Here is a 72089-nt window from a genome sequence, read left to right on the forward strand (position 1 = left end):
GGACAAAAATGTTCTTACAACCCTGTCCAAAGATTCAGAGAATAATAATGTACAAAGTGTCATCAAAGCTTCTTCCTCCCAGTCTTCCTTTATGCATATCCAGCTTTTAAAATTATCTACATAATTACTTGGTCCTAAAATTTTTAGATGGGGCACAGGTCTTACACACACACATACACATGCACACACACATATCTAAATTATTTTATTTTATTTTTAAAAGGAAAAGGAAAAATCTTATTGATTTCAGTAGTTAAATTTTTCTTTGGTGCTTTAAGGATTGAAAATGCTTTACATACATCAACTTATTTGATTCTTACAACAACCTTATAAGATTGGTGCCATTATTATCTTCATTTTATAGATAAGTGAACTGCACTTGAAAGGGGTTAAATGACTCACCCAGGATCCCAGAGCTGGTAAGTATCTGAAGCTGGACTGGAACTCAAATCTTTTTAAGTTCAGCACCCAATCCACAATATCATCTAGCAGCCTCTGTATTATAACTTAATCAAAAAAGTAACTAAGCATAATATTTTCACTACATAATCTTATTTTTTTCTGCCTTCATTGCATTCATAGACATTGTTGTGATGGACAGCTCACATACATACATGCATGCATACACAATATACACATATACATACACATATGTATATATACATACACATAAACATATGTGTACATAAGTGTATGTGTTGTCATATCCAGTATATATTGCTTTAATTTTGTTTTTTCACTTTCTTTCATCTTGAATATCTTTGTGCACTTTAGTATTCTTCATGTTTGTTATTTGGCATAGCAAAAAAAATATTCAGCTGCATTGATATACTACATTTATTTAGCTATTTTTCAATCATCAAAAATATGGCCTATTTCCCCCTTTTTTAACTATTACAGATTAAGCTATTATGAATATTTTTGTAGCCATTGGTCTTTTTCTCTATTAATAGCACCTTTAGGTTATATCACTAGCAGTAAGAACACTGGGACAGAGATTATAAATAACTTTGTAAATTATTGTATATTACAAGCTTATTTTCCAAAAACATCTTAGAAACTTACAGTCTTATTACTATTATAGAAGCATATTTGTTTCTATGCAGCCTCACCAAAATCAAATTTTCTTTTCGGAAATTTATAACAAGAATGAAGCTTAGGGTATTATCAACCTTTTCCCAATATAGACATCTCTTTTTCCAATTTGGAAGTCCTGTTTCCTGACCACTGCTCCAGCTAATATTTTATCAACTCATTTTATCTTTCTTTCTGTGGCTCTGTGTCTTTCTCTTTCTCTTAATCTCTCTGTATCATATTACCATGATAGTCAAAGTTAATGCAAAGGAGATGAAAGATACATAGTAGATTCATCTCCCTTCCCCCCAGTTAGGGACTTATTTATAAGTTCCAGATGTTGTGGGAGAATCTCTTTTCAAATCATCAAATCAAATCAAGTCTAGATTTGTTTGACATCATAACCCCAAATTTTATATCTATGTCTATAATTCACTTTGTCTGTTCTATAAATTATAGGATCTAAGACTTGTCAGGAAGGCCCAGCTGCTTTCCCTAAATATCTTTCTTCAGTTTATTAATGCCTGAGATACTGCCATTAGAGAGACCTATATCTTTGGCTTAAAGAATTATCCCCTGTAAATAATCCTGAATTAAGCCTTATTTATTATTCACAGTGTCAAACTCCAAACTACTTAGCCTGACATTCAAAGTACTTGAAATATCTAGCTAATTTCCCTTTGTAATCCCCACAACATTTACTCTATACTCTATCACTTAAAGGACATCTAGGTAGTACAATGGGTAGCATGCCAAGCCTGGAATCAGAAAAACCCTATTCATAAGTTCAAATCCAGTTTGAGATATTCACTAGCTATGTGACCCTCGACAAGTCACTTAACCCCATTTGCCTCAGTTTCCTCATCTGTGAAATGAGCTGGAGAAGCAAATATCATGCCATTGTACTATCTTCACCAAGAAAATCTTAAATGGGGTCACAGAGTCAGACTCAACTGAAAAATCACTTAACAAGAAAAACTATCACTTCAATGCATCCTTTAATCAGCTCTCTTCTCTGACATTTCATGACTCTGATCTCTTTTGGTTCTTCTCATACCTGTGTGATCAGTTCTCTTTCTTTCCTGATGGACCTTCACCTATATCATGTCTAGATACAATTTATTATTATTATTAAATGTGGGTGTCCTTCAAGGCTCTGTGCTGGTCTCTCTTTTTCTTTTCTCTGTGCTTTCCAACTTGGTGGTTTCATAAGCTCTTATGGAAGGATTGAATTATTATCCTGATGCACATTATTCCCCAATCTATTTATCTATCCCAAGTCTTTTAGGAGCTTCACTTCCACATCACCAACTTCTCACTGAATTTTTAAACTAAATGTCCTGTAGGTATCTCACATTTTGAAATAGAAATTATTAACCTTCCCTCTTCTGAGCTTCCCTATTAAATAATATACACAATGTATATTGCAAATGCAAATGTAAATGCAAATAACAATCATAGATTAATAAAAATTTAATGTTGAAAAATTATAAAGAACAAATTTGTCCCCAAGGAAGAGATTTAAGGTTTCCCCATCAACCCCACTACTTTTGCAGAAAATAAGGTACATAGAGTACTGCATATGATGTTATAGTTTGTGATGTGTTGATCAATTTTACAGATATTTTTCTCTTCTTCCTCTATTTCTTTTTTTAATTCTTTCTTTTAAAATAATATTTTCAGGGAGGGAAAGAAGAATAATGTAAAAGTGTTATAGGCAGTATTATAGTATTATAGGTTAATAGTCATCATCATCATCATCATCATTTACATAATGCTTTAAGATTCACAAAGAAATTGAAAAATGTTTTATTTTAATTGCTGTAGAAGATAAGTACTATTATTATCTCCATTTTGTGGACAAGGAAATTGAGGTCAATAGAGATTAAATTATTTGCCCAGGGTCACACAGCTAATAAGTTTCTGAATCTGGATTTGAACTGAGGTCTTTTTGACTGCCAATTTAATGCTCAATATCTTGTGCCACCTATATATCCATAAAATTCTGCTTGAAAAATCACTTTTGGAGGAAAGATAGCTTCTCTGACATGCAGAAAAGAAAGAATTTGGTTTAAAAGTACACTGGATTTGGGAAAATAGATAGAAATCTTCAGGGCAGAGAGACTTTTAACTTTGATTTCTGACCTTAGCTGTAATAGCTAGACTCAATCTCTGTTGATCCTTGTGATTCCATCTAGAGTCTGTACTTTATTCCACATTATCTCTATAGTAAAGAAGGTTTTTACATACAAAGTAAGAACAATGGTCTGGTATGGCCAGCTCTAAATGACTTTGCTATTCTCAGTAATACAATGATCCATGACTACTCTGAATGATTTATGAAGAAACATCCTATCTATACCTAAAGAAGGAATTGATTGTTCTGAGTACAGATTGAAGCATTCTCTATCTCTCACTTTTTAAAATTTTATTTTTCTTGAGGGTTTGTATTTTAATTAGGGTAAGAAATCTGTTTTCTTTTACAATATGACTTTTACAGAAAAGTTTTGGATAAAAAATAAAGCCAATTAAGAGTGAAAAAAGGAAAGAAGCTTTGTCATCCTTTAGAGCCACTAAACTATGCATAAGGATCCCTAAGGATACATATTGACTTGGAAAATCAGCTAATAACCCTATCTATGTATTTTTATTTATTTTGTTAATTATAATTTAATTTAGTTTGGCAGCCAGAGTGTGGTAGTCCTCATGTGCCCTGCATATTTGACCCATCATTTCAAGATTATTGTCTTTGGAGTGTGGTTGCTAATGTCTCACTCCAAGGGATGGCAGGAGAGATAATGAGGAGGAGATTTTGTCTACATCTCTAAGGACTCAAATTTAGGAATGTTCACCTAAACCCTTGGGATATTTGAGGAGTCAAAGAACTATTTGTGAAATAAAGGCATCTTTACTTTCTTATTCCAAAGTAAAATTCTAGGTGGCTATGACTGAATTCTTAATGCCACTGTATGGTAACTCCCTTGTAGGATGCTACAAGCAGCTGCCTAGGTAATGAACGATGTCAGTAAAAAAAAAAAACCAAAAAAACAAAAAACAAAAAAAAAACAGCTGTTCTGGATGTCTAATCCTAGGAGTTGCTGACAAAGGCTTATGTGAGTCTCCACTAAGGAAAATAATGGAATTTTTGATAAAGTTTCAGTTTTAGCACACTTTGAACCAACCTCCTCTAGCCCAGACAGGGAACAACTCCTTCTGGAATCTCACTGATTCCACATTCATTGCCACTCAATTCTTTCCCAAGATAGACATTTTTCTTTTTCAGAGCTATATTACTGATCTCTATGAGCATATTTCTCATCATAGAACAATATCAGGTTTCTGAAGGTGGACAGAATGAAGTAAAACTCAGACTAGCAGGAACTTCGTAGTAGGGTAAGTAATCATTCTTTTAATACGTGCTGCACAACTCTTCTAGGATGTCTGATGCATGACTTTAGCCTTAATTCTAACCTGGTTTTCTTTATGGTCTTAAAAGGGTGACCTTTCCCAGAAAGATTCCTATGTCATTCTCTATCCAATATTTCCTATAAACTTGTCTTTAGGAATGTCTAGTCATTTATACTAAAGTATTCATTTCAGTTCAGTATTAGGAAAAACTTCTGAACAGTTTGAATAAATTAGAATCAGAATGTCTTGGCTGATAAAGAGCTTCTTATCACTGGAAATCTTTAAGTAGATGATGAAACTCCAGAACCTACTATATTCATCAGTGTAATCACTATCACTTTCATCCTTTCCATATCCATTGTCCTTATGCTTCCCAATACCACCATCACTGTCATTGATAGCATTTTCAATATTGCCCCACTGAAGGTCTATGTTATGAACTAGTTTGGAGCACTTGAAAAGAGTATTGAGGTAGAGATTTGTGACTTAGGTAGGACTGGTGCCTTCTGTGGTCCCTTCCAATTCAGAGATGCTATAATTATATATTGGGATAAAATGTAACCAGGTAAAAGAAACTGAACAAAAAGGAAGCAGAGTTAATGATGGTATTTCAGGGGATAGAAATTAAGTGCAGACTTGCAGTGAAATGGTGGAAAGGTTTCCCAGAATACATGAAATCTACCTTTGCTTACTCTTAAGGGTGACCCTGGCACTTCTTTGATCCTCTAATTCTTAATCCACTACAAAGCACAATTCAGAGGATATTTTAGGGCACTTCATTCAAGATTCCAGCAACCTCAGAGTGTATGTCTGGGGATAGAGAGAAGAAGGAGTGTGTGAAAGGAGTAACAGCAGCTCAGTTTCCCCTCTTTTTAAAGACTAATATGGGGATAAGGCCAGAGGACTTAGTGACTTATGTCAGAGGGAATAGTTCAAGCTTTAATGCTTCAATGAGACAACCACAATTGTCTTATACTTTTTGAAATGTTCTTATGCTGAGAGGCAATAATGTTTGTGGAAAGGACCCTGGATTTGGAATAAGGAGGGGAAGTCCTTTTCAAATCCCGACTTTGATAGTTTAAATGTAAACAAACTTCTTTACTTCTTTAATTCTTTACCCATGTCTCAGGTTCCCCTTCTGTAAAAAGGGAGATAATAATATCCTTATATTTTGCAGAATTGCTATTAGCACCAAAATGAGAATATATCTATAATCATCTATCATGTATATACATGCATGTAAATATATGTATGCATGTATTGCTTTACAAACTTTAAAACACTCAGTAAATTTCTGCTTAAATTCTACATTTTGTAAGAAACCTTTCCCATCCCCCTTAATAATAGTGCCTTCCCTCTGTGATTTTTCTTCAGTTTATCCTATATATATCTTACTTGTACATAGTTGTTTGAATGTTGTCTCTTCTATAGACAGATCTCCTTGGAATCATGGTACATCTTTTGTATTTCTTTGTCCCTCCAGGGCTTATCATAATGTTGACATATAATAAGTACTTAATGAATAGTTGACTTGACTTGACTCAATAAATATCTTTGCTCTCTCACAAAATTCTGAGAGATAGGCAGCGTAGGACAGAAACTTTTCGCTCTTATTCCTAGCACATTTTTAGTTTACAGGATAGTTCTCAGTTGGGGAAAATAAATAATGAGTTCTATGAAGGGGAAATATGCCTTTAAATTTGAACTATTTGAAGTTATAATTATGTGAAACATAATTCTAGCTCAATGGAAATATGCTAAACAAATTGAAATAATGTGTTCACTTATTGTGATTCATTATTTGTCGTAAAAGGGGCCTACATATTCTGTTCCTAGTTTTAAAAATACAATATTTTCCTCATGATATCTTTGTGAGATAGGTAGTTCTAGTATTATTGTTTCCTTTTCATAGGTGATGAGATAGGACTCAGAGATGAAGTGAAGTTTGAAGAATTCTAGATCTTGAAGAGACCTTAAAGATCAAAAAATCATTGAATTATAGATCTAAAGTTGAAAGAGACCTCATAGACCATCTAGTTCAATATACTCATTTTACATAAGAAAACTGAAAACCAGAACAGTTAAGTGATTTCTCCAAGGTCCCAAAGGGAGTAAAGAAGTAGAATTTGATCATAGGTTGCCAGACTCCAAAATGGATAAGATATGAACAATGAAAAACTATTAATGATATTGAGGGGATCATAGATTTAGAACTTGAAGAAATTATAAATGAGTACACATACTAATAAGTATCTGAGGTACAATTTGAACTTATATCTTCCTAAGAACACTCCATCCATTGCATAACCTACCTACCTAATTGAAAAACTTTTAAGAATCATTTCAAATCATTCAGGCCCCTAAATTTAATATTGTAATCAGTGATTTTCTTTCTTGTCTTCCCTAGATCCCCAAGCCCTTCTATCTTTACTCAAGTGAGAAGTAAGAAATATAAAATTTCAAAGAAATTCTTTTCATATTTCATTTATACATTTAAAATTTGTTATAAACTATTCATTATGCCTATGTAAATAGAAAAGAATCAAGAATTAAAATAAGATCAATGTTTTCTTTATTGTAGCTTTGCAAAAATAAAAGCAAAGGGACAGTGAATAACATCTAGTCCAATTCCATCATTTTACAGATGAAGAAACTGTAAGAGAGAGTAACTGAGACTCAGAGGATATTAAAGTTCTTTGCAATCTTCAACCCTAATCCCTTCATTTAAAGCACCCTATTCACAAAGGACATAAGACCAGAAAAGATCTTATAAACTGTTAGTAGACCTGCTTTCTTTGGTGGATAAGGAAATTAGATGAAGTGACTTGTTCAATATCATAGAACTTCTTGGTACTTATCACAGCATCTGGAACATTGTAGTAGATGATAAATGATTACTAACAGAGCTAGTAAAGGGCATAACTGGGACAAGAACTCAAGATTCTTTGACTCCTTGTTTATTACTCTTTTCATTGTATCAGGATGATGTCTTTCCCTGGCTAATGTCCTTATGTGGATGACATTATCCCCTTCCTTTTCTGGACTCCCATTCCACCTCATTACATCCCCAAGATGCTAACCTCATATGCTTTATAACAGGGCTTCTTAAACTTTATCTGCTCATGACTCCTTTTCACCAGAGAACTATTTACATTATCCTGAATATATAGGTATATAAAATGGGTAGGCAAATCAAACACTTACTAGTCTCCAAATTCAGTTAGAAAACCCCATATGAAGTTGTGAATTGTGGTTCCTTTCTCCTGCTTTTCTCCTAAATGTAGGAGGGCAAAATCCCAAACAAGACATTCTGTAACTGTTTTTTTTGGTTTATCTGCCTCATCCTGGGGAATTCCTTTCCCATAGTTATATTTGAAATACCCATGCCAGTTGCCCTACAGTAGCTGGCAACTATGAACCACACCTTAGCCCACACTATAGGTCCACACTATCAGGACACCAAGAACATCAGAAGAGAAGAAAATATCTTGATTTGCTAAACCTTCTACCCATATCCTCATAGCCACTATACTCAAGTTGAAATTTTAACCATATTTAATCATCTAAAGGATTATTTTGCAGAAATGTAGTAGAGTTATTCTGTCTAGCCCCAGCTAGGCAGAAACAAGACTAATGATTCAGAATCACAGAATACAGAATTACAATATTCAACTCAGTATTTTAAAAGATATAGAAAGTATAAAAATTTTCTAACAAAAGGTACAATGGAAAGGCTGGCCTGGTTAGACAGTGAGTTTCTCCTCACTAGAAATGTTCAATAACACTGGAAGATTATGTAATTGGGTTTTTGTAGTGAGAATTCCTATCCAAAATGGGAGGTGAAATTAGATGATTTCTAAGGGCCCTCACAACTCTGAAATTTTATTGTTTAGGTTTTGAAACACTACATATTTGATTTGGGGATTCAAAGAAGATATTCATAAAGGTAATATAATCACTTATTAATCATCATTATCACAGTCATCATGTTGAAATCGTCTACTATAGCTGAACTTTAAAAAAAAATCAATCTTCACTTAATCATACAATAATAAAGTGAAAATTCTTTGGGGAATAAGGCTGTGGCTACCTATGGTTTGTAGTATGAGAGTCAAGTTGGAACTGTGGGGCAAATAACTACTTCAAATGAATATTTAGCCTCATTAAATTCTAAGGGCAGTACTAGGCAGAATAGTATATAACACAATCCCTAGAAGTACACAGTCTGCCTTTGGAAAAAATCTGATCTTCAATTGAATCTCACTAGACTTTAATTACTGTGTCTGTGTCCCTTTTGCTGATTACAATACACCAGGATCATTGGTTTCAATTCAGGTGACTTAGCTATGAAAAATGAAAGATAATATGAGAGGGTACCCTAAATGAAGCAAACTTAAAGGAAGTATCCCAGAAAGAAGAATCAGGAGAGTGTTTGTGGGGCAATAAAATTTACCTGTTTATAGGTGATTCATATTGTGAAATAGTGGAGAAGTAAACTACATTACGGAGTTCCTGGAACATTCATATTTATGAACATTTATAAAATAATTATTGGTTAAATTATATCAAATATTTTAGACTAGATAAAGTAGGAAGTGCTATATAAAGCCTTGAATTATATTGTGATGGAAAAGATAGAGTGATACAATATGGATGATACTTCAGTGTGATAGAATTAGAAATAATTGAATGAATGAAAGAGTAATCATTAATGTTTCTTTGTTAACTAGAAAGTAAAGTCTCTAGTAGCCTCACAGTGATATTTACAGTATTTTTATCAATGACTTAGATAAAGATATAAATGAAATGCTTATCAAAATTACAGGTGGCAAAAAGCTGGGAGAGATAGATAGTTAACATACTAGTTGGAAGAATCTGTATTCAAAAAAATAAGATCTTTACAGGCTAGACTATTGGACCAAATTGAGCAAGAAGAAATTTAATAGTGATAAATGCAAAGTTTTATCATGTGGGTTCAAAAAAATCAACTTCATAAAATGGATATTAAAAAGAGCTGAATGTTTTAATTCAATTTAATTTTAATTGTGACTCCAATTTGTGATGTGGCAAATAAGAAAATAAATATATTTTAACACACATTAAGAAATCCATTGCCTCCAAAAATGAATAGACAATAATATTTCCATACTATAACCTGTGTTGTATACCATATAGAGTATTTGCCTATGTGTGGACAATATATTTTTGGTAGGACATTGATAAAACTGAAAACTTTCAGGGCAGTGAAATTCCTTTAGTTCATGCATAGAAACATCAACTAATGAAACTGGAATGATAATCCCAGAAAAGAGAAGACAACGAGGGATATGATAACTGCCTTCAAGTATTTGGAGGGTTGTTATATAGAAGAGAGGTTATATTTGTTCAACTTCTCCTCAAGAAAGAATGACTAAGGACAATGAATAAGAGTAGCAAAGATACAAATATAGACTTGATAAAAGATACAAATATAGACTTCCTGGCAATGTATCCACTATCTGTTCTTTGAATTTAATGTACTTAAGACTATAATGTACGAAGACTAAGCTATAATAAATAACTCACCTAAAAGATAGAAATATGAACAATCCAGTAAAAATGTATAAATGCTCCAGAAAAAAATGAGTATGCATATTTGTACTGTTTATCTCTCAAGTCTGTAATGTTCTACCTCATTATTTTTGCTTCCTAGAATCTCTTTTTCTTTCAAGCCTCTGCTCAAGTGTTACTCCCTACATGAGGCTTCTCATGATCCACCCCCAGCTACTAATGTCCTCTCATTCAATTCCCTTGCATTTATTTTATGTATAATTTCTATCTACTTATATTCATGCTATCTCTAAAATAAAATGTAGATTTCTGAGGATAAAGACAATTTCATTTTTAAAAATTTTGTTTTCATGGCATCTAGAAAAGGACGTGTCAAATAGTAAGGAATGAATAAATTGATTGAATATGGCCATGTAAAGTTGTGGCTGATAGGTAGATAATTACTTCAAGCAACCTCCAAAAGAAAGGGAAACCTTCCACTTTTTATTGGCTATCAGGAATGTGTGGCTGCCATATTTTCTTTATTGCCATCCCTGCAGGTGATGGAGAGGACCAATTGGACCAGTGCCTCCTACTTCATTCTCCTGGGGATTTCTACCCACCCTGAAGAGCAGATTCCTCTCTTTGTCATCTTCCTCTCCATGTACATCATTAATGTGTATGGAAACTTAGTCATTATCATGCTAACCATTTCCACAACTCACCTCCATACCCCCATGTATTTCTTCCTCAGCAACTTGTCCTTAGCTGATATTGGCTTCACCTCCACTATTATTCCAAATATGCTATTTAACATCTTCTCAGATATGAAGACTATCTCTTACACTGGCTGCCTGATGCAGGTATACTTCTTCATTAGTTTTGCAGCTATGGAAAATTTCCTTCTGGCAGTAATGGCATATGATAGATATATGGCCATATGTCATCCTTTCCACTACCCTGTGGTCCTGACAAGGAGACTATGTGCTCAGATGATAGCCTCTTGTTATATTCTCTCCCATTTCCATGCCTTGCTACACACCTTGCTCATGACCAGACTGTCCTTCTGTGCTAACAACCAGATCCATCACTTCTTCTGTGATCTGTATCCCCTGATGAAGATCTCTTGCTCCAACACCTACATCAATACACTGGTAATTCAAACAGAAGGAGTAGTCATCATCAATGGGGCTCTGGCCTTCATCATTATTTCTTATGCCTGCATCATCTCAACTATTCTTCAGATTCCTTCAACCACTGGTAAGTGGAAAGCCTTCTCCACTTGTGGATCACACCTAACAGTAGTGGCTATATTCTATGGGACACTTACTTGGGTCTATTTTCGGCCCTTGGCCAGCTATTCAGTGGCAAAGGGGCGCATTGTGACAGTTATGTACACTGTGGTAACTCCCATGCTAAACCCCTTCATTTACAGCTTGAGGAATGGTGATATGAAGTCTGCCTTCAGAAAATGGTGGAATAGAATATGGTACTCAGGTCTCAAATAAACTCCCAGGAGTTTATTTGTTATGATGAAAAGACTACTGTAATCCCAGGAGACCTGGAATCAAATTTAACTCTTCTCTTGACATTCTATGCACCTTTGAACAAGTCACTTCTTTCTAGGCCTCAGTTTCCTCATCTGTCAAATGAGGTAGTTATAATAGGTAAGCTCTCTAAACCATTGAAACTCTCATAGCTTATGAGTTCATGACTTGGTTTTGTAAATCCTCCCAGGGAAGCTGGGAAAATAGTTTGAAGAGTCATTATTGCTTGGGGTTTGGGGGAGGATATTTGCATTTCTAGTTTCTAAAATTCTAAATATTCTAACTTCCAAATTCTAGAATTTTAAAATAAATCTGATTTTCTGGTTTCTTGTTCTAAAATTCCTAAGACTTAATATTTTAAGAGACCGAAGAGGACATATCCTGATATAAAAGGATGTTACTCTTTGATGAAAAGAAAAATGCCATTTCTTTGGCAGGTACAAAAGATTAAAAAATTCTTCCATTCAACTTCGTTAAATGACCTAGACATTACTGGTTTTAAAATGATGGATTCTGGATTTAAGGTATAGATTTGGATCATGGAAAGTGCTGTACAATTTCCAATAAGTAAATTGCCACATTTATCCAATTCTGGACCCAACTCATTACCTATCTGCAACATAGATGTACCAATTGACTAACTCTAGAGATGACTCACTTAACTGAATATCAGGCTCATTGGATAGAGTTCCAGGCATGGACTCAGGAAGACATGAGTTCATATTTGTGCTCAGGTTCCAGACACTCACTAGCTATGTGATCCTGGCAAGTCACAACTTCTGTTGTCCTTAATGTACTGGAAAAAGAAATGACAAATGACTCCAGTATCTTTGCCAAGAAAATCCCATATGGGGGTCACAAAGAATCCACTGCAACTGAATAAAAAAATGACATGGGTATTATATTTTCCTTATCTACTTGGGTTTTTCCTATGCAGCATTGCTAGGTCATTCTCTTTTGAGTGGCCTCATATTTCATTGACAAGGCCATAAAGTATACTGGAGAAATTGATAAAATCAGCATAAAATCATCAGATAATAGAAGCATCTGGAAAATTTGGATAGGAAATCCCTCTTCCTCTTGTAATTTACTCATGAAATTCTCCATGTAGTAGGAGTAATTTTGGTGAACATATGCATTCTGGGATATGTTTTATACCTTGGTTGATATTGATGATCAGAAGAATATTGGACAAAATTATATATGTTGTTGCACTGAATTTTGCATGATCTGAACATATACTTGGAAAATATCTGAAGAGAGGTCTTTAATATATAGCCTTTAAGCTATATTTTCCTCATGAGGTCATACATATTTTTGTAATAAATAGTCACTATAGGAGGATCCTCTACAATTCTCACTTGACTGTATGAAGATATGTCCTATTTTCCTGTTTTCCCCACAACTAGTCCTTTTCCCTCTCTGTTACTCTTTATTTCACATTTGTTTTATATATGATTATGTAATTGTTTTTTCTCCAGACACAATGTGAAGTTGAGTGGGAGTAATCAAGGGTAGAGAGCGCTTATCTTTGTTTTGTATCCCCAGTACAATATATGGCATATGATAGATGCTTAAAACATGGTTCTAATTCACTGACTACTGTAGAGAATCAACTTGGAAAGTTTGACCATCTCCTTTCAATGTATTCATCCAAAATACTTAAAATAATTATAAGTAGCATTTAATACAGGTTTTCTAGAATTAAGAAAGTAACTATGTATTTAGTAATTACTGAAATATTGGTTATCTTTTAGAGAGTAATAGACATATGATCTTTAATCTCTTATGTTCTTTACTTGAACAACAATACAAAATTATTTACAATATAAGTTTTAAAGAGAAAAAAGAAAAAGAAAAAAATTATATATTTTATAGTATCAATAATTAAATTTATGTTTGTAATTTTTTTGCAACTGTGTGATTCTTAGAACTCCCTGTTCCCTTGTTGTAGAGGGTCACAATAAATGGGGAAACTCTGGGTAAGGTGTAAGACCCTTCAACCTGAGGGAACTTGCTAACAATGTCTGGTTTGGCTCCCTATCTCCCCTAAGAGTTCTCGGCCTTCCTGAGAAGTCAGAGGGTAGTGACAATCTGTGTTGTGATTGAAGCAGAGTGATACCAGGAGGAAGAGTGATACCAGGTGGTAAACTACATACAATAGCAAGTTGTTTATGTGGTTCCACATGCTCAGTATTTTTGTTACATTATAAAAAGGGGAAAGCCCTCTTGAAATAAATGAATCCCATTTTCCCACTATCTTCAGGAGTCCCACCTCAACACTTCTCCATTAGGAAGGTATATTTTAATCACCCCAGTGTGGGAACTCTAGAATGCACAGTACATTTTGTCACCCCAACTTGGGGGCTCTAGAATGCAGGACACAACATTTGGTGCCCAAACTTGGGGCTCTAAGTGAGGTCCTATACATATCAGCTCAACTGATGTGATTGGCCTAATTCGGTGGAGAAGTCCCCGTGACCCAGAAGAGTAAGTATAAAAATAGGCAAACAGGAAGAATCAGTAAGGGCTAGTCAAGTCATTTTTATTTTTCAACTGAAATGAGTCAAATACTAAGAAAAGAGCCTCTCTCCTGAGGAAAGTATGGAGCAGGCTTAGTTAGGTTAGCAGAGAAGCAAAGTTTGTTGGTAACTCAGAAGTAGATCATTGAGTTCTCAAGATGCTCTGGACTGCATGTCTCTATGGCTTTGCAAGAAGGAAAGTTAGGAACCAGAGATGTGGAAGTTAGTGGGAGAACAAGTAACTGAATACAATGGAGTAAAATTGGTTTTAAGGAATTGCACAAGTTTTAAAATACGGAAAGATTTTAACTTGGGCAGCCAGACAAGGAAGTATGAGGAGAAAAGTAAGGAGAGAATTGGTGCCCATATAATACAGCACCTGGGGCAGAGCTAAGGAAGTCTTTTTTTTTTTTTTTTTTTTTTTTTTTAATAATTTTACTGATTTATTTTGCTTGTTATTGTTCTAGAACATCTGCAGGGCAGGGCCATTTGGAGGAAAAGAGAGTTGAGTATCTTAAGTACTATTGCCTCAGACAGAAAGGGAATTAAGTACCTTGCTGATGAACTTGCTTTTCACTTTCAAAATTCATCTTCAATTCTCCCTCACTTGAGCATGTGCCTTCACCCTTAGGGTATTCCCTATCTCCTGACCCTCCTCCCTCAACTCTGCCTTCATGGGCAGGGGGAGAAGGAGGAGTAGGAGGGGCAATGACACCATTGGTACTGCCCATGAAGTGGTTTTGACCATCCCTTATGTCCTCATTAGGAGAAGCAGGGGCTTAGCTCCAGGACCCCAGGCAAAAAACACATGGGGCATGATGGCAACTGCTATTACACCCAGAGAGTCTTTAAGCTAGCTGGTGTGGGAAGGGGATTGCAATTAGGGAGAATAGAGTTGTATGCAGCTGGGACTACTGAGATATCCCCTGGAGAGGTGAAACCTGTCCCTGTCTAGCCTATAGATCCCTTTCCTCCACACATACTAGGCTTGACCATTTCACCTCCTGAGAGTGCTTACAAAACAGTATCTATCCGTATACTGATCTGGGAAACTGGAGAATGTTTAGCTAAGATCCCAGTCACTGGCCAAAGATTATGGCAAACATCTATATGTCTGTCATAGAAGGATCAATAGCAGCTGAACTTGGTGCTGCCCCTTTGGGGTGGAGGTTTGGGGATGGAGCAAGGAATTTTGTTCCTTTTTTAGTGTAAAAAAAGGTTCCCCATCAATATATGGGGAAAATATATCTTACAACAGTTAAGGAAACAATTAAGTACTCTGGTTTTTTAGGCAGGGCTGCTATAAAAAGTCTGCCAGCACTCTCACATGTTCCCATTCAACGGAAAATTAATACACCAGTGTGGATGGAACAGTGTTCCTTAATTAGTGAAAAAATTCAGGCTTACTGATACACATCCCTGAAATGCAATTTGATGATATTTATGCAGATTTTGACTCCCAACAACAGAATCCAGGATTAAGATGCTCCTCCAAAAATAAAAGAGAGGAGCCACAGATAATTCTAGAGAACTTCTAAATTTAACTTTATGTGTTAATTTTTTTTTTTTTTTGATGGAGATGCACTGGCTCCAGCAGACAGGTTTTATAACCCACTGGAAGGGCAGTGTTAAGTGCAAGCAGCTCCACTGTCTTTAGATAATCTTTAGATGATGTGGAGAGACCCAGAAAGTGGTGAATGTAAGGGACCAGATACATTAACTGCTTGGAAGAGGGTTAGCTTGTATCTCTACAGATGGAGAAGGAATCAGATGGTGCCAGTGAGCTGTATTCTCCTTGCCTATTGGAGAGAGACAGAGAAGATCCTAGAAACAAAGGAGAAGACCCAAGAAACATTGGGTGATTCCATCTCTCACTGTGCCCATCACTGAAGGAGCCTGTCAGTTAACCCTTTGTGTTCTCATGAACAACAGAAATAATTCTCAATGAGACTGATTCAGGACTTCAAAACCTGAAGGAATAATTGGATTCCCTGACACATGAAGAGATGGACAATAGATCACTTTTGGACTGTTTCTTGGCTGCTCTATGTGTGGTTATGAATTGATAGTTATTTTTTACACCTTCCTTCTGGGACACATGGAAATCTTTAGTATTTGCTTATTCATATTGTTTATGTTACTACTTGCTTGTATGATATCACAACTTGCCTGTATGATTCCTTCCATGGTAATGGATTTAACCACTGATATATACCTGGCTCAATTAAAACAAAAGAAAAGGCAAGATGTAGAGGGTCCCAGGCAGTGGGGAAATTCTGGGTAAGGTATAAGACCTTTCAGTCCAGAAAGAACGAGCTAACAATATCTGATTCTGCTCTCCATCTCGCCTAAGGGCTCTCTGCCTTCCTAAGAAGTCAGGGGGCAATGACAACCTGTGTGGAGATTGAGGCAGAATGATAGCAGATGGAAAAGTGACACCAGCTGGCAAACTACATGCAATAGCAACTTGTTTATGTGATCCTACGTGTGCAGTGTTGTTTTTATTACATTATAAAAAGCCCTTGAAATAAATGGACTCCATTCTTCCACCATCCTCAGGAGTCTCACCTCATTACTTCTTCACTAAGAAGGTATATTTTAATCACCCCAGTGTGGAGACTCTAGAAAGCAATGGTATGTTTTGTCATCCCAACTTGGGGGCTTTAGAAAGCAAGATATTTTAATTGCCTTGGTGTGGGGGTTCTAGAAAGCAATGGTATGTTTTGTCACCCCACCTTGGGGCCTCTAGAAAGCAGAACACAACACCTTATTCCTCTGCCCTTCTACCACTCCTATTACAGTCACTGAAGAAGCATCAGGAACCCACACTGGACTGGGAGTGGCTTCACATGTTTACCTATTTCAGGAGCTCCTGGGCCCAAAATATATCACCTTGTGGCAGACTATCTGCTGATGAGCTTTTTACATAGCTGTCCTTGAATATATATAGTCTGCAGAATCTGTGTGTACTCATTCTTATCACTGATGCTATGATGAAGCTAAAGTTTTGCAGCTACTGTCTTGACAATGTTATCTCAATAAATGACTTTGTTTTGAGTTAATTTTGTTCTCTGACTTTTTCCTAAAACAAAGAATCAATTTTGTAACATCTTCCTACTCAATGAATTTCAGTGGCTCCCTATCTCTATCATTTCTAGGATCAAATACGAAACCCTCTATTTGACATTCAATATCCTTCATAATTTAAATTCCCTCTACCCCACTTCTTTCCATTCTTCTTGAATCTCTCCCTGTCACTTACTATTTGTTTCAATTAACATTGGTCTCCTTGCTGTTTCACAAATGAAATACTCTATCTCTTGCCTTTAGGAATTTTTCTGGCCTTCCTTCATGACTAGAATACTCTTTTCAACATTCTATCTTCTGATTTCTCTGGTTTCCTTCAAGTTCCAGCTAAAATCTTATATTTTACAGGAAGTCTTTCCTAATGCCTCTTAATTCTAGAGCCTTCTCTCTCTTAATTATCCCCTATTTATTATATATGTAACTTGTTTGTACCTATTTGTTGCTTGTTGTCTCTGACATTAGATTATGAACTCCTTGAGGTCAGAGATTGCCTTTTGGTTTTTAAAAAAATATCCTCAGCACTTAGCACAATGACCAATATATTACTATTTAATATTAATAAATAATTAATAATTTATTTATTGACTAACCCATAAAGCTAAATGCATTAGTTGGGGAATCATGAGCAACAGTTTTAGGAATTTTAGGAACAGTTTTAGGAATACTGATACACTGTTTTCTGAATCCAGGGCACTAATCTTCTGGGGATCCAACCTGGGACTATGAGTGAGAGGTTTGAAGTATGAGCTTGTAACCTCAGGGGAACTACTACATAATAAAACCTTTGGTTGTAGTTCCATTTTTCACTATTGGGTAATGGAATTTGGTGAATTTTGTAATCCTTATCTTGTCAGATTGCTCTTCAAAAAACTTATTTCCAGTTACAGTTCTACCAACACCATGTGTAGGTCCATAAAGTCTCACTGACAATTTTATTTTTGGAAATTTTTGATTCCAGATTGTTCTTGTTTCTTATTCCAACTCACCAAGGACATTTCCCACTAATCCACCCAAATCTTTGGCAAAGAATCTCTTCTTTCCTTCTCTAATCCTCCTGCATTTGAACACAGTTTGACCTCTATTTCACCTCTCATTCCTTATTCCAATATTTGACTTTTTAGTTCCTTTAGTAGTCAGCTGTTCACAACTGGAAGAGATAACGTTTAGGCCATTAACCACTGACTGGCCACAACTAGTGGTAAGATATGAATCAGGGATGAAAGCTGCAATATGGAGGGCACATGAAAGAATTCTCTCTTAGCCAAGGACTTATTTGTAAGGCTGTCTATATAGAGCCCAACTGTCTATGTTGTGAGATTAGACAGGTGACAGGGAATATCTGCTGGACTGCTTAAATTTCCTCCAGGAGTCTATTGTTTTATCTAAATCTATAATTATAGGCAATTCTTTAGATATTGTCCCCTATTACGATGCCAGGAGCCTTTGAGTAGTTATACATTTTATTTTACATACTAAAGGAGGATCATCCAAAAGGTAGAAGGCAGAATCATATGTAGGAAAAACAAAATGATTGAATACAGATCCTGTAAAATCATAATTGGGAAATATGATTGACTGGAAAATTGGAATGCAGGACTAGCAACAATTCTTCCTTCCATCTTTTCATTATGAAAAGCTCATTGTTGGTGTTTACCTGTATGGCTAGTTATTGTCATAGCAATAACTGACCAGATTTTCTTAAAGGATAGCCATTGTTGGAGAGATAACAGACCAGACTCCTTGTATTCATCTACATCCTCCAAGGATAACAGATTTCCTTGACATAAGAATAAAAAAAAAGATTAACAGGAAAATTGAATTTATAAAATTAATTTAACTCAGAGAAGAAAGCTGAACTTATAAACTTATATGATCTTAATTCACACACAAATGCTTTGTATTCAAAGCACTGGTTTATCACCTCCATCAACAATGAATGAAAGACATACTTGAGATGAATTTAGGATAATCTTGATGGAGAATGCATGTGACAGGAACAAGGCATCACAACAATGCTATGTACAACTCTGTTTTGATAAATACTTTGTTAATGATAGTTACTGCTGTTTATAATTCTGTTTTGACAAATACCTTGTTATTGATAGTTCTATTTACAATCCTATTATTACTAGTTTAGATGGAACTGAAATGTGGAAGTATGGTATATACATTAACCCTGGAATGCACATAGTGCCACCTGGAGGTTGCTGGTGTTAATGCAACACTAGCTTAAAGAATATATAAACTGGTTCTCAGATTAATAAATGAAAATTGCAAAGCAAATTTTTCTTGGCTCATGGATATTCACACTGATTTACACTCTCAGTATTCACTGAAGCTGGACTCTTAACAGTGAATCAAATTGGGAGCAGAAAAGAATTCTGGATCATCTGGACTAGTAGCTTCTGAGAACTATAACAGCTGCTGAGAGGGAGGGAAAATAAACTCCATTTGACTAATACAGAACTATGTTTTACTTTATTTCACATATATAATTAGTATCATATTGCTTGCCTTTTCAATGGGTAGGAAAGGGCTGGGAGGGAGGGAGATAATTTGGAACTCAAATTTAAAAAAATAAAATTTAGTAAGTTAACTTATAATAATAAAAAATTATAATTAATTTAATAAGTTAATTAATAAGTAAATAAATGAATTTTTTAAATTAAAAAAAAGATTTGAGCTAGGAATTGGGAAAAACTAGGGAAGTCAGGAGACAGATGAGGAGGGAAAGTATCCTAGGAAGGGAGTACCATCCTGTGCAAATGCCCAGATTTAGAGACACTAATGTGATCCAAAAGAAGATATAAAGGATACTTCACTTTCTTCATTCTCCAAACTGTAAATTTCACAGAATAACTCAAACTAAAATCAAATTACTCTTTGCAGGCTATATCATGATTTTGATTCTTACTGAGCTTTTAATTCATTAAAATCTGTAGATCTTTTTCACCACAAAAACTAGTAGCTAGCCTTGCTTTCCACATCAATTGGTACAACTGATGTTCTTTAAGCCCAAGTGCAGGACTTTAAATTTCCTCTTGTCAAAGTTAATCTTCTAAATAAATAAATTCCTTTAGACAGAACTATCATTTTTATTGTATTGACTTGGCCTACCCATGAGCAATTGGTTTTTGGTCATTTAGATTTGACTTTATTTGTGTGAAGTGTTTTGTAATAGTGTTCTTATAGTCCCTGGGTTAGTGTTGGAGTATTTTATATTGTTTACAGTTATTATAAAAGGATTTTCTCTTTCTATCTTTTCCTGCTGGGCTTTGTTGATCATACAAAGACATGCTAAGATTTATGTGGGTTTGTTTTATATTCTGCAATTTTACTAAAGTTGTTCATTATTTCAAGTAATTTTTTTAGTTGATTCTCTAGAGATTTCTAAGTATATTATCATATCATCTGCAAAGAGTGATGGCTTTGCTTTCTTGTTCCCTATTCTAATTCCTTTTGAATTTTTTTTTCTTATTGCTATAGCTAACATTTCCAGTACTATTCAGAATAATAGTGGTGATAATGGGCATCCATGCTTCACCCCTGATCTTTAATAGGAAGGCTGCTAGCTTATCTATAGAAAAGAAGATATCTGCTGATGATTTTAGAGAGATACTACTTATCATTTTAAGGAAAGCTTCATTTATTCCTATGCTCTCTAATACTTTTAATAGAAATAGATACTGCCAGCAAGAGATACAAAGAGAAATTCCATTTAAAATAACTGTAGATAATATTAAATATTTGGGAGTCTACCCAAGGCAAAGTCAAGAACTATATGAAGACAGTTACAAAATCCTTTCCATGCAAATAAAGTTGGATCTAATCTCTTGGAAAAATATCAAGTGCTCATGGGTAGGCTGAGCTAATATAATAAAAATGACAATACCACTTAAATTTATCTACTTATTCAGTTCCATACCAATCAAATTCCTAAGAAATTACTTCACAGAGCCAGAAAAAATAACAAAATTCATATGGAAGAACAAAAAAATCAAGACTTTCAATGAAACAAAGTGCAAATGATCTAAAACTATATTATAAAGCAGCAGTCATCAAAACTATTGGTACTGGCTAAGAAATAGAGTAGTCCATCAATGGAATAGGTTAGGTTCACAGGACAAAATAGTCAACGACTATAGTAATATAGTGTTTGACGAACCCAAAGACCCCAGTTTTGGGGATATATGACAAAAAATGTTTAGTAGTATTCACGTATGAATCCATCTAGTGCTAAGGATTTTTTCTTAAGGTATTCATTAATGATTTATTCAATTTCTTTTTCTAAAATGAGATTATTGAGGCATTCCATTTCATTATCTATTGATCTGGAAAATTTATATTTTCATAAATATTCGTTGTTTTGCTCAGATTTTTATTTATTGGAATATAATTGGGCAAGCCAGTTCCTAATTATTGTTTTAATTTCCTCTTCATTCATTCACCAACCAAACCCAGTAGGAAGAGATAGAAAGAGAAATCTCTTTTTAAAATAGTTGTGGAGAATATAAAATATTTGTTACTTTACGTACCAAGACACAGTCAAGAACTGTATGAACACAATTACAAAACACTTTTTAACACAAAGTCTGATATTAACAATTGGAAAAATGTCAATTGTACATGGGTAGGCCAAGCTAATATAACAAAAATTATAATTCTACATAAATTAGTCTACTTATTTCTTTAAGCTGCCAAAAAGTGCCAAAAAATAATAAAAAATTTCATCTAGAAGAATAAAAGATCAAGAATACCAAGGGAATTAATAAAAAAAGGCAAAGGAAGGTGGCCTAGCCATACCAAACCAAAACTATGTTATAAAGCGACAGTCATCAAAACTATTTGGAATTAGCTAAGAAATAGATTAGTGGAATAGGTTAGGTATACAAGACATAATAGTCAATAACTTCAGTAATTTAGTGTTTAATAAACCCAAAGATTCCAGCTTCTAGGACAAAAACTCACCATTTAGCAAAAATTGCTGGGAAAATTGGAAAATACTATGACAGAAACTAGGCATTGATAAACACTTAACACTCAAGAACAAAATGGGTCTATGATTTAGACATAAAGAGTGATACTATAAGCAAATTAGGAGAACAGGGGATAGAGTATCTCTAAAATATGTGGAGAATGGAGGAATTTGTAGTCAAAGAAGAACTAAAGAACATTATAAAATGCAAAATGAACAATTTGGATTACATTAACTAAAAAAGATTATGCACAAACAAAACTAAGGTAGCCAAGATTAGAAGGGAAGCTGAAAGCTTAGGGGAAAAAAATTACAGCCAGTGTTTCTGATAAAACCCTCATTTCTAAAATATATAGAAAACCAATTTAAATTTAGAAGAATAAAAATAATTCCCCAAATGATAAATGGTCAAAAATATGAATAGACTTTTTCAGATGAAGAAATTAGAGCCTCTATGTCATATGAAAAAATGTTCTAAATTACTCTTTATTAGAGAAATGCAAATTAAAAACAACTCTGAGATATCACTTCATATCTTTCAGATTGGCAAAAAATGACAGAAAAGCATAATGATAAATGTTGGATTTGATATGGGAAAACTAGGACACTAATGCATTGTTGGTTGAGTTATGAAATGATTCTACCATTCTGGAGGGCAATTTGGAACTATGCCCAAAGGGCTATTAAACTATATCCTTTGTTTCAGTAGTGCCACTATTGGGTCTGTATCCCAAAGAGATCATAAAAGAGGGAAAAGGCCCCAGATGTGCAAAAAAAAATTATAGTAGCTCTTTTTATAGTGGCAAGGAACTGCAAAGTGAGGGGATGCCCATCAACGGGGGAATGGCTAAATAAGTTATGGTGTATAAATTTAATGGAATATAATTATATTATAAGAAACAGTGAGCAGGCTGATTTCAGAAATGCCTGGACAGATTTATATAAGCTGATCCTGAGTGAAGTGAGCAAAACTAAGAGAACACTGTACACAGTAAAAGCAAGATTGTGATGATCAATTGTAATGAACTTAGCTCTTTTCAGCAAAGTGGTGATTCAAAACAAGTCTAAAAGGATTGGAATAGAAAATACCATCCACTTCTAGAGAGTACTATGGAGACTGAATGTGGATCAAAGCACAGTATTTTCACCTTTTATTTGTTTTCTTCTTTGCCTTTTCTTTTTCATGACTTTTTCCTTTTTGGTCTGATTTTTCTTGTACATCATGACAAACATGGAAATAAGTTTAAAATGATTGCACATATTTAACCAATATCAGATTGTTTACTGTCTTGGGGTAAGGGGAAATAAAGAGAGAGGAGGAAGGGAAAAAACTTGAAAAACAAAGTCTTACAAAAAATGAATGTGGAAAACAATATAACTATTTGGAAAATAAAATACTTCTGACAAAAAAAGAATTTGTATTTTTATACCACTTGGTGTGTGTGTATATATATATATATATATATATATATATATATATATATATATATATGTATGTATATTTAGTATTCATGTTGTTTTATTGTCTATGGAGCCTTTTTGCAAGATGTAGTTTCTTTCCTTATCTCTTTTAATTAGATCTATTTTTGCTTTTACTTTGTCTGAGATCAAGATTACTGCCATCACTTTTTAAAAACTTCAGCTGAAGCATAGATTTTGCTCCAGCTTCTTATCTCTTCTGTGTGTATATCTCTCTGCTTCAAGTGTGTTTCTTGTAAATAAAATGTTATAGGTTTCTATTTTTTAATCCATTCTTTTATCTGTTTCTGTTTTATGAGAAAGTTCATGCCATTCACATTCACAGTTATAATTACTAAGTGTATATTTCCTTCCAATCCTATTTTTCCTCCTGTTTCTCCTTTTTCTTTCCCTTTCTCTTCTCACCACCAGTGTTTTGCTTTTGTCTATTACCTCCCCTGAAATTTCTTTCCTTCTGACAGTTCCCTCATCTTTATTTAATTTCCTCCTCTCCTACTTTCCTGAATAAGATAGATTTCTATATTTAACTGATTATGTATATTATTTTCTCTTTGAGTCAATCCTGATGAGAATAAGGTTCAAGTGATGCTTATTGCCCATTACCCTATTTTTCCTTTAATTGCAATAGCTTTTTCATGCCTCTTCATGTGAAATAATTTACTCCATTCTTCCTCTTCTTTCCTTCTGCATCCAGTATACTTCTATTTATTATCCTTTAATTTCTTTTATGTCATTCTCTCAAGTTCATCTTATACCTGTATGCTTTAAATATATTCCTTCTTGCTGTACTATTAGTAGTCCAATTTTCAAGAATTACAAGTATCATTTTCCTATGTATAAACAATTCAGCTCTATTGAATCCCTTTTATTTTCCCTTTTTGGCTTCTCTTGGTCTTGATATTAGAGATCAATTTTTTTGTTCAATTCTTTAGCTTATAAAAGCTTGAAATCCTTTTATTTCATTGAATTACCATTTCCCCTTTAAAGTGTTATGTTTATTTTCACTGGGTAGATAATTCTTTGTTGTTCATTTGCCTTCTGGAATATCATGCTTCATTACCTGTGATCTTTTAATGCTTCAGTGCTAAGTGCTATGTAATTCTAATGGTGGTTTCCTGATATTTGAGTTGTGTCTTTCTGGCTACTCATCACATTTTTTCTTGACTTGATATTTTGAAATTTGACTATGATGTTTTTATTTTGAGATATCCTTCTTGAGGTGATTGGTGGTTCTTACCTATGACCTTTCCTACAGATTATATTCTTGGTCATAACTCCTTTTGAGTAGCTAAGAATGTTAGGATGAGCCTTTGAGACCTCCACTCCAATGCAAAATTTGCACTATGACATCCCTGGAAGAACCATAGCCAGGGCTGCTCCCATTTATTTATATTTATAGTAATAAGTCATATTTATATAATGCTTTAAGGTTTACAAAATGATTTTATGCTATTTCATTTGATTCTCAGGACAAACTTGTGAAACAAATATTATTATTTCTATTTAAAAGGTGAGAAAACTGAAGCTTGTCCAGTTACACTAATAATGAATGTTAGAAATAGAGATGAAATTTTAATTCAGGCCTCACATGACCTCAAGTCCCTGATCCTTTACAATATACCAACTTGCCTGGTCTTTATAATTGCTGATTTTAAGGGTAAACAATAACTTAATTAATCCTTGGATTCCATATTTAATGATAATACATTGACAATAATGTTTTTCATTCTAGGTACATGAATCATCTGGAAAGAAAAGCATCAAATAATAAAACCCAACAAGTATGACACACTGAGAAGAGACAGACCTCTATAAAGTAAACTAAATTCTTGTGGTACTTTTATCCATGACTTAATGCTTATTTCCTCTCAAGTGTGTTGCTGGTCTCCAAGAAAAACATTGATAGCAAACAACTTATGGTCCATTACAGAATAATCCTTTTTCAATAACATCAGCTGGCAAATTCCAAAAAACTAAGGAACATGAAAACTTGCATTCTGGCCTATTCCCCCTTTATAATAAGTTTTGAGTTATGGTTGCCCCAATATCTACCCACAAAATAACTATTTCCTTAAAGAATGAGCAGAATAAAATTGGAAATCATATCAAGAATATAACTATGAAAGATCTTTTTAGTGATGAGTCCCTCCTACTCAGCATCCAACTTGTATAATATCCTCTTTCTTGAAAAAGATATTTTATCATCAGTTAATATAACTGATTATTATATGAATGAAACATTAGTAAAAGTTATAGTTCATAAGAAATGTTGTAAAGCTTTAACTCACTAGCAGATCTCAGTGTTATGTGATATGTATACAGAGTAGATCCATTCTGTCAAATCCCAACTTGAATCCCAAAAAGATCAACTCAGGTGTGATCAATTCAATGAGTACTTTTGAAATTAAAAGGTATACTGTTGTTCACTTCAAAGGAGCAATGATCTCACTGAAGTGAGTACTCCATCCAACAGTACAAAAAAATCATCCACATCTTTTTCATTTTTTTATGATTTGTTCACATCCTTTCATAACTCCTCCACAGATGTTGCACTCAATGTTATGGAGACCTTTCTTTTTAAATTTTCTGGGTACTAGTGTGGAACTTAGGTGATCCATTTTGACTCATCCTCTTACAATTTTAATTATCCATTCTTTCTCTTTTCACAAATTTTCTGGAAAACATTCTTATGCCATTTGTTGTATCCAAGTTGATGCAAGTTTTCAGGACTTTCTATTCGTCAAAAAAATGTTTTTGTGGTAATTTTGGTGGTATTTTTTGCTTCCTCATTATAATTACTGCCTCATGTCATTAACACTTTTATAGGAAATGATGATAATAAGAAAAATATTTACACTTTCATTAATTTCTTCAGCATCAAATTTGAAAATGTTAGTTTAGAGATATCATAATTACATGAAAAAGTTTTTTATTTTCAAAAGATATGTATAGATAATTTTCATTTTTTCTTTTTTTTTGCATAATTTTCAACATTTACCCTTGCAAAATCTTGTGTTCCAAAATTTTTCCCTCCTTTCCTCCTACCCCCTTCCCTAGATGGCAAGTGATATGTTAAACATGTGCTGTTCTTCTTTACATACTTCCACAGTTATCATGCTATACAAGAAATATCAAATCAAAAAGAGCAAAAATGAGAAAGAAAACAAAATGCAAGCAAGCAACAATAAAAACAATAAAAAGTGAAAATATTATGTTATAATCCACATTCAGTTCTCACAGTTCTCTCCCTGAGTGCAGATGGCTCTCTCCAATACAAGACCGTTGGAACTAGCCTGATTCACCTTGCTTTTGAAAAGAGCTATGCCAATCAGAAGTGATTATTGTATAAACTTATTGTTGCTGTGTACAATGTTCTTTTGCTTCTACTCACTTCACTTAGCATCATGTCTCTTCAGGCCTTTCTGAAATCATCCTGCTTATCATTTCTTTTAGAACAATGATATTCCATTACATTCATATACCATAACTTGTTTAGCCATTCTCCTACTGATGGGCATCCCTTCAGTTTCCAGTTTCTTGCCACTGTGAAAAGGGCTGCTATAAACATTTTGCATATGTGGATCCTTTCCATTTTTTTAATGATCTCTTTGGGATACAGGCCATTAGAGACACTTCTGGATCAAAGAGTATGCATAATTTGATAGCCCTTTGGCCATATTTCCAAAATGTTCTCCAAAATGGTTGCATCAGCTCACAACTTCACCAACAATGTTTTAGTGTCCCAGTTTCCCCACATACCCTCCACCATTCATCATTATCTTTTTCTGTCATCTTAGCCAATCTGAGAGATATGTTGTGGTACCTCAAAGTTGTCTTAATTTGCATTTTTCTGACCAATAATGCTTTAGAGTATTTTTTCATATGACTGGAAATTTTTTCATCTGAAAACTGTCTGTTCATATCCTTTGACCATTTATCATTTGGAGATTGGTTTATATTCTTATAAATTTGAGTCAATTCTCTATTTATTTTAGAAATGAGGCCATTATCAGAATCCTTGGATGCAAAAATCTTTTCCCAATTTATGGCTTACCTTCTAATCTTGCCTGCATTGGTTTTGTTTGTAAAAAAACTTTTTAACTTTATATAATCAAAATTATATCATAATGTATTCTATTTCTTCTTTGGCCACAAATTTCTTCCTTCTCCACATATCTGAGAAGTAGACTATCCTTTGTTCTTCTAATTTGCTTTTAGTATCACTCTTTATGTGTAAATCATGAACCCATTTTGACCTTATCTTGGTATAAGGTGCTATGTGTGAGTTAATGCCTAATTTTATCAAATAGTGAGTTCTTATCCCAGAAGCTGGGATTTATCAAACACTAGACTACTATCGTCATTGACTACTGTGTTTTGAGAACCTAACTTATTTTATTTATTGATTGTTGTATTTCTTAACCAGTACCAAGTAGATTTGATGACCGCTGCTTTATAATAAGTTTTAGGTCTGGTACAGTAGACCAACTTCTTTTGCACTTTTTTTTGTTAATTCTTTTGCAATTCTTGACATGCATTTTGTTCTTCCAGATGAACTTTGCTATTATGTTTCTAGCTCTATGAAACAATTCTTTGAAGTTTGATTGGTTTAGCAAAGAATAAATAGATTAATTTAGGTAGAATTTTCATTTTTATTATATTAGCTCATCCTACCCATTAGCAAATGATATTTATCCAACTGATCGCATCTGACTTTATTTGTGTGGAAAGTGTTTTATAATTGTGTTCATATAGTTTCTGACTTTGTCTTGGTAGATAGACTCACAAATATTTTATATTATCTATAGTAATTTAAATGGCATTTCTCTTTGTATCTCTTGCACCTGTGCTTTATTGTTAATGTATAGAAATACTGATGATTTATATAGATTTATTTTGTATTCTGCAACTTTGCTAAAGTTGTGAAAATTAAAAAGTTGATTTTTCTAGGACTCTCTAAGGATACCATTATATCATTTGCAAAGAGTGATAAATTTTCCCCTCATTATCTACTTTAATTTCATTAATCTCTTTTTCTTCTCTTATTGTTAAAGATAATATTTCTAATACAATACTGAATAGTAATGGTGATAGTGGGCAACCTTGTTTCACCTCATTCTTAACTGGGAATGGTTCTAATTTATCCCCATTACATATGATGCTTTTTAACATCTGATGGTTTTATATAGATACTACTAATCATTTTAAGGAAAATCTTGTGTTTTTGATAGGAATGGGTGTTGGATTTTGTCAAATGTTTTTTCTGCATCTATTGAGTTAATCTTATTCTTAAGCTCTCTAGTTGTCACTTTTGCTAAAATACAGTCATTTCCATTTTATTATGCTATTTTTCTCTTGCCAAGTCCAAAATTTTCTTGCACTTATTACACACACGCGCGCACACACACACACACACACACACACACACACACACACACACCTGTTTTGAACCATGAAACTGATGGAACCAGGGTGGCATATGCTAAATGCCATGGGAAGTGGGGCTATTTTTAACACTTCTTTACAGATAAGTAAAGAGAGATAAAGTTATTTGCCTAAAATTACACAACCAAAAAAATATAGAGACTGGATTCTTAATCCACATTATCCTCAACTCATGATCTTTTAGCATTTTGACCTAATCCCAAACTGTATTATAATTTAATTTCAGGACAAACTTTTACCACAAGATATGTGAATTTATAATCACAAAATCAAAATTTCAATTCTCCCAAAAGCCACATATTCCCATGCTTCACAGGTGGTCTACTCTCAAAGATTAAAATAAGTCTTGTACAGTATTCTAATTCTTATTCTAATTTCCCTCTTTAAAGTGCAAGAGGATCTTATATTACTAATGCAACAACTAAAGTATACTCCTCCAGTGGTCTTTTACTATACTATTATAAAATAATATCATGTTGCACATACATTACTAGTTTTTATATCATAAAATTAACAAAAAATATTTCTCATACCTCAGAATATTTCAGCCTCTCTCAAAATTAATTTTTACTTGTTCAATTTTCTTTCTTATCCCTCCAGTAGGTGGCCTAGCTGTACCTGATCTAAAACCATATTACAAAGCAGCAGTCACCAAAACCATTTGGTATTGGCTAAGAAATAGACTAGTTGATCAGTGGAATCGATTAGGTTCACAGGACAAAATAATTAACAACTGTAGCAATCTAGTGTTTGACAAACACAAAGATCCCAACTTTTGGAATAAGAATTCATTATTTGACAAAAACTGCTGGGAAAACTGGAAATTAGTATGGCAGAAATTAGGCATGGACCCACACTTAATACCACATACCAAGATAAGATCAAAATGGGTCCATGATTTCGGCATAAAGAAGATCATAAATAAATTAGAGGAACATAGGATAGTTTACCTCTCAGACTTGTGGAGGAGGAAGGTATTTGTGACCAAAGGAGAACTAGAGATCATTATTGATCATAAAATAGAAAATTATGATTACATCAAATTAAAAAGCTTTTATACAAACAAAACTAATGTAAACAAGGTTAGAAGGAAAGTAATAAACTGGGAAAATATTTTTACAGTTAAAGGTTCTGATAAAGGCCTCATTTCTAAAATATATAGAGAACTGACTCTAATTTTTAAGAAATCAAGCCATTCTCCAATTGATAAATGGTCAAAAGATATGAATAGACAATTTTCAGATGATGAAATTGAAACTATTTCAATTTATATGAAAGAGTGTTCCAAATCACTATTGATCAGAGAAATGCAAATTAAGACAACTCTGAGATACCACTACACACCTGTCAGACTGTCTAAGATGACAGGAGAAAATAATGATCAATGTTGGAGGGGCTGTGGGAAAAGTGGGACACTGATACACTTACTAAAGGTTTATCTATTTTATTGTTTTTTTCATAGAACCAACTCTTAGTTTTATTTATTAATTCAATAGTTTTTTTTTTACTTTCAATATTATTAATTTCTCCTTTTAATTTTAGAATTTCAAGTTTAGTATTTGATTGGGGAGTTTTAATTTGGTCTTTTTCTAGCTTTTTAAGTTGCAAGCCCAATTCATTGATCTTCTCTTTCTCTATTTTATTCAAGTAAGCCTCTAAAGATATAAAATTTCCCCTTATTACTGCTTTAGCTGCATCCCACAAATTTTGGTATGATGTCTCATCATTGTCATTATCTTGAGCGAAATTATTAATTGTGTCTATAATTTGCTGTTTCACCTAATCATTCTTTAAGATAAGATTATTTAGTTTCCAATTACTTTTTGACCTATTTACCCCTAACTTTTTGTTGAATGTAGTTTTTATTGCATATGATCTGAAAAGAAAGCATTTACTATTTCTGCATTCCTACATTTAATTTTGAGATCTTTATGTCCTAATATATGGTCAATTTTTGTAAAGGTTCCATGAACTGCTGAGAAGAAAGTATACTCCTTTATGTCACCATTCAGTTTTCTCCAAAGATCTATCATACTTAATTTTCTAATATTCTATTTACCTCTTTAATTTCTTTCTTATTTGTTTTGTGGTTTGATTTATCCAATTCTGAGAGTGCAAGGTTGAGATCTCCCAATATTATAGTTTTGCTGTCTATTTCTTCTTGCAACTCTCTTAACTTCTCGTTTAGGAAGTTAGATGCTATACCACTTGGTGCATATATGTTTAGTATTGATATTGCTTCATTGTCTATGCTACCCTTTAGCAGGATATAGTTTACTTCCTTATCTCTTTTAATTAGATCAATTTCTGTTTTTGCTTGATCTAAGGATAGCTACCCCTGCTTTTTTGACTTCACATGAAGCATAATAGATTCTGCTCCAGCCTTTTACCTTTACTCTGTATGTATCTCCCTGCTTTAAATGTGTTTCCTGTAAACAACATATTATAGGGTTCTGATTTTTGATCCAGTCTGCTATCCGCCTCAGCTTAATGGGAGAGTTCATCCCATTCACATTTACAGTTAAAATTACTAATTCTGTATTTCCTGCCATCATAATATCCCCGGATTATGCTTTTTTCCTTGCCCCCCCGAACCCCTTCCCAAGTGTTAAACTTATGGGCCCCATTTGTATCACGCAGCCCTCCCTCTTTAGTATCCCTCCCTCTTCCCTTTAGATCCCTTCCCTTTTGTGTACCTTTCCCTTATTACTCTTTTCCTTTTCCATTTTTCTCTCCCACTTTTTAATGAGGTGAGAGAGAATTCTCTGTACAACAAAAATGTCAATTATTTTCTCTTTGAGCCAACTCTGATGAGAGTAAGATTCACACAATGTTCCTCCCCCTCTCTAATTTCCCTCAGATATGATGGGTTTTCTTTGCCTCTTCTTAGGATGTAGTTTCCCTCTTTTTATCTCCCCTTTTCCCTTTTTCTGATACTATTCCTTTTCCATTTCTATTTCCCTTTCTTATATTATATCAGTAAAATCAAATACATGTGGACTTTCTGTATATCCACAACAGAAATACTGTTCTCAAGAGTTCCTTTTACTTTTTTTCTGCTTCTCTTGTTTGGAGATCAAACATTTTGTTAAGTTCTGGTTTTGTCCTTAGAAACAAATGAAATTCATCTGTTTCATTAAATGTCCATCTTCTTCTATGGAAGAAAATGCTCAGCTTAGCTGGGTAGTTTATTCTTAATTGCATTCCAAGTTCTTTTGCCTTTCGGAATATCAGATTCCAGACCCTTTGATCCTTTAGTATGTATGCAGCCAGATCTTGACTGATTTTTATTGTGGCACCTTGATATTTAAACTGTTTTTTCCTGGCTGCTTGTAATATTTTTCCTGAGTCTGATAGTTCTGCAATTTGGCCACAATATTCCATGGAGTACTTTTTTAGGGTCTTTTTCAGAAGGTGTTCGATGAATTCTTTCAATGCCTATTTTCCCTTCTAGGTCTGTTACCTCTGGACAGTTCTCTTTCATGATTTCCTGTAAAATAGTATCTAGGATCTTTTTTTAATCATAATTTTCTGGAAGTCCAATAATGCTCAGATTATCTCTACTACATCTATTTTCCAGGTCTGTTGTTTTTCCAAGTTGATATGCACTATTTCTTTCTATTTTTTATTTTTTTTGGTTTTGCTTGACTGATTCTTGATGTCTCAGGGAATCATTCATTTCAATTTGTTCAATTCTGATTTTTAATGAGCTATTTTCTTCATTAGCTTTTTTTTTTTTTTTTTTTTTAACATCTTTTTGTATATGTCCTATTGAATTTTTAAATGAGTTGTTTTGCTCTATGGAATTTTTTTCCATTTCACTAATTTTTTAAAAGTGAGTTATTGTCTTTTTCTAATTCACAAATTCTACTTTCCTGGGAGTTCTTTACCTTTTCCAATTCACAAATTCTGTTTCCCTACACTTTCTGGGAGTTTTCCAATTCACCTTTCAGGAAGTTGTTTACCTTTTCCAGTTCACCTTTCAGGGCATTGTTACTCTCTTGCATAGCTTCTCTTTCCTTTCCCCATTTTTCTTCTAGCTCTCTTTTAAGATTTTTAATAGTCTCTTCTAGGAGAGCCTTTTGTGTTGCAGACCAACAATTGTCTAGAGACCGTCTGCTATTAGTCTCCTCAGGGTTGAAAACCTGCTCTCTTTCTGTATAGCAGCTATTAATCGTCCTTTTAATTTTTTTACTTATTTTTTAAAGCCTGTAGAATCTGCCTTTATGGCTAGGAGGTTACCAGCTTCCTCTGCAAAACAGGGATAGGTGTATGGTCAGCTTGTCAACCGACTACAAAGAATGGCCAGGTATGGGAGTGCTCTGGGAAATAGTTCCCCAACGGAAGTGACTCAGGTCTGCACAGCCTGGCTGCAGTAGATACCCTGCTAAGAACCCCAATGTGTGGATTAACAACTGCCTTGAGGCAAGAGTGTGAGCAGTGAAAGTGTCACTACCCTAATCCAAAGCTTCTGTGGGGCTGTGGGTATTAGCAGCTGTCCAGCTGAATAGCCCTGCTCAGACTGGAAGTGTCTCTGCCCCAGAAGCACAGTCTCAGTGTGGAGGTTCTGTTGCCCCAGGCTGAGCCCCCCCACTGTGCAGATTAGAGGTTGCCCAGGCTAAACCCCCCCTCATGTGTAGATTTGCTGCTTCCCTGGCCATGCTTCAGCGTGCAGCTGCACAGTTGCACTGGTCTATGCTGAGTCACTTCCGATTTGTGGGGGGGGATACAGTTCTGGCGTTTTTAGAGTACCCTGTACCTCTGGCTCTAATCTCTGTGCTGGTCCCCTGCTTTACAATCAAGGCAAAGCAACCAGCCCATTTTAGGGTTGTTTCCACTGCTCTTCTAGTCACAGAGGCTACCCCCATCCCTGGTCTGCTCAGTACACCATACTTTCCTATCTTCCTGCCTGCCACTGGTCTGTTCTGCCCCTCAGACAAACCTGCTCTGGCAGTCTTCCAGATTATCTTCGGCTGGTAAGTCATTGCAACTTTAATTTTCCTGAATTTCACCAGTCAGTTAAGCACTATTTTTGTGGCTAAATTCAAAGATTGGTAGTAAGGGAAAGAGAGGAGCTTAAAGAGTGTGTGCCTTCTCTGCCATCTTGGCTCTGCTTCCCCGCAAAATTTCTAATTGCAAAAAAATTACCAATTTCATTTTTTCTACATTGATATGTACTTAAGCATCAGGTAATTTAAATAAAAAACTTCAATCCATTTTTCTTCACTTTGAAACTTCATTAATAAAACTTTCAAATTTGCTTCTTTCTAATCAGTGAAATGACATTTCTCTTTTATTTTTATTTATTTTTTATTAATTTTATAATTATAACATTTTTGACAGTACATATGCATAGGTAATTTTTTTTAACAACATTATCCCTTGTACTCCCTTCTGTTCCAAATTTTTCCCCTCCTTCCCTCCACCCCCTCCCCTAGATGGCAGGCATTCCCATACATATTAACTTTTCTCTTTTAGCTATAATTCTTTCAGCTATCACACTCTGGGGGAAGAGTGATAAAAGGTCTACATAATATTCACAATTATATTCTTAATTTCTTTAAAATAAATTCTGAAGTATATTAATCCAAAGCTCATTAGAATATTACAGTATTTATAAAAAAACATTAAAGCAATATTTTGAAAAAGGTACCTAAAGAGGTATCGATTCAGGGGCAGCTAGAAGGTTCTGTGGATAGAGCACCAGCCCTGAACTCTGGATGACCTAAGTTCAAATCTGGCCTCAGACACTTAACACTTCCTAGCTATGTGATCCTAAGCAAGTCATTTGACCCCAATTACCTCAGAAAAAAAGGTATCAATCCTTTAGAGAAATTTTCTGGGTATTCTAAGACCACTTATTTCTATTAAGTTATATTTTTTTAAAACAGACAAAAAGATGAACAAACACAGTTTCAGCTTCCTCCAAAGTGTAGGCTTATCTGGCTTGGAAAAGCTGGGACTGAAGCAGGGAATATGATCCCAATACATTGTCCAGTAGAGAAGCCCTTCAGTGTAAAATCTTAACTGAAACACTCTTAAAGGGGAATTCCTTCCAAGAGATTACCCTGAATATCGGTTTCTTTCCCCAGTGACTTTATTATTGCCAAATTACAATTAAGGTAGATTGAAACACAAAATTCTGTGCACAATCAATGTATTATTAAAACAATAATTTACCAATAAATAGGATCTCAGTTTTGTTCACAAAGTTAAGATCCCAATTGAGGGAGATAGCTCTCTTTTATATTGTTTTCTAAAATGCAGAAAACAGAAAGCCTAGTATCATAAATTGAACAAAATAGAATAGGATGAAAATTGTGGAGGAGAGGTAACAACAATCCCCTCCTTCCCTCACTTGACTCCTTGTTCAAATCTATTTGCATCTGCAAGGAAAGAGATAGAAAACCAGACTTTTTTAGATAACAAATCAGATACTCTTGAAGGATATCTTAGTGATATAAAGATACTAAATCAGGCTCTCTGCTGTCCACCTGTATCCTCTAAGGATAACAGTTTTCTTTGACAAGAGAATAAAATAGTAATTAATAGGAAAGCTGAATTTCTGAATTTAACTCATTACAAGCCAGTTGAATTTCTCAACTAAATTTAGAGATAAAAAATCATAAGATAGGCAGTTATAGAATAAAATGAATTAACTAAATAGGATTAATAAAAAGACGCAGAATCAATGAGATTAGTTCACTGCCGAGATGATTTTCCTAAAGCATAGACTGACTATGTCGTCGCCCAATTTAATGAATTTTAAAATTAATAAATTATTCCCAATTACCTCCAGGATCAAGTATAAAAATGTTTGGCTTTTAAAGTTTTTCATAACCTGGTCCCTTCTTACCCTTCCAGTCTTATATTGTAATCTCTTCTGTACATTCTACAATCCAGCTATATTGGTCTACTTGCTGTTCCTTGTATACAACATTCCAACATCCTCCTCTTCACCTTTGCACTGACTTGCCCATTCCTTGAAGTCTCTATCTCCTCACCTACCCTTCTTAGTTTCAGGGATTTCCTTCAAGATTTAGCTAGAAATCTTACCTCCTCAGGAGGTCTTGACTGAGAATTATAATTGCTAGTTCTTTCTCCAGTGGGATTACTTTCTATTTTCTCTGTATATTTTATATGTACATACTCATTTACATGTTTTCTTCCTCATTTGAATATGAGGTTTTTGAGTCACCAGAACTTAATGAGCACTTAAAAATATTAATTTAACTGATTTGTTGACCTTCTACAAAACAAACATCTTTTAAGCAGCTATTATACTCAAGTCACTATTCTGGAAACTAAAAACTTAAAAAGAGAAAAAGAAAGAAAGAAAGAAAGAAAGAAAGAAAGAAAGAAAGAAAGAAAGAAAGAAAGAAAGAAAGAAAGAAAGAAAGAAAGAAAGAAAGAAAGAAAGAAAGAAAGAAAGAAAGAAAGAAAGAAAGAAAGAAAGAAAGAAAGGAAGAAAGAAAAGGAAGAAAGAAAGAAAAGTAGTCTTTGCCCTCAAGAAGCTTACACTATGTTGAAAGGAAGGGAGAATACAAGATATGCATCATGTTTTTAAAAGGGAGGAAAAAACCAAAGAATCAAGTCTAGAAAGCTGTATTCTACTCATCCTTAACCCCAATTCTAAAAAAAAAAATTAATTCCTTCCCTAGAAGTTTAAATTGGATAGATCTAATGGTCAGAGCTTACAAACAGAAAATTTTCAGATGAAGAAATTAAAGCCATTTCTATCTAATGAAAAAAAGGCTCTAAATCATTATTGTTTAGAGAAATACAAAAAACTTTCTAAGATATACTTCATACCTATCAGATAGGCTAAGATGACAGGAAAAGATAATGATAAATGTTGGAGGGGATATGGGAAAACTGGATCACTAATGCATTGTTAATGGAACTATGAAACAATTCAACCATTCCAGAGAGCAATTTGGAATTATGCCCAAAGGGCTATAAAACCATGTATACCTTTGATCTAGCAGTGTCACTACTGGGTCTGCATCTAAAAGAGGTCATAAAAGAGGAAAAAGGGCCCACATGTGCATAAAAGTTTGTAGTAGCCCTTATTGTAGAGTCAAGGAACTGGAAATTGAGTGGATGCCTATCAGTTGGGAAACAGCTGAATAAGTTATGGTATATGAATGTAATAGAATATTATTATTTTAGAAAAAATAATGATCAGGCTGATTTCAGAAAAGCCTGGAAAAACTTACATGAACTGATGCTGAGTGAAGTGAACAGAACCAAAAGAACATTGTATACAGCAAGATTATGTGATCAACTTTGATGGACTTCACTCTTTTCAATGATGAGGTGATTCAAGGCAGTTCTAATAGACTTGTGATGGAAAGAGCCATCTGCTCTTTCTTGAGAGAGAAAACTATGGAAAGTAAATGTGAATCAAATCATAGTATTTTCACCTTTTATGGTTACTATTTGTTTGCTTGTTTGTTTTTTTGCTTTCTTGTCCTTTTTCCTTTTTGATCTGATTTTTCTTGTATAGCCTGATGAATATGGAAATATGTTTAGAAGAATTGCATATGTTTAAACTATTTCAGATTGCTTGCTGTCTTGGGGAGGAATGAGAAAGGGAGAAACATTGGAACACAAGGATGAATGTTGAAAGAAAAGGAGAAGGATTAGGAAGAGTAGAAAAGGAGTAGGAGGAGGAAAAAGAGAAGAAGGAGGAGGAGGAGAAGATGATGATGATGATGACAACTAGTACCTCTATTTTCTGGGGTACTTAAAGGATTACAAAAATTGAATAAAAAACAAAAGTGGACAAATTGTGTGTGTGGTGGGTAAGTGACAGAGTGGGGGATCCACTGAAGAAAACAATCCCTTTAAAAGTAGAACTGACCAAATGGAAAAAGAGGTACAAATGCTAACTGAAGAAAATAATTACTTGGCAAAAATACTACAGAATTTTATTGTTTAATATTAATATGGTAATTTTTGTTTATGATTTATCTAACATTAACTTAACCCTACATTCCTGGTATGAATCCAAGTGGCCATAATATGTAATCTTTTTATATGTTGTTATATGCCATAACTCTTGTTTTAATATTTCATTTCTGATTTCTGTGTTTATGTTCATTAGAAATATTCCCCCTTGTTTAGATATCAAGACCATATTTGTTTATATAACAGGGAGAATTATATAAGGTAAGATTTTTTTTCTTTTTCTGTTTTCACAGCTTGTGTACTATTAGAATTAATTGTTCTTTTAATGTTTGATTGATTTCATTCCACAGCACAGTGGGTCAGGGAATAGAATACCAATCTAGGAATTAAGAAGATCTCAGGTCAAATCTTGACTCCCACATTTACAAAGTGTGTGACCCTAACAAGTCACTTACTGTTTCCTCATCTGTAAACTGGAGATGATAATAACACCTACCACTCAGGATTTTGTGATGGGCAAATTAAATAATAATCGTAAGGCACTTAGCACACTTTTATTTTTAAAAATTATATAAATGTTATCTATTATTTACAAATAAATTTCATCCAAATGTCTTTTTTTCTTCAGAATGTTATTATTCAATTTCTATTTCTAATTTGATGTTATTTCTTCATTTCTTATTATGTTAATCTGTACATTTTTAATTTGTAAATATTTGTTCATTTTCATTTATATTGTTGATTTTATTGGCATAGAGTTGGGAAATGTAATAATTTCCTTTATTTCTTCTTGATTAGTTGTAAATTCTTGTTTTTCATTTTTGATATCAGTAATTTGTTTTTCTTTTTAAAATCAATTTATCAAAGGTTTATATTTTTTCAGACAGCTATTTAATTTTAAAAATTTATTATTTGTTCACTAAATTGATTTCTAACTTTCTATTTTCATAATTTCATCTTTGATTTTCAAAATATTCACTTTGATGTTTAATTGAGATTTTTATGTGTGTAAATAATCTATTTTAGTTGTTTCCCAATTCCTTGATCTATTCTTTTTCTTTTGTTGGAGAAAAATGTTCAGAAATATAATTTTTCCTTAACAATTGCTTTGCTTGCATCCAAAACATTCTTATATGTTGTCTGATAATTGTATCACCTTGAATGAAATGATCTCTAATGTATTTTGACCCAATACATCATTTTACTTTCAAATAAATCTCATTTTTATTTTGAATTCTCAGAAGGCAGAAGTAATGTTTCAACATTCAGTCTGAGTGCTTAATAAAGGCAGAGTCCATGTTATTCTCATAGGTCAATATATATATACCTCTAGAGTGATGCAAGTACCTCCTATGCCTCCCAGCCTGCACCAAATTCTCATAGGGCAGCTATATGAATCCTCACTAGAAGACTTGGAAAGGAGTCACCCACACATTATTTGAATACTCCAGGGATAGAGATAGACTCATTGCTTCATGAGATGACTCATTCATTTTCAAGAAGCTCTAATAACTAGAAAGTTTGTTCTGACACATATGGATTAGGATGGAATAAGTGGCATCTCCTGAGAAACAGGAGATTGTTGAATGGTAAGATTGAGGGAACTCAGCTAAAATCTAATTAATGTTTATCTCCCTTTATCTGAACCTCCAGGGGTTAGTAAAATCCCTGAGAAAGCTCACATTAACCTAGATGTTTCTGTGGGACCACCAGCTCTACAGGAAGATTTCTTTGGGAGAAGAGCAAAAAAAAGTCCCAATTTTGCCAAAGCTATCAAATCACATATAGGTTCAACAACCTATGAACATGTTTGTATTACAATAGTAGGGAAGGAGAGTACAGAACAGAAGTTGGATAACAAATCATTTAATGAATGTATGAGATGGAGCACCTAGAAAAGGTAAGTGAGCAAGGGTGAAAAGAAAAAAAAAAGTAGTTAGAAACTTAGAGAAGTTAGCCTGCCATTGTAAGAAATTATGGTGCCTCCATCCCTTTATTAGCTTATGTGGTTTTATTAATCCACCTCTTGATGCAATGGATTCAGAAGTTCCAATGATGGACAATAACAATAAACAAAAGAAGGAGGCAAGGACAGATAAAAAGCATGAGACTTCTTCAGTTTGGAGTGATAGGCACCAGAGGATAATACTAAAGTCTGTTAGATCTTATTTTTTTTCTTTATCTTCTTTCCTTCTTTTAGATATTTATTACTCTTTCTTTGTGTGGGACAAAGGGAACATTGGTGGTACTAGCAAAAACCATACTAGTCTGTGAGACAGTAGAGCTGAAGTCAATTTTTTAACTCTACGTTAAATCACTATATAAGAATGGGCAATTGATTTCTCTCTAAACCCTGTTTTTCTTATCTACTAAATTTAGGTAGGTGGTTAAATACCTACCATTGAGATCCCCTTCATATCTAATTTTTTAGTTTGTATTAAATTCTACTATTTTTAAAAATGTCTTCCAGCTCTGAAATTTTATGTTCTATCATCTAAAATTCTGTGTTAATAATATAAATATTTGGAGGCAGTTTATCATAATGCATTGAGTCTTAAATGGGAGAAATTCTAGGTTCAAATCCTATCTCAAACGTTTTTTAGGGTCATCTAGGCAAATTGACTAACTTTTCTGTACCTGTTTCCTCATCTTTAATATGGGGATGATATAGCACCTACCTCTTAGGATTTTGTGAAGTTCAAATAAAATAAATGCATATAAAATAAAATAATGTATATAAACAGCTTTGCAAATCTTCAAATACTGTATACATTTCAGCTACTTTTGTGCTCTAATATTGCACATTGTGGTTCTGTTTTCTTATCTGTATTAAAGAGGTTGGAGTTGGGTCCTTTTCAACCTCAAATCTATGATCCTATAAGCCTATTACTATGGAAAAAGTGAAATATTAATTATTTTTCTTGACCACTAAAGCTAGCTCCTCATCAAGTTAGAAAGATAATTTAAGGACAAAAAAAGCAAGCCTTACTTTAACCAGCAAGAAATATAGTGTATCAGATCTGGTAGACACCAAGCCAGAAACATAGTTTCAAGATATATTTAGATAAACTTAACTATAGCACAATTACAGTGGTATTTACTAAGGAAATCTAGAAAGGAATAAAGTGTTACCCAATTTGTTGAGGGCAACATAACAGAGGAATACAAACCCTTCCCAAATATATTCTTAAATGCCTACATAAAAGAAAACTTTAGACAGAACAGTGATCTGATCCAGGATATTGGTTCTATTTATGAGCAGTTACCAAGGTATCACTATAACCTATCACAAAAATATTCATCAAAAAGGAAATTTTCTTAGGAATGGGGGGATTGAATTACTTATATAAAAAGCAAATACATTTGGCCAAATTTGCTGGTAGAACTATTAGTGCTTAAACTCCTTTTTTTACTGTACACTATGTCCCAGCTCATAAGTAGTGAAACTCTGTCCAGTGTTCGCTTATTCTAAATAAGGGTAGGGCAAACTAATTTATATATTTGCTGCCTCCCTTCTAAGTCCTAACATTTATTATTAGAGCATGGTCCCAACCCCAAGCTCATTGCTAAAAATTGACATAGGACTTCCTATTCATATATGGTACTGTGCCCCAAATAAATCTTACAATTCCTACACCTATTGCTCTCAGTGGTAGTTATAGAAAAGCAAAATTTGACTCGGAATAAAGTAGAATATCCCAACATTAAGTTGTCCAAAATGGAATAGCCTTCCTCCTGTTATCATCATACCCTACCACTAAAGAGCTACATTTTTTTCCATAGTGTTAAAGAAAGAAAAACTTTCTTCAGATAGGTGGGGGTTTTATTATTCAAAAATCTAGCAACTTTTAAGGTCTCTTGGAGGTCATAACTTTAATTCAATTCAAAAAATCTTTCTTGGGCATGTACTATGTATAAAGCTCCATGCTAGGCATGAGGGAAGAAGCAAAGTTTAGCTTAAACATAAATCCCAGCCTTTGAGGACTAAGTAGCAACTCAGTAAGCAAAGAGGGTTGGGAAGATGTTTTAGGCATTGGAAACAATGAAAGCTATGGCAGGATTGATGAAGGTCTAAGGCATATACAGGACATACTAAGTATTACAATTTAGAAGAAACGCATAACACTTGGAGCGGTATATTAAGAAATAATATTGGAATGGCAGAGTTAGGCCAGAGTGTGCCAGACATCACATGCTAAATAAATAAGTTTGAATTTTATTCAGTGATATGGAGAGGCATTAAATGGACTTGAGAAGGAAAATGACATAATTAGATAGTTACAAGGAAGATTAGCCAGGGATATGTTAAAGGGGCATACAGTAAAATTGATTTAACTTATTGGGAGAGTACTGCTATGGTGTGAATGGGTAGTATTGAAGACTTGTGATAGGATTGTGAGCCTAAAAATATAGAAGGGGATGGATGTAAAAGTATTTAAGTAGAATTAGCAAGATCTGATAGTCAATCCAATATGAGATATAAGAGAAGGAGAGTATGAGAGAAGGAGATGAAATGGTCAAAAGTAATCCCAAATTTATGAATGTGAGAGTGTACATATTATTAGTGGAAATATTACCATAAGAAAGAAGAAACATTTGTATGGGAAGGATAAATAATACTTTGATTTGGAATATAATAACCTTAATGAACTAGTGGGATGTGCAGGAGATGTCTCATAAACTGCTGAGATATTTTTTTCTAGATCTTATAAAAGAAAACATAAATACACACACACAAATATACATGAGTTATCTGATTCTGGGTGCCATTTGACAACATCTAAATAAATGATATTGAGAAAGCAGATATTTTATCAACAAAAGACAGTTACTGGTGATATCTGAGAAAAAATAGTATTACTAATGATTAATGGAAAAACTTAGATTTCAGGAAGCTATAGGGAAAGTGGATCATGGAGACATTGAGGCACAGATAAAGATCTCAAGGTGTTTGGAGGGAAAGTGGAAGAGACAGATGGGATGGGATAGACAGGTCAGAAGATTTTTTTTTTAGGATTAGGGAGTCCTGAGTATATTTGTAAGGAAATGAGAAGGAGTCAGTAGAAAGGGGGATATTGAAAATGCATTGTAGAAAGAAGATTTTTAAAGTAAAATTAAATGTAATAATATTATTTCTATTTATAATAATAAATTTCTATTATTACTTTAAAATTTATAAAGTATTTCCCTCACAATAACCATCACAAGGATGGAATCCAAAGAGTTCTCCTCTTTGGAAGGAAAAATGCTAAGAAATTTCAAGAAGGACTCCTGAATGGAACCTTAGGAAGCTCCTGTCAGATGGCCTAAAATTTCTCAATTAGGTAGCTAAATCATCTGTTTCAAGTATGTATACCTGCTGTAATCATGTTGGGTATCCCTAATAAACATCAAAATCTCAGGGAAAATAGTGCTATATTACCTTAAGGGGAAAGAGATGACTAACAGTAATACAGAGTCACATTTTTTTTTAGATCATGGAGTGTGCTGAGTCATTCCGAGTATTTAAATCTTAGATGAAGTATTGTGGAAATTTTTTTTTTTTGTAGAACAGCAAGGAGGCCAGCTCCAAACCAAAGAATACTTAGTAGTTAATAAGGTATAAAATAACTGATGGAAAGGTAGGCTATAAAGAGCTTTGAAAATCTAACAAAAGGTTTTTTTTTTTTTTTTAATCTCTTTCTAGAGGGAATAGGAAGCCATTGGAGATTATTAAGTTGGAATGGAGGAGAAAAGGGAAGAGTAACATGATTGCACCAGCTCTTTAGGAAGCAAGTTTCTCAGAGGAGAGAAGGGAACATGTTTGAGAGATATCAGTGAAATTGACAGGTCTTGAGAGCAGATTAAACATGGGGGATTAGAAAAAGTGAGGCATTATAGATGGCACCTAAGTTGTGAACTTGTGAAACTGGGTGGATAGTGTAATCCTTTTACAGTAATAAGAAATGTGGTAGGAGAAGAGTGTGTAGGGAGAAAGATAATGAGTTTGATTCTAGACATGTTGACTCTAATATGTCTACTGAACATCCAGTTCAAGACATGTGAAAGGCACTTAAACATAAGTAGAGAGGTTAGAGCAGGTCAGGTAGATTTGAGAAATGTCAGCACAGAGATGGTATTAAATCCATGGTAACTGATGAGATCAACAAGTGAAATACTATGAGAAGAGAATAGATAAAGGTTCAGAATAGAACTTTATGATATATCTATGGTTAAAATGATGAAGATGAAGATCTCCACAAAGGAAAGTAAGGAATGAAATATAGAAGATAGTGTTTAGAAAGCATAAAAAGAAGAGAGTATTAAGGAGGAGAAGGTGAGCAACAGGGTCAAAATAAAGGAGAAAAGGAAACATGCATAAAGTCATCTTGTAGAGGTAGAATCAACAAGACCTGGGAACTAATTGAACATGTGGAGTTAGGGAATATGAAGAATAAATGATGATTCTTAGGATATGAAATGGGATTGACTGGAAGGATTGTATTGTCCTAACAGAAACAAGGAATAGAAGAATATGGGTAGGTTTGGTAAAAAAAGGAAAAATACTTTAGCTGTGAAAATGTTGAATTCTACAACATTTACATAATCTGACCACATATGAAATGGTTTATTTAGCTCTGATTATCACATTCTAGAAAGATCAGAAATAAGCTGAAGTGAAATCAAAAGAAATCAAAATCAGGATAAAAGGACTAAAACATGCCATATTTTACCATCTGTAAGATGGGGGGGTGTTTAGTCCATAAAATAGAGGATGATGTGAAGGAGAGGAAATATCTTCAAGTTCCTGAAGTATTGTCCTGTGGAAAGAGAAATTATATTTGTTCTTCTTTGACCACAGAGACTAAAGTAGGAAAATATGTGTTATATGAGTCATATGAATAGAGGAAGAATTTGTTTTGATGTAAGAAAATTTTCCCTAGTGAATGGAGTTCTCCAAAAATAAAATGGACTGTCTCAAATGATAGTAGATTATACTTTTCAGTGAAGATTTTCAAAAAGAGACTAAATAAACACAACACAACAGCATAGTGGAATCCTTTGTCAAACACAAGTTGGAGTTGGTGTTCTCAGAGGTTTGTTTTAATTCATATTTGTAACTGAAAAGTAAAGACAAAGAATTTTAGAAAAGATCTGAAGATGAAAATGCATTTAGCTATTGGGAAGAAGTGAAACTTTTTTTTTTTTACAAGTGAGCTCTTTTGGTATTTATTCATATGCATCTTTGCATGGATGCATAAATTAGGATCTGTATTTTCTCTGCAGCTTAAGGTATGAGACAAGTTAGAGGAGTGAGAAGCTAATTGAGTTGGCCAAGAACACATAGATAGCAGGCATCAGAAGCAGTCTTGCACTTATCTCTTCCTAACTCTTAGATCACCTCTCTATCCATTACTCCCAAGTATTCTGAAAAAAAAAATTAGAAATAAAGATATAGGGCATAGGAGACAGCCTATATGAATGCATGTACAGGAAAAATAACATGTTGATACCTAGAAAGAAGAGCCCATTTAGTTGGATCATAGAGTATATAAAAGAGAGGAAGGTGAAATAAAACTGCATTGTAGAATCTTAATGCTGAGAACCAGGAGATCATTATATCCTTCAACAATGATACTGTATGAGGATGTGGATATCTTCAACAAAGAGAAGATCTAATTCGGTTCCAATTGATCAATGATGGGTAGAATCAGCTACATCCAGAGAAGGAACACTGGGATATGAGTGTAAACTGTTTGCATTTTTGTCTTTCTGCCCAGGTTATTTTTACCTTCTGAATCCAATTCTTCCTGTACTACAAGAAATTCGTTTCTGCACACATATATTGCATCTAGGATATACTATAACACATTTAACATGTATGGAATTGCCTGTTGGATAGGGGAGGGGGTGGAGGGAAGGAGGGGAAAATTCGGAACAGAAGTGAGTACAAGGGATAATTTGTAAAAAAAAAATTACCCATGCATTTGTACTGTCAAAAATTATAATTATAAAATTAATAAAAAAATTTTTAAAAAGAAAAGAAAATTAGAGTTCAAATCTGACACCAGAAAAAAAGAATCTTGAGTGCTGAAATAGATTCTAGAAGATGGAATATTAAAATAATAAAAAGACAATACATAGATTCATAGCTAGGTAGGACCTTTTATTTCATCTAGTTTGCTACTCATTTTATAGATGAGCAAACAGAATCAAAAAGGTTAAATGATTTGAGCAGTCAGACAACAAAAAGGAATGGACATAGACTACAAGAACTAGAAAGAACCTTAGAAATCATCTCCTCCAAATTTCTTTCTCTGATGAGGAAATAGAAGAGAGTTGTGAGTTTACATGACTAAACTTACAGTGATTCAGTGATAGAGCTAGTACTAACCTTGGTATCAAGAAGACTTGAATACAAATCATCTGTCAGGCAGGTTCCCACAAGTTGTGTGAATCAAAAAAAGTCATTTAATATCTCTAAGCCTAGTTACTTTATCTATAAAATGGGAACTCTAATCTAACAAATGAGGTGATGAGAATGGAATGAGATAATAATTGTAAAGTATTTCCAAACCTAAAAGTGTTAAATAAATGTTCACTAATAATATAAACATTAAGTTTTGTTCTTACTATCCCCCCTTGCAGATGATCTGGATTGCTTTCTATTTCTAATGGATACTAAGAACTGGACAAAAGTGACTGAATTCCTCCTCTTGGGACTATCTAGTCGTCCAGAGATGCAGCCAATCATCTTTGGAATTATCCTTTCCATGTACTTGATAGCAGTGACAGGTAACACCATGTTAATCATTGTTGCCCGCACAGACCCCAAACTGCAGGCACCTATGTACTTCCTGCTCAGCCAGCTCTCCTTCATTGACATCTTATTGACCACTGTTATTGTCCCCCAGATGCTAGTGCACACAATGACAGGAATCCAGACCATCCCCTTCAAGAACTGCATCACCCAGCTTTTCTTCTTTATGGCCATAGGAAGCATGGAGGGTCACCTGTTGGCTGCCATGGCATATGATCGCTATGTGGCCATCTGTAAACCCCTGCACCATTCTGCCATTGTCACCCACAGCCTCTGTCTCCGCATCACCTCAACTTCATTTGTGATGGTCAGCCTCAACAGTCTCCTCTATAGTGTGCCGGCTGCCCAGCTAACTTTTTGTGGCAACCAGATTACACATTTTTTCTGTGACATCACACCATTGCTCAAACTCTCCTGCACTCGACCTGTGGTCAATGAGATGCTGATCTTCACTGAAGGTGCAGCCATTGTTATAAGCCCCTTTTTCTTTATCTTGGCCTCCTATGTCCGTATTGGGGTTGCCATAACTCGCCTACACTCAGTTGTTGCCCTGAAAAAGGCCATGTCCACCTGTAGTTCCCACATTCTGGTGGTGCTGCTCCTATATGGTTCAGTGATCCACATGTATCTCCGACCATCTTCCAGCTATGATTTGGAACAGGACAGACAAGTGGCCATATTCTACACTGTGGTCACACCCATGCTAAACCCGATGATCTACAGTTTAAGGAACAAGGAAGTAAAGGATGCTCTCTGGAGGTTCTGGAAGAAGATATAGAATATCTGTGCTTCTAGTGACTTCCAACCTGCCCCTCAATCTATAGTAACCCAACATCAAATCTCTTGAATACAAAGAAATCACTGAAAATCCTGGAAATAAACAGTATTGGGGATCATAGCAAGGTTGCGGCAGAGTATTAGAGTCTATAGGTGAGATAACCTGTTCTATTAGCCCTTTTTTGGGGGGCAGAAGGAGATAGGGCAATTAGCAAAGTAGTGAACCCTCACATACTACTAAGTGACTTTGCTTCCCAATTCTGAAGAAATATCACCATCTTGTTCATATTCTTCCCTACAGCTCTAAAGAGAGAACACACATTCACCATTAATAAAGATAAAAATAATAATAAACATTTGTATGGAGGCAGTCTCATTAGGATCAAAAGGCTCTCTCCTTTCTATAAGAAGCAACATAGTATTAGGGGAAAGAAGCCTGGCCTAGAAATGAAGAGATCTGGGATTTAGCCTGAGTCCTAACACTAATTTATATGATATTTTAAAAATCATTTCATTCTGTAGGGCTGTTTTCACACTTTAAAGTGAAGTAATATAAAAAATAATATTCTAATTTAATCTTTTATGTTCTAAGAGTTTTACATGCTAAATATGACTTTATATTTTAACATTCTATGCTGTGTCCTAAGATTCTTATTTTAAGTCCTCTACAGTTTTAACATTATATATTTTCAACACAGTATAATATAGAAAAAATGTCTCTTGAATTTGGAGTGAGGAAAGGCAGCTACTTAAATCCTACATCTGATTCTTATTAGCTATATAACCTTGTTCTAAACCTTCTGTGAGGAAGGGGGATAATAATAATCTACCTCATAGAGTTATTGTGATGCTCAAATGTGATTATGTATATAAAGTATGTCCTAATCCTTACAGAACTATATGTGCCATCTATCACATGAGCTAAATTCCCATTAGACTATAAAATATGATGATTTTCATGTCAGGTACAATATGAATACTTTTTAAATGTTTATTGTGACCTTTCTGTTCTTTTGGGAAAATATTGGAAAATTCAAATTCTCCTTCTGCAGGTTTTACTCTCTTATTCTCGCTCCTGACTCCTGACACCTTTCCCCTTCTTTACTGATTGTTAAATGATAGTGGACTTCCATTTCAATGAAATGTGATATCATCCATACTTTGAGGTTCCAGATAGCTCTCAAATTCTGTAACCAAACTAAGTTTGGAAAAGAAAGAGCCCTAGATTTCAAGATATAGGACCATGGCCAGATCACTTAACCCTTCGTGATTTCAGTTTCATCATCTGTAAAATGAGAAGGCTGAAGTTGAACTATTTCATCTCAAAAGTTCTCTAATTTTTAAGTCCTCGGGCTCTGTCATAGTCTTCTGAAGCAAGATTCCATGTTTTCCAGAAAGACACAAAAATGAATGGAAAGAACAGTGGCCTCAGAGACAGAAGACTTTTCAAATTCTTGTTCTTCCACTGTGCATTTCTTGAAACAAGTTATTTCATCTTTCCAAGCCTCAATTTTCTCATCTATAAAATTTCAAAACCATCTATGTATCACCTTCTTCTCAGGCATCATGTGAAATAAAATGTCTGAAAGTAAAGCGTGAAGCTGTGTGAATATAAGCTTGCATTTTTTCATATTATTGGCTTTTTTAGCCAACAAAATCTGTACTTACTGGCTTCTGCATTATTGCACATGTTTTACAACTTTGAACTTTTGCAATGTGCCTTTGTTCTCTTGTTTGAAGTTTTGATTTATTTTTTTAAAAATTGGCCTAAATGTTATTGCCATTGTAATCCATAATTTACAGATGAGGAAAATGAGACAACTGGAACAGGGCACCAGCTATAGAAGATGCTTCATGTAGTGCTCTAATTGAAGGAAAAATTTGAAGGAAGCTGGGGATTAAGAGTGAAATTGGGGAGGGAATGCATTCCAAACATTCGTTTCCTTCACATATGCCTCTCCAGAAAGCTATTCCAATTTTTGGAATCAGCATCTACTCCAAATCATAGTCCTAGAGCACCTAATGATTTATATTCTTTCATTTGGCCAATTACTTCAAAGCAAAAGGCATGTAATCAATTAAACAATGTGGTGAATTAAGTGTCCAAAAAGATACACTCCATACACACTTCTCTAACTGATTACCACAACACTACTTAGAAAGATGACATTCTTATGGAATTCGTGAGCATGCTTAAGAAGGTCTATAGAAAATATATGTGACCAGGAAACATGTTTTTGGGGCAACTAATACTCCCAATGTAGCAGCGCAAGTGATGCCCTCAGATGATGTCACTCTGCTGCTCTTTTCTATTCCCTACTCAACAACTCCATTGAATCACTAGGAGTTGCTCTCTGATGGTCTACTTCACTTGTAGTTGAACATCTTCCCTCTTGCCATCTTCTGGTCTTCAATTATTTCACAGATTCTTTGCTAGATTCTGGACTTAGGGCTAGAAGTGTTTTTGATACATAGATCTTAGTGTGATTTTCTAGTCTTGCTGCATAATCTTGAATATAATACAATTTCTCTGATACCCAATTTCCTCACCTATAAAAACTCAGAAAATTCTTGCAAAATCTATCTTTTGGGGATTAAGTGAGGAAAGGTCTTTTCAGGTACTATATAAACGTAAGTTATTTTCATTTTGCTTAGTCACCAAAAAGTTAGAAAGGAGCCTGTGGTATAAAAAGCTCCTTGAAGGATCAGGAGATGGTTAGCCTAGAGAAACATCAGCTAAAGATCTCTAGCTTCACATATATGAAGGAGTACCATACGAAAAAGGAACAAAAATGTTTTCTTTGATCCTAAAAGGCATAATTAGAAGGAATGAGTGAAAGTTTTAGGGAAGCTAATTGGGGATCAATATTTAAATAAACTTACTTACAATTAAAGTTGAACTGCAGTGGAATCTGCTATTTTGAGATTCCATTTTTTTTTTAATGTCAAAAAAGAGAGAGAAACTTAGCTGTTTGATCTATTACATTGATCAACTTAATTACTATGTGACAGGCACTGAGTAAAGAATTAGAATACAAAGAAAAGCAAAAGATATGAGGGAGAGAAATTCAAGAATATGGAATAACCAGAAAAATTCCCAGACTTTGGAGATGGACAATCTTGTGAGAGGAACTGTAAGGAGGCCAGTCACTGGATTACAGAGTAGGGTGCAGCAGAAGTAAAGCATAAGAAGTGGAAAAACAAGGGAAAGTTTGTGAAGGGGTTTGAATGCCAAATTAGATTTTATATTTGATTCTGGTGGTAACAAGAAGCCAGTGGAATTTATTGAGTGGTGGAGAGGTGAATTGGTAAAATTTGCATTTTAGAGTGGTTAATTTGATAGCTGAGTAGAATGTGGACTGGAATAGGGAGAGACTGGAGGCAGGCAGATCCCCAGCAGATACTATAGCAAGTTAGGTGTAAATTGATGATCACCTGCACTGGAGCAATGACAGTGCCAGAGAAGAGAAGGTATTTTTGAGAAAGGTTACAAAGATATAATCCACAAGAACTGACAATAGATTGGATATGGGAGATGAGACAGTATAAGAATTCCAGGATATAACCTAGATTGTGAGGGAACAGGATAAAAATAAAAACCTAACTCAAAACTTTACATGTGAATGGATTATCCCCCAAAATCTATTCTTTATCAGTATTGTTTGAGGATTTTTTTCTCCTTTTTTTCCTTTACAAAATTGTCATATATGCAATAGATCTAGTAAAGAGAGAGGAATACTAGAAGAAATTAAGCAATATAACCAAAATTATATCAATAAAAATTTTTAAAGTGTAAAAAATGATTTCCATTGAAATTCTTGACCCTTTTGTTTCTTCAGATAGATTTTCTAAACAAAAAATGTCTTTGCTCTATAAAGTAATCTCTAGAAGTCTGATTAGCATAGCATCAAATATTGATTAACATATCCATAACATTTTATTATTCTTGCACAGCATAATCTTAAGATATTCAATTATTTATTTATAAAATTGTCTTTTGTTTATTTTTATTTGTAAATATAGATGATTAGATTTATCTATTTATCAATTCATCTATAATTCAGTACAAACTGACTTAAAAACACTTATATAACTTGAATTTACATAGTGCTTTAGAATTTGCAAAGCACAGCATATATCTTTTTGATCTTCCTAACAGTTCTGCGAGGTGAGTTCTGTTATTACTTCGATTTTACAGAGAAGAAAGTCTAGATTAAAAGAGATTAGGTGACTTACTTAATATCACATATTTAGTAAGTGTTTGATAGAAAATTTGAACTAAGGTCTTCCAGGCTCCACGTCTAGCATTCTTACCTTACCTATTATGACACTTTGTTGGCTCATATAGCTCTTTTGTGTGTATCAGTAGAGAGATTCCCAAATGTTGTCCATATTTTATAGTTGTTTTTAATAGATTTTCTCTTTCTATGTCTTCCTTCTGGTTTTTGTTGTTGTTGTTGTTGTTAAAAAATTAGAAATGCTGATGATATGTCTGTGTTTATTTTATATCTTTCAAGTTGCTGTATTTAATAGTTGTTTCAATTAATTTTAGTTGACTACATGAACAATAATAGAAAGAATATCACTTTAAAAATGGAACAGCTTTCTTTTTTTGTCTGTTTATTCAGTCTTTGATAGAACTACTATGTCTAAAATTATATCAAATAAGAAAGTGATAATGAATTCTTGTTTTAACCTGATCTTTTAGAAAGGTCTCTAGTCTTTATTACACATAATGTTGGAGTTTTATTTAAGTAGATGTTACTTATAATATTATAGATGGCTTATTTATTTGTTGTTAACTAAATTTTTTGCAGAAATATATGTTTTATTTTTTCAAAAGATTTTTATACATTTTAGTATACCCTATGTTTTAATCATTTTTGTCATTAAAATGATCTATTATGATTATAATTTTCTTTATGTCAAACCAAATTGTCCCTCTTATAATAAATCCAATTTTGATATATTATATAAAACATATCATTATAGCATTTTGATAATATTTTGCTTGATGTTTTGCATTGAAATTCACCAGGGATATTTATTATAGTTATCCTTCTCTGATTTTTCTCTCCTTGGTTTAAACATAAAGCTATATTTGTATCAAAGAAGGCACTACACAAGATCCTTTCTTTTTTCATTTTGGCAAATAGTTTGTGCAATATTAGAATTTTTCTTTGAGTGTTTTACCAAATTTAGAGTTAGAATTATAAATCTGTCAATACTTGGAACTAGTTTAGTTTGGTTTTTTTTCTTTGAATTTTGTTAACTCTTCTTAAAATAATTTTGTATTGACAAATTTGTTTTCTTTTTATAAACACCAATATTTTCTCCAATATACTTCTTGTTTCTCCTATCAGAGGGCAATCCCTTATAACAATAGTATCTTTAAAGAACATAAAAAAGAAAACCAGCAAAATTGATTACTATAGTGAAAAATTTGAAAATATGTTCTTCTGAGGATCTCCTTCTTCCACAAAAAAGTGGGTAAGAGGTTCTCTCATGTTTTTTCTTTGGATTTGTGCTTGTTCTTCTAAATTTGTAATATTTACTTTGTATAGTTTTAGGGTTTTTGCATTTCCATTGTCCTGGTCATTGTGAATATTTCTTTCTTGCTGCTATTTACTTCACTCTGCATCCATCAGTTCCTAAAAATCTTTCTATACTTTTCTGTATTTAGTATATTCATTATTTTGTATAGAATTCAAAATGTCAAAATGCCCTTAACCAGTCCCGTATCCATTGACATCTATTTGGATTTAAGTTCTTTGCTAACATATCCAAAATGTTTCTATAAATATCTTGGCATAGAAAGAAATTTTCTTTTATCAATAACTTCCTTGAAGCATAAACATAGTGGAATCTCTGGGTCCAAAGGTATGTATATTTAATCAATTTATTGCTGTAATTCCAAAATGCCTTCCAAAGTGGTTTTACTGATCCACAGCTCTACCAATGATGCATCACTGTGCTTCTTCCCAAGATGGACTATTTCCCTTTTTTGTCATCTTTAATAATTGGAAGGGTATGAAGTGAAAACTCAGAATTATTTTAATTTGTGCTTCTCTTATTATTAGTGATTCATATGGCTGTTAATTGTTTCCAATACTTTTGAAAACTGCTTCTTTGATCTCTTTTCTATTAGAAATGACTAAACACCTCTTAGCTTTATGCACATTCACACACTACATATTAAAATATGTAGTGTGTGTGTATGTGTATATGTATTCTACAGAAGCATTGTACTAACCTCATTGCTGTATGCCTGTGAAACCTGAATAGTATACCAGTGCCATTCCAGGAAACTAAATCACTCTTATTTGAATTAGCTTATAAAGATTCTGAAAAATCACTTGGTAAGATAAGTACTGGACATTGAGATCCTTTCTTGAACTGAACTGCTGAGCATTCAAACTCTACTTCAGGGAATGTAATCCTGATGAACTGGACTTTTTTTTTCAAATGCCAAATGTATATTTGCCTAAAAGACTATTTTATGGAAAACTCTCATAAGAAAGCACTCACATGGAGATCAGAAGAAGCAATACAAGGATACTTCTTAAGATCTCTTTGATGAATTTTGGAATCAACTGTGAGACATAGAAAAATACTTGAACAGGATCACCCAGCATGATGTACCTGCATCAAAGAAGATAATGTGTTTTATGAGCAAAGGAAAATTGTAGTAGCTCAAAAGAAACATGAGATATGCAAATTTAAAAATCTCCACTACAAATGTTCATTTGGACTATTTGTGCCCTTTTTGTGGTAGAGCCTTCCAAGCTCATATTGGTCTCATCAGCCATAGTTGGACACACTGTACCTTGACTCCACTGTAGTGATGTTATCTTAGAGCATGAAGGACATCTTATACACATATATGTGTATATGCATATGCATATATGTGTGTTTCTACACACACATACATTCTATATATGCACACATATATCTGTAAGTTTTTTATATAGCTTGTATATCAAACCCTATCAGAGATATTTGATAACTTTTTTTAACCTTTTGACTGTTTTCTTTTTTTCCTAAGAAAATTAATTTGTCCAATCAGAAACTTTTCATTTTCATGCAAAATTATCTACTTTAACTTCCTCTATTCCTTGTTTGTTAAGATTACACTCTTTCCTTTTTCTATGAAAGATATATGAGCTAGTTTTCCAAAGTTTTATGGTATGATCTTTAAAATTAAGATTATGCATCCATTTTGAATTTATTATGGAAAATGATATAAGGCTTTGTTCTATATCTAGTTTTTGCCAGACTGCTTTGCAGCTTTTCCAGTCTTTTTAAAAAAATAATTAAGTCATTTCCTATGTAATTTATGCTTTTTGGTTTATGGAATGCTTGGTTAAGTTATATTCTTTTAATCTTCTTTTCTAGCCTGTTCCATTGAGCTACCTCTCTTTTTTAACCAATAACAATTAGTTTTGATGACTTGAATTATAATATAGTTTGAGGTCTGAAAAATGTTATGCCTTCTTCAATTTTACATCTTTGCGTGATTTTTCTTTATATTCTAGTTCTTTTGTTCTCCAAACAAATTTTGCCATTATTTGATTGTATTCTAAAAATAAAATCTTTTGATAATAATATTTAAATGACTATGACAAAAATTACCCAAGAGATCCACTGATACTGCTGTCAATCATTGAATCAACACTGCAGCATCATTTATCTGCATGATTATTTCTGCTCAGAGAATAAGGTCTTTTGTATGAAAAGTCAGAGAAATCAGAGCATTAGATTAACAATCTTATTTAGAATGTGAATAAGTAAACAGTTCTGGGAAAAAAACATGGAATTTTACAGAAGTCAGGAGAAGGAGATAAGGGCATATTGATCAGATTCCTGTCAGCCAGTTAGAACAGAGTTGTAGTTTGTTCCCCAATTGTGATTGTGTAGCCAGTGTGACCAAGGCAGTGTCTTCTTCCTATAGTATTAATGAGAAGTCTGAATTAGTTTCTTTTCTATCATACTCTCTTCTTATAGAGTCAACAAGAGAATTGAGGTAGAAATTCTGTGGCCACATTATAAACTTATTTTGGTGCAATTGTCATTTTTATTATAGTGGCATGACCTGAATATGAGCACTAAATATTCTACCACCTATTTATTTTTTCTTCATTTCTTTATGGAACACTTTGGAATTAAATCAGCATCAGCCTTTTTTTTTAATTTGGAAGATTCTAAAACATTTTATGATTTTTGGGTAGTTATTTATAACTCTAAAAACAAATATAAATTTGTAGCTACAAATTTGGGACTTCCCTTTAGATTATAAACTCTTGGATATTGTTGTTTTATATATAAATTATATTGATTTTGTTAAGGTTATTTTATAGCCCATAATTTTAAAGAAATTTTGCTTTTATTTCTTTAATTTATTGAATACAAGAAGTATTTCTATATAAGTATAATAAAGAGATGATTGCACATGAAATTGCAAATATATTATGTACAACTTGCTATTTCTTTTAAATACATAATAAAATTATCATGTAAATTTCTTTTTTCTCTTCCCTTCCCCTCATTTTAGAAATGGCTATAATTTGACACAAATATATTTTATATATGCATATATAATGTGTGTTTATATATGCTTATATATGTATGCATATGTATATATATACATACATACATATATATATATATATATATATATATATATATATATATATATATATACAAAATTATTCTATACAGATTTCTGTTTATCAGTTCTTTCTCTGAACGTGGATAATGTCTTTCTTCATATATCCTTTATAATTAATCTGGGTGTTTATAATAGTCAAAATGACTTGGTCATGCAAAGTCATTCTTAAATAATATTGATGTTTCTGTTTACAATGCTTTCTTAGTTTTGCTCATTTCATTCTTCATTATTTCATGCAAGTTTTTCCATGCTTTCTAAGATCACTGAACTTACAATTTCTTGTAACACAGTAATATTCTATCATAATCATATACTATACTTTGTTTAGCCATTCTAGCAATTTTCAGTTCTTTTCCACCAGAAAGAGAACTGCTATAAACATTTTAGAACATATATGTTATTTTCCTTTTCCCTAATCATCTTTAGAAATAGACCTAGTAGTGTTATTACTGGGTTAAAGGGTACAGAAAATTTGAAAACACATTAGGCATAATTACATATCGCTCTTCAAAATGATTAGATCAGTTTACAATTATACCAACAATGAATTATTATCCCAATTTTTCCACATCTCCAACATTTGTCACCTTTCCCTTCAATCATAAACAATATCTCATGATTATTTTAATTTGCATTCTCCTAATGAATAACAATTTAGAGCATTTTAAGGTATTAATTGTGTCAACTAGTATTTATTAACACCTTATGTGAGCTGCACCACTTAATAATTAATGTTATTCTGTAATCCATCCTTTCCTCCATTTTGTCAAACCCTATTTCTCAGTCTACCTCACAAAGAATGGTAATATAATTACTACAACACTTGCTAGGAACCAGTTTAAATGGAACTTTTGCCTCTATTTACAGATACAGAGAATCAGGGGGAGCTAAGCTCTCCCTATAGGACAACTTTGTTTTCCTTATTTTTTTCTTTCATTTATGTACACTTTTTTCCTAAAATAATTTTTTCTCCTATTAGTCATTTTTCCTCTTCCATTCTAAATTTTATTCTTTGGTTCATGACCCTTATACTTATTTATTCCTTATTTACTTTTTATATTACTTATGGAATTAAAGTGTATTAAGTAAGAAAAACTTGAGGAGACTTAAATGAACTGATACAAAGTGAAGTCAACAAAATAAGAACACTGTACACAGAAATTGTAATATTGTAATGATAATCAGCTGTTAAAGAAAATGATCCAAGATAATTCCAAAAGACTCATGATTAAAAAAAATGCTATCGTGTTCCAGAGAAAGAACTGATGAACTCAATACAAATTGAAGTTCACTTATTTCACTTTCTTTTATCCTTCTTTCTTCTTTTTTTTCTAACATGGCTAATATGGAAATATATAGGATTGGAATCCTCCATCTTATTTTTTATATAATCTGGAAGTCTCTGTTACTCTCTTCAAAATTTCTAATCTCCTGTTTAATTGGCTTTATCCTATTTAGATTGTTTTGAAAAGAAAAAAGAGGGAGGAGATGAATAAACTTTGGGAAAAAAGCAGGAAAAGGGGAGGGAAATAATAAGACTTCATAAGACTACATGAAATTATATAAACATGGAGGAAAGAATGAGGATGATTTTTGATTTGTGAATTTAATTTTGTGGATTTGTGTATTTCTTTTAGTTGAATCATCAGTTTACTAATTTATTTTCTCTCATTTTTGATAATGAAAGCAGCTCAAAAAATAAATTCTCCTCATGTCCTGCTTTTGCCACATCCTAAAATATGTTGGCATATTGTCTCATTGCTACTGCTTTCTTAAATAAAGTTTCTTATTCTTTTTAAAGAGTTATTTTTGACCCACAGATTTTTATGATTAAATTATTTATTCTCCAATTAGTTTTTAATCTTTTCTGCTTTGAAGACCCTTTATGAATATAATTTTATTGCAATGTGCACTGTAAAAGATATAGTAAATTTGCTTTTCTCCCTTTGTCTAGGAGGATTTTATGCCCTGATATGTGGCCAGTATTTTAAAGCTGTTGTGCAAAGTTGGTTATATATATATAATCTTTTCTATTTTCAATATTTGTCAGAGATTAATCATCAGAGATTTTCTTTTAAGTCTTTATTTCACATTTTAATCATCAGTATTAGAGTTTTTCCCCTACTTCTTTTCTTCCTTCCCTAAGAATGCTACAATTAAGAATGAATAGATAGATAGATAGATAGATAGATAGATAGATAGATAGATAGATAGATAAGTAGAAAGAATTAGAGATAGATACATATATATGTCTCTCTCTATAAAATACAGACATACACAGACATATACTTATATAATATCTATAATCATACATATATAAGCATATTCATTCATATACATTTACGTAATTCTATGTACTATGCTTGTTTTTCTCTATTTCTCTGGGGATGGATAACATCTTCCTTCATAAGTCCAAGTCTTTTCATACTTTTCTAAATCTATCAGCTGATCATGTCCTATACCATTAGCAATATTTCAACCTGTAAGTACCTACAGCTAGAAGCATAGCTTCTGCAATCAACAGGCGCATTCTGGTTCCTTCTTGTCCAGGACATGTTTTGGCAGCACAACAGGGCCTCATATCTCTTAGCAGAGGTTTCCCCAATCTTCCCCAACTTAAATGCCCAACTCACCACACCATCCAGGAGGTGAAATTTTCTATAGCTGAGGCCTGGACTATCTCCCAAACCAGCTAGTCTCAGAGATTGCTGCTTGCTGCTTGCCGTTTTAGGAGAGCTAGCCTGGAAGTGTTTACACTTCACATGGACCCAACCTCTATCTTGGTAATTTTTTCCAGATCTTCTCCAGGTGTCCAAGAGGACTACTTTTCTACCCCATCTCTTGTTTGTTTTTACTTTTGAGCTCACCCTGAGGCACTATTTGTCCTGTTTCTGGGGGAGATCTGGAGAGCTCAGAATTTTCTGACCTATTCTACCATTTTCCTAGAATTCTTTCTCCTGTATGATTTTAGGTGTAATGAAATGCATGATTTTCAAGAATCAAAAGCAATACTGCATCTGTACTCTGCTCTGCTCAAAATAAAACTAAATATTGTGTTTGGTTATGAGTGCCTTAATTTCAAAATGATATTGATAACTAAGAAGCCTGGTTGTTGAGGGTCCTTTATTCTAGGATATATGAGCATAAATTAATGGAACTAGGGATATTTCATTTGGAAAATAGAAAAACTAGAGAGAAAAATAGTTTTCAAATTTTTTAAAGGGTCATGGTTGAAAATTTTTTTTACTTGTTCTATTTGGTCTCAGAAGACAGATCTGTAATCAATGGATGGAAGTTTCAAGAAGACAAATGTTAGGATTACTCCTAACATTCTGGAGCCTCTTGGGAGGCGATCTAGCTATACCAGAACTAAAACTATATTATAAAGCAGAAGTCATCAAAACCATTTGGTACTGGCTAAGATGTAGAGAAGCTGATCAGTGGAATAGGTTAGTTTCATAGAACAAAATAGTCAATGACTCTAGTATCTGACAAACCTAAAGGTCCCAGCTTTTGTGGTAAGAATTCACTATTTGACAAAAACTGCTGGGAAAATTGGAAACTAGTATGGCAGAAAGTAGTCTTAGACCCACACCTAACACTGTACCAAGATAAGATCAAAATGGGTCCGTGATCTAGACATTAAAAATGATATTATAAACAAATTATAAGGATATATGATAGCTTACCTCTCAGATTTGTGGAGGAGGAAGGAATTTATGACCAAAGAAGAACTAGAGATCATTATTGCTCAAAAATAGATAATTTTGATTATGTTAAGTTAAAAAGGTTTTATACAAACAAAACTAATGCAGGCAAGATTAGAAGGGAAGCAATAAACTGGGAAAATATTTTTACATCCAAAGGATCTGATAAAGGACTCATTTCCAAAATATAGAGAGAATTGACTCTAATTTATAAGAAATTAAGCCATTCTCCAATTGATAAATAATCAAAGGATATGAACAGACAATTTTCAGATGAAGAAAATGAAACTATTTGTTGTCACATGAAAAGGTTTTTCCAAATCACTACTGATCAGACAAATGCAAATTAATGCAACTCTGAGATACCACTACACACCTGAGAAATTGTCTAAGATGACAGGAAAAAGATAATTATAAATGTTGGAGGAGTTATGGGAAAACTGGGACATTGATATATTATTAGTGGAATTGTGAAGGGATCCAACTATTCTGGAGAGCACTTTGGAACTATGTTCAAAAAGTTATCAGATTGCACAAACTTTTTGATCTAGCAGTGTTTCTACAGGGATTGTATCCCAAAGAGATTTTAGAGGAGGGATAGGGATCCATATGTGCAAAAATGTTTGTAGCATCCCTCTTTGTAGTGGCAAGAAACTGGAAAATGAGCAGATGCCCATTAATTGCAGAATGGCTTAATAAATTATGTTATGTGAAAACTATGGAATACTATTGTTCTGTAAGAAATGATTAGCAGGATGATTTCAGGGAGGCTTAAAGAGGCCTACATGAACTGATGGTAAGTGATATGAGCAGAACCAGGATATCATTATACACAGCAACAAGAAGACTATACGATGATCAATTCTGATGGATGTGGCTCTCTTCAACAATGAAAGGATTCAAACCAGTTCCACTTGTTCAGTGATGAAGAGAGCCATCTGCACCCAGAGAAAGGATTGTAGTAACTGAATGTGGAACACAACATAGCATTCTTACTTTTTCTGTTGTTATTTGCTTGCATTTTTTTCTTTCTCTGTTTTTTCTTCCTTTCTTCTTGATCTGATTTTTCTTGGGGAGCAAGATTACTATAAATATGTATTCTTATAATGGACTTAACATGTATTTCAAGATATTTAACATGTATTGGAATACCTGCCAGGTAGGAGAGGGAGTTGGGGGAAGAAGAGGAAAATTTGGAACAAAAGGTTTTATAAGGATCAATGTTGGAAAAATTACCCATGTATATGCTTTGTAAATAAATGAATGAATGAATGAATGAATGAATAAACAAATAAATATTTGGAGCAGCTAGGTGGTGCAGTGAATAGAACATCAGCCCTGAAGTCAGGAGGAGCTGAGTCCAAAACTGGCCTCGGACACGTCACACTTCTTAGCTGTGTGACCCTGATCAAGTCACTTAACCCCAATTGTCTCAGTTAAAAAAATTTATATTCATGCCAACTTCCTTCCTTCCTTCTTTCCTTCCTTCCTTCCTTCCTTCCTTCCTTCCTTCCTTCCTTCCTTCCTTCCTTCCTTCCTTCCTTCCTTCCTTCCTTCCTTCCTTCCTTCCTTCCTTCCTTCCTTCCTTCCTTCCTTCCTTTTTACCTTTCCTTTCTTTCTTCTCTTTCTTTTCTTCCTTAATTCATTCATCTTTCTTTGCTTTCTGCCTCCCATTCTTTCTCAAACATTTTGAAGCACAACTATATCATGATATAAGGCAAATCATTGGGGATGATTGGGGTACTGTGTTTTTTCAAAGTACCCTTCTGCCCCCCTCCCCCAATTTGCCTGCCTGAAAACTGAATGCAACTGACAATCCATGATATAAAAATATATTTGAATCTATAGATATATGTACATTTTTACATATATATGTATACACACATATATGGGTATGTACACACACATACAGACATATATTTGTGGGAATACAGAGTCCAAATTGAAGGAAGCAGAATAATTTATTCAATAAGGCAGGTCTCAGGCCTAAAGGAATTTAGGATTTCCTGGATTGTGAAGGGAATAAAGCTTGTGTTTGTCACTAGATATTATTCTCCCCATTTGTGATGGATGCTCCGGGCTTTAAATACCTAGCCACTGCTATTATTTCTGCTGCTCCAACATGAGGTCAGGAGCTACTTTCTGAGTCATTGGAGACATAGTACTTAACTTCACTTATTGAAGTCTAATTATACTCTCAGATAAACTACCTGGATTGCAATAAAATCTCTTTACCATCCCAAGTAAACCTTTTTTATTTTTCTGAGAAATTTTAGTTTTTCTTTTTTCCCCAGAAAGTGCTTCTGCTTCCAGTCATTCAGGCAGAACTGTCCAGTTGAGTGTGCTAATAATGGTGCTGTTGATAATGGTGATGAAGATATTTATTATTTGTAGTCATGTTCTGCTCCCTGATCTCAAGAAGCTTACAATCTAGAGAGATAAAATAAATGTGCAAATAACTTCAGTACCAAATATTGATTATAACTGCATAAGAAAAGTACAGAAACTGGGGACAGATAGATGACACAGTAGATAAAGCACCAGCCCTGAAGTCAGGAGGATCTGAGTTCAGATCTGGCTTCAGACACTTAATACTTCCTAGCTGTGTGACCCCAGGAAAGCCATTTAATCCCAATTGCTTCAAGAAAAAAAATACAGAAGCTTTCTTATACTATAGTGATGCAGGAAGAGACCAGGAGAATCATCTTCTTCTAAATTCCTTTCACTAACTGACAAATAGTATTCAACCTTTCAACCTTCTCTATGACTTGCAAAAAAGGAGGAAGAAATGAACATGATGTTCAGAAGAAGAGGAAGATTAGGAGAGGATGAAGAAGGGAAAAAGAGGGAGTAGAAAGAAAATGAGGAGAAAAGGTTAGAGGAAAATGGAAAAAAATTGCACATAATGGGAAATTATGACTACTGCTGTTACCTAGAGTGTCCTTCTGTCTTATTGACTTTGGCAACTCCAATTCTAGTGACTTGCCAGACAAAAACTATCCTCCCTTTTCTCCTCTGATACCACTACTATTCTGGTCCAGACCTTTTTCACCTGGTGCCTGGAGTATTACAATAGCATGCTACTTGGTCTGCTTGCTTCAAATGCCTCTTCACTCCATTCTGTAAATCTAGTCATGTCATGTCCCCTTCTTCCCCAACCCAGATCTCAATAAATTCTAGGAGCTACCTATCAAATTCATAATCAAATTCTTGGTTTGTCTTTATAACCTAGTCCCCTTCAACTTTTTCAGTCATTTTGCAATATACTTTTAGTCATCTATTCTTCTGTTCAGTGACACTGGCTTCCTTACTGTTACTTTATCTTTCAGTTTCAGGTGTCTTCTATGTCAAGCTAAGGCTCAGGAACTACTTACTGAGTCTTTGTCCCTCCTCACTTCCCTGGCTTCCTTTAGGTTCCAACTAAAATCCCATCTCCCAGAAAAGCTTTATCAACCCCTCTTATTTCAGTGCATTCTGTCTCTTAACTATCTCCTATTTGTCCTTTATATAGTTTGGTTGTATATATGTTTGATAGATGTCTCCCCCATTAAACTCTGAGTAATGTAGGGGTAGGGACCATCTTTTGCCCTTTTTATATCCCCAGAACTTATCACAATGCCTGACATATGGCAAATGCTTAATAGATGTTTATTTGTTGATTGACTTTCCATCTCTTTGCCTATTCTAACTGAAGAGACAGTAATTACTAAGGCCTTTCTAGAACTTGTCTGCATCAAGTGATGACCTAAGCCCATTAGTTCCAAAAGTATCACCTGGTACAGACAAGGACAAGTAGTCCTCTTCTTAAGGATTTTATAGTCCAATGGGAGAGATGAAAAGAACATAAATGTATATGTATATGTACATACATATATGTATGTATATATGTGCACATATATAATAAACTGAATGCAAGGTAATTTGGGGAAGGCATACATTATCATCTGGAGGTATCAGAAAAGATTTTAGAAAGTAATACTTGAGTTGTCTAGAAAGAAACAGTATTCCCAGAATGAATGGTGAGTCCTGGAGCACCGAGGCACTGAAGATGGGGACATCATGTGTACACCAAAGCATGTAGACAACTTTGACTATTTTAAAGTAAATACAGGTAAGTACAGTACAAGTAATGTATTAGGAAACTAAAAAAATTGGAAAGAACCAGGTTGTGATGAAGTCCAAATGTCAAAATAAATTATTATTTAATTTTTGATGTAGTAACCTTGAAGATTATAACTTTTTACAGATAGTAATCACGTGAATTAAATGGGATGAACTAATCCATAAAACAAAAATGGAGAGCAGAATTGCTTAGAAACCAGAAACCTACAAGATGCTGTTTACAAGAAACATACTTGAAATAGAGAGATACACTCAAAGTTAAAATAAGGGGTTAGAAGAGAACATATTATGCTTTACATGAAGTTAAAAGCAGGGGTAATGACTATCATCATTAGATAATTAGACAAAACAAAAAAATTAGACTTAATTAAAAAGGATAAACAGTAAAACTATATCTTGTATCATAGACATCATAGATAATGAAGTAGTATCAATACTAAATATATATGTGCACAAATTTTCAAAAGAAAAATTAAATTAATACTGAAGGAAATTGAAAGCAAGACTATTCTAGTGGAGAACCTCAACTCTCCCTTCTCAGAGTAAGAGAAATATAATCTTTAAACAAATGAGAAAAGTTAAGGAGAAGAATATCTTAGAAATTTGCATGTAATAGACCTGCAGAAAACTGAATGGGAATAGAAAGGAGTATACCTTGTTAGGATTACTAGGTGAGAACTCAGGTTTTCTGGACAGTGACAAGGTGAGAATTCAGGTTGTCTGGACAATTACAAGGTGAGAACTCAGGTTGACTTGACAGTTCTCTGGCTCAGACCTGTAAAGGGAGTTTACACCTTAGGAATCCTAGAAGGAGCAAGCTCATTGGTTGAAGTGGTTCTTCCCAGAAGCCCTTGCATTATCCCACGCCCATTCTCTAGGAGGATAAAAAGAGGCAACATTGAGCTTGGAAAGCAGTCTGGACTGGGGAAGGACAAGGGCTGGAGGACAGCACTCCAGGAAGAGAAGAAGTCTCTGCATTACATCAGACCTGACGGGGCTCTCTGCAGGAAGGGAAGTCACTTCTCTGGACAAGAGTTAATGGCAACTGCCTGGAGACAACGGTTCTCTACAGGAAGAAGAATCTGTCTGACACATTTGAGTAGACACAGCAGATCTCTTCCCAGAAAGCGATCCGGCAGCTTCTGGAGACAACAGCTCGCTACAATTGGCGTCCACACGTGGGGCCAGGACCTTTCCTTATTCTGACAAGGACTTATTCTGAGCCCTTCAGAGGAGCTAGACTGGACCATAGCAATACCTTTTTATCAGCTGGACATGGCACCATTATTAAAAAATTGTCCATATATTGTGACATAAAAACTTCACAACCAAATGCAAAAAAACAGAAATATTAAATGCAAAAAAGAAATATTAAATGCATTCTTTTCAGATTATAATGCAATTAAATTATATTTAATAAAAATCTGTAAAAATATATAGAGTAAAAGTTAATTGGGAACTAAATAAGCTAATCCTGAAGAATCAGTGGTCAAAGAACAAATCATAGAAATAGTTAATAATTTCATTAAAAAGAAAAATAATGAGACAATATTACAAAACAGAGAAATGAAAATATAAAGCAATTTCCTCAATGAATATCAATGTAATTTTTAAAAACATACTAATAAGGAGATCACAGCATTATATCAAAAATCATGCACTATGAGCAGGTTTTATACAAGGAATGTATAATGTTCAGGATTAGGAAAACTATCAACATAATTGGCCATACCAGTAACAAAACACCAAAAAAAAAAAAAATTAATGTGATTATATCCAAACATGTTGAAAAAACCTTTAACAAAATGCAACACCCATTCCTATTTTTTAAAAAATTATAGAAAGAGCTTTTCTTAAAATAATAAGTAGTATATATCTAAAATGAAGGGCAAACATTATCTGTAATGGGAATAAACATGAAGCCTTCTCAATAAAATTAGGATTGAAGCAAGGCTGTTCACTATCATTTCTATTACTTAATATTGTATTAGAAATATTAGCTATAGCAATAAATGAAGAAAAAAATGAAAGATTTAGAATGAAGAAACAAAACTATCAATCTTTGCAGATGACATGATTTATTTACAGACTAGAAAATCACCTTAAAAACTACTTGAAACAATTAACTTCATCAAAGTTGCAGTATATAAAATTTATATTTATATATATATATATATATATATATATATATATATATATATATATATATATATATATATATATATATATATATATATATATATATATATATATATATGTAAAACCAAAAAAACCTAACAAGAAGAGATAGAAAGAGAGATTCTTTTAAGAATAACTACAGATATTTAAAAAATACTTGGGAGTCTATCTGTCTAGACAAACCCCAGGAATTATATGAACACAAATCATAAAAACACTTCATGCTAATAAAGATATTTAAACAATTGGGAAAATATTAATTGTTCATGTATAGTCTGAGCCAATATAATACAAATGATAAATCTATCTGAATTAATTTACTTACTCAGTGCCATATCAATCAAAATAGCAAAGAAGTATTTTGAAGAGCTAAAAAAAACTTAGTAACAAAATTAGTCTAGTAAAAAATATCAAAGAATGTGATTTAGGCAGTTCTAGACTTCAAACTATATTACAGAGCAATAATCATTAGTGAAATCTGTTAGTTACTAAGAAACAGTGATAGATCAGTGGAGTGTATTAGGTACATAATATATAATGATTAATTTCTATAATAATCTTCTGTTTGATAACCCAAAGATCCAAGCTACTGTGATAAAAACTCAACACTTGACAAAATTTGCAAGGAAAACTGGAAAGCAGTTTAGCAGAAATTAGTCATAAACCAACATCTCACACTATATGCCAAAATAAAGTCAAAATGAATAAATGATTTAGACATTTCCAGCTGAAAGCAACTTAGAAAGTCAGCAGAAAAGGTCTGTGAGATCAGGGTGGGAGCCCAACATACAGTCCTGGTGCAGAATGCACCACTGCAGCCATGGTCTACAGTCCTTTTTGGTAACATCATAAGTAAAAGAGATGGGAAAACATATCTGTCAGATCTATAGAAAAGGGAATACTTTACAGATAAATAAGAGGTAGGGAATGTTACAGGAAAAATTAAATCAATACAGAAAGAAATAAAAAGTAAAATCATGCTAATGGAACTGTTAGGAGTATTCCTGTTGCCATGTAGCTGTGATACTTAGTATGCTAAAGCAACAGTCTTGCTTTGCTGTCATTGGGGTTGAGGCTATGTTGTCACTGCCACTGTTGGGATTATGCACTGTATTCCCACCCCGTTAACACAGATCTTTTCTGCTGACCTTCCAAGTCCTCTTTTGTATTTCTGGACTGAGAAGTCTAAAAGCTGCTAGTACTGCTGCTGATTCAGAGGTCCTGCTTTGCTGAGGCTGGGTCTGGGACTGGGGACCATAGCTGCACTGGGGAAATCCTGCACTAGGACTGCATGATGAACTCCTACCCTGATGTCACAGACCTTTTTCTGGTGACCTTCTAAGTCAGATGTTCTACTCCACCTTTTTAGGTGTTTTGACACTCTGAAATTATTTATTATTTATTATGTCATTATTTAAAGGGACTTGAAGCAGTTTGAGAGAGAGGTTGGGCAAATGCCTGCTTTCCCATGCCATCTTGGACCCTGTTTAATTGAGATTTTAAAATGTGTAACATTCTAGTATTGTGTTTTTAGTTTGGGGCCTAATTCCTTGATATATTTTTGCTCTTGGTGAAAGTTTTCAGATATACATTTTCCCTTGACAACTGCTTTGATTACATCTAAAATATCCTGTTATACTCCTGCTTTCTTTTGTTTTAGACCACAGGTGGTCGCGCCATCCCTGGCTTTTCAGGGAGATGAGAACCCCAAAAAGGAGGTGATCACACTCCCCCTGACTTCTCAGGAGGGGAGATTAAAGCACTAAAAAGGAGATAATCACAGCCTCCCTGACATCTCAGGAAGGGAGATGAAAAGCACCAAAGAGAAGTGGGGATTGCTAGAGGGTTTCTGGGTTGAAGGGCCTTATTAGAGACAAGTATGCACAAACCAATCATCATGGGAGTTATTACACAAGCACATAGCAATAACCCAGAGGCTATTAGTGATGATTCTCCCCACAGTCAGTACAGACTCGATGTGGTGTAACAAACAGGAATTGTACATGCAAGTAGTGATATAACAAACAATATAAATCAACACGGTTTTGTAAAAGATTTCCAGAAGTCATAGAAGGAGAGTGTGTAAACATCAGTCACACATACGCCTTCTTCAGGAACAAAGAGATAGTCCAAAACCGATCTATTGTCCATTGCTTCACATGTTAGGGAATCCAATGATCCCCACAAGTTTTTGAAGTCCCACATCAGTCTTTTTATATGTTAGGTAATCCAATGATCCATACAGGTTTTGAAGTCCCGCAACAGTCTTATGATGCCTCAGAGAATCCAATGATTCCTGAGGACTTTCAAGTCCTACAATAGTCTCATGATGTCTCAGAGAATCCAGTGATTCCTGAGGGCTTTCAAGTCCTACAATAGTCTTATCATGTCTCAGAGAATCCAATGATTCCTAAGGGTTTTTAAGTCCTATAATGATCTTATCACATCTCAGAGAATCCAATGATTTCTGAGGATTTTCAAGTCCAACAGTTTTTGATGTTCATGAGTCAAACGCCATAACTGCCAGGTTCTTTCAGTGGTGGGCACAGTCAGCAATGGAACCACCCAATGTTTCTTGGGTCTTCTCCTTCATTTCAAGGTTCTGCTCCATCTCTCTCCAATGGATAAGGCAAAGATGACTTGTTGGCACCCATCTGATTCCTTTTCCATCTGTGGAGATACAAGCAAACCCTCTCCCCCAAGCAGTTAACCTATCTGGTCCCTTCCATTCGCCACTTTCTGGGTCTCTCCACATCACTGTCGATTATCTAAAGACAGTGGAGCTGCTCGCACTGAACACTGCCCTTCCCGTGGGTTATAAAACCTGTCTGCAGGAGCCAGGGCATCTTTGTCAAAAATTTAAAAAATTAATGGTATAGAGAACTAAATTTAGAAGTTCTCTAGGGTTACCCATGGCTCCCCCTTTCTTTTGTTTTTGGAGGAGTGTCTTAATATCTCTGTTTCTTCTCTCTACTATTGCCTGCCCTTGAGGATTAAAGGGTATGCCCGTGGTATGTAAAATCTTGTGTGCACAAAAGTGTGTAAAATGTTTAGACGTATATGCAGGTCCATTGTCTGTTTTTTTGCTTGTGGCACACCCATAATTGCAAATGCTTGTATAAGGAATTCAGTGACCACTTAGGCTGTCTCTTTTGCTGCTGGCATTGCAAATGTGAATCCTGAAAAGGTGTCTACCATGACATAGATAAAAGATAGATGACAAAACATTATCTTTAATGAAATTATCTTTAATGAAATGTAGTGGGTCTTTGACAATAATTTTCAAGAAGCTCTAATTGCTAGAAAGTTTGTTTTGAGACATATGGAGGAGGATTGAATGAGAATAGTCCCCTGAGTCACATCTCCTGTTGAGTAGTAAAGTAATAGGACTCAGCTAAATTCTAATTAATGTTTTTGAATCTCCCTATATCCTGAACCTCCTGGGGTTAGCAGAGTCCCTGAGCAAACTGACATTAAGCCAGATGCCTCTATGGAACCACCAGCTCTACAGGAAGATTTCTTTGGGAGAAGAGCAGAAGAAAGTCACAATTTTGCCTAAGCTATTAAACAGCATACAGGGTTTTGAGCATTTTCATATTTATAATAGCAAGGATGGACAGTGCAGAACAGAAGTTGGAGAACAAATCATTTAATGAGTCTATGAGTTGGAGCCCCCCAAAAAGGTGAGAGAACCAGGATGAGAAGAAAAAGGTAGAGTTGGAAACTCAGAGAAGTTTTTCTCTCATTCTTTGAAATTATGATGCATCTATGCATCATATTAGCATATTATATTGTATTAGCATATGCAGTTTTGTTCAACCACCTCCAGAAATATCAGTGATGGGCAAGGAAAATGAAAGAAGGAAGAACAAGATCAGAACAGATAAAGATCAGAAGACTTTAGTCTGGACAGATAGAAATAAGAGGCTGATACTAAAGTCTATAAAGTAATAAAATATTTTCCTTTATGTGTAAGATAATATATCATTCACTGTCTTCTTTTTTTCTTTAAGACATTAATTTTATCACTCTTTCCCTATGTGGAACAAGGGGAATGTTATTGGTATTGGAAAAAACCATATTAGTCTGTGAGATAGTAGATCTGAAGTCAATTTCTTTCCCTGCCACTGAATCACTACATGAGTTTGAGCAACTGACATCTTTCTGGACTAGTGTTTTTGTCTACCAAATTGGTGTGGGGGTTAAATACTCACCATCCATATCCCTTTCATATATAATTTTAGTATGCCTTAAGTTCTACTATCTATAATTTAAATTATGTGTTACCACTAATAATATTTATAGGCAGTTTATCATAGTGACTGGAGACTTGGAGAGGTCAGGAAGAGCAGAGTTTAAACTGCATCTCAGACATTTTCTATTTCTCTCACCTGCTCAAGTCAATTAGCTTCCTTGTGACCAATTTCTCATCTCTAATATGGAGATAACAAAAATAACACCTACCTTAGGGTTTTGTGAAGTTCAAACAAGATAATGCATATAAAGAGCACTGCAAACCTTCAAATAAAATATAAATGTCAGCTATTTTTTGTGCACTAATATTGTACTCTCTGCCTCAGTTTTCTCAAAAACTAAAGGAATTGAACTAGATGGTTTCTTAATTCCCTTTCAACCTCAAATCTATGATCTTATGAGTATACTACTATTGAAAAAGGGAATATCAACCAATCTTTCTCGACACTAAAGCTAGTTCCTCATCAAGCTAGAAAAATAATTTAAAGGCAAAAAAAGGAATACATACTTTATATAACAGAAAGTGTTGTATAGTATGAAGTACCAGAACTGGTACACACCAAGCCAGTAGCATGGTTTCAAGATATATTTAGATAAATCCATAGATAATTCAGCCACAATGAGATTTAATAAGGAAATATAGAGAAAAATAAGGTAACCCCTTAAATTTCTAAGAATGACATAATGGAGGAATAAAAGCCCCTCCAAAAACATATTCCTAAGTGCCACCATTAGAAAAAAAAACCTGGGTTAAATGAATGGAACAGTGATCTGATCCAGGATATTGGTTCCAATGGTGAGCAATTATCCATGGAGGTATTACTATAACATATCACAAAAATATTTACTCACAAGAAATCTTTCTCAGGGATGGGAGAAATTGAGCTATTTAGGAAGAAGCAGATATATTGTGCCAAATTTGCAGGTGGAACTATCAATGCTTAGATTCTTTTTAAAATATATCATAGTCCTTAAGTAATAAAACTCTGTCCAGAATATGCTCATCCTGAATGAAGGTAGGACAAAGATAATTTAAATATTTGGTTCTTCTTTCCTAAGTCTTAACATTTAACCTTAGAGCATGGTCACAGATATAATTATTGCTCTTACCTACTAGATATGGATCTGCCATTAATATATGGTGCTCAGCCCCAGATAAATATCCCAGTTACAATTCTAATTCCATATTGCTATAAAGGCTACAGTTGTAGGAAAACAAATTCTGGTTCAGAATAAAGAAAAACTTCCCAAAATTAAGTGATTCAAAATGTAATGACCTTCTTCCTGGTGTCATCCATTCCCCATCAATGAAGCTCTACAAGTTGGGGGTTAGATACACATTTTTTCATGGTGTTGTAGTATTTAAAGATTTAATTATCCAAAAATTCTATAACGTTTAATCTCTTTTGAAGCTCATGGCTACAATTCAATTTAAAAAAGACTTTTTGAGCATCAAAAGTTGGGAGGATGTTCTAGACATTGAAAACAATGTGAATAATGGCAGACTGTAGAGGCATATATAAGAAATACCAAGTAGCACAGTTTGGAAAGTATATAATCCTTGGAGCAATGTAGTATGAAACAAAATTGGAAAGGCAAGACTA

At 33.8% G+C, this 72089-nt stretch overlaps 2 protein-coding genes across 2 annotated transcripts; both read left to right on the forward strand.

The window, feature by feature from the left end:
* Nucleotides 1-10574: 10574 nt before the first annotated feature.
* LOC141552910 (olfactory receptor 1Q1-like) lies at nt 10575-11519 on the forward strand. Its single transcript, XM_074284826.1, has one exon. The coding sequence runs from the start codon at nt 10575-10577 to the stop codon at nt 11517-11519; it is 945 nt and encodes a 314-aa protein (XP_074140927.1).
* Nucleotides 11520-46633: 35114 nt separating this feature from the next.
* Nucleotides 46634-47557, forward strand: LOC141553605 (olfactory receptor 1L1-like). The gene has a single exon (XM_074285168.1). It carries the CDS (start codon nt 46634-46636, stop codon nt 47555-47557), a length of 924 nt encoding a protein of 307 aa, XP_074141269.1.
* Nucleotides 47558-72089: the final 24532 nt, after the last annotated feature.

This window comes from Sminthopsis crassicaudata, chromosome 2 (assembly GCF_048593235.1).
Source record: "Sminthopsis crassicaudata isolate SCR6 chromosome 2, ASM4859323v1, whole genome shotgun sequence".
Taxonomy (NCBI): Eukaryota; Metazoa; Chordata; class Mammalia; order Dasyuromorphia; family Dasyuridae; genus Sminthopsis; species Sminthopsis crassicaudata.

Bases quoted from the DNA above. Each gene is read 5' to 3' on its own strand.
- LOC141553605 (XM_074285168.1), top strand. From the start codon at position 46,634: ATGGATACTAAGAACTGGACAAAAGTGACTGAATTCCTCCTCTTGGGA.
- LOC141552910 (XM_074284826.1), top strand. From the start codon at position 10,575: ATGGAGAGGACCAATTGGACCAGTGCCTCCTACTTCATTCTCCTGGGG.